Genomic DNA, 72,089 nt, shown 5'->3' on the forward strand with positions numbered 1-72,089 from the left:
TATAAGTCTGCCCTCCACTATCCTCGCCTCCCAACCACCAACCTCTCTTCCCACACCTGCTCCGCCACCCAATTTCGGCTAAGCTTCTGAGGATCCATTCCTACTGCACAGGATTCCTTTATGTTTATCCCACGCATGTTTGAATTCCGTTACCGTTTTCATCTCCACCACCTCCCACGGGAGGGCATTCCAAGCATCCACCACCCTCTCCGTGAAAAAACACATGGAATTTCCTTCAAAACTCCTCAGTCCATTAATTTGCCATAATAGTATAACAGCAATATATAAGTGAATCAAATTGTATGCAATACCTCTCAAGGAACCTAGACTGCCCCAATTTGACTGCCACTACTTGATTGTCTGTACATTTGTCCATTAGATTGTAAGCTCTCAGAGCAGGGACTGTCCTTCTATGTTATATTTATTGTACAGCGCTGCGTAACCCTAGTAGCGCTTTAGAAATGTCAAATAGTAGTAGTAGTAGTAGTAGCAATGTGCAGGGAATAAAATTTTCTTTAGAGGAGGAGAAAGATCTCAGAAAGGTGACAATCAGCAAGGCTGCTGGAATTTCTCAGTGTGCGACAGCCGTGTTTTGAACTGACAGTCGGATGGACACAACGTGAAAGAGACTTTCTGACTATGCACTGAAGCAGTGATCCTCAGTCTGGCGTCCTCATCCCCTGAAGAAGCCCCTCGGTGAAACAGGTCCGTCGGGCAGGGATGCCCATGCAAGACACTGCTACCAGCTAAGTGTTTTGTACTTTGAGTCGCTACAATTTTGGCATGCATGGTGGATTAAGTATATCCCTTATATTAAAAAAAACTTTTTAGGTAAAAACCCCACATTTTTACACAAATGGTGGATGCTTGGAATGCCCTCCCGCGGGAGGTGGTGGAGATGAAAACGGTAACAGAATTCAAACATGCGTGGGATATGCATAAAGGAATCCTGTGCAGTAGGAATGGATCCTCAGAAGCTTAGCCGAAATTGGGTGGCGGAGCAGGTGGGGGAAGAGAGGTTGGTGGTTGGGAGGTGAGGATAGTGGAGGGCAGACTTATATGGTCTGTGCCAGAGCCGGTGGTGGGAGGCGGGACTGGTGGTTGAGAGGCGGGGATAGTGCTGGGCAGACTTGTACGGTCTGTGCCAGAGCCAGTGATGGGAGGCGGGACTGGTGGTTGAGAGGCGAGGATAGTGCTGGGCAGACTTGTACGGTCTGTGCCCTGAAAAAGGCAGGTACAAATCAAGGTAAGGTATACACATATGAGTTTATCTTGTTGGGCAGACTGGATGGACCATGCAGGTCTTTTTCTGCCGTCATCTACTATGTTACTATGTCTGTAAATGGAGGAGGTGGGTGTTAAGACCAATGATTGAAGAAAGCACGGTGACTCTCTTTGAGAAATTCCAGCAGCCTTGCTGTTTGTCACCTTTCTGAGGTCTTTCTCCTCCTCTAAAAAAATGTTATTCCCTGCACATTGCATACAATTAGATTCACTTATATATTGCTGTTGTATTTCACAAGTTAAAGTGAATCCCCCCCCTCTTTTTTTGTGTTGTTACCATAACAGTATAAACAATTTGTAGCATATTCTTGTATCTCCACTCTTACAGCGATCTTCCAGCCTGACATAAAAATTTGTGTTTCACCCCTTTGGCGTCATCAGGAGCTGTCAGCCTGTGCACACAAAGTTATTACATTTACCAACACAGTTTTTATAGAACAATAAAACAAGTAGAAATCATCCAATCAAATGATGTTTAATGTGAGCAAGTGCAAAGTGATGCATGTGGGAAAGAGGAACCCGAATTATAGCTACGTCATGCAAGGTTCCACGATAGGAGTCACGGACCGAGAAAGGGATCTAGGTGTCGTCGTTGATGATACGTTGAAACCTTCTGCTCAGTGTGCTGCTGCGGCTAAGAAAGCAAATAGAATGTTAGGTATTATTAGGAAAGGAATGGAAAACAAAAATGAGGATGTTATAATGCCTTTGTATCACTCCATGGTGCGACCGCACCTTGAATATTGTGTTCAGTTCTGGTCGCTGTATCTCAAAAAAGATATAGTGGAATTAGAAAAGGTGCAGAGAAGGGCGACAAAAAATGATAAAGGGGATGGGACGACTTCCCTATGAGAAAAGGCTAAAACGGCTGGGGCTATTCAGCTTGGAGAAAAGATGGCTGGGGGGGAGATATGATAGAGGTCTATAAAATAATGAGTGGAGTGCAACAGGTAGATGTGAAGCATCCGTTTACGCTTTCCAAAAATAATAGGACTAGGGGGTGTGCAATGAAGCTACAAAGTAGTAAATTTAAAACGAATCGGAGAAATGTGTTCTTCACTTAACGTGTAATTCAACTCTGGAATTCGTTGCCAGAAAATGTGGTAAAGGCAGTTAGCTTAGCAGAGTTTAAAAAAAGGTTTGGCTGGCTTCCTAAAGGAAAAGTCCACAGAGCATTATTAAATTGGACTTGGGGAAAATCCACTATTTCTGAGATAAGCAGCATAAAATGTTTTGTACTTTTTGGGGGATCTTGCCAGGTATTTGTAACCTGGATTGGCCACTGTTGGAAACAGGACGCTGGGCTTGATGGACCTTTGGTCTGTCCCAGTATGGCAATGCTTATGTACGTATGTTTGTACTTAAATGATTGCTGTGCTTTATTAAGATTGATAATATTTGTTGAAATGAATAAACTTGTACTAAATTTATAATGATATTATAACTAGTGTAGAAACTTTCTTTATAATTGATTTGATTTAAAATTGAGGCAGTATTGCTTAATAAATTCCTGAATGTGTACTGTTTGATTACTTTCATAATTTAACCATACTGTAAACCACTCTGATGCTTCTGTTTCAAATGACGGTCTACCAATTAATGCAAAATAAAATTTGCATGTGCTAAATATTTTAAGACGTGCTAATGAACCGAATGCTTGCTAATGGACACACAAACCCGCTATGTAGTATTACTAAGGATGCATTTGCACTTTCGGTTCAGATGATGATACTTCCCCATCTTGATTATTGCAATGTAATGTATTTGGGGTTAAGTTCGGAATATTTTAAGAAGCTTCAACTTATACAAAATCTGCTGTGAGATTAATTTTTAAAGTGAATAGTTTTACTCGTGGTTTGGGTTATGTGGTGATGTTACTTGGCTTCCAGTGGCAAAGCGTATTTTATTTAAAGCACTCTGTTTATTCTGTTTAGTCGACCACCACCTGTTCAAAAAGTCTTTAAAAACATTCTTATTCGCCAAAGCTTATTCCAATGGCAACTCCTATGTTTAACCTGTCTCCCTTCCTGACTGTACTTGGTTATCTGCCGGCAGTGGCGTTCCTAGGGGGGCTGACACCCGGAGCGGATCGCCGATGCGCCCCGCCCCCCGGGTGCAGCGCCCCCCCCCGGGACAGTGTGACGCCTCCCCGGCGAAAGAACCCCCGATACCACGGCGAAAGAACCCCCCCCCGGGTGCACGCCGCTGGGGGGGGGGGTGCCGCGCGCCTGCCGGCTCTCCGTTTTCATGCTCCCTCTGCCCCGGAACAGGAAGTAACCTGTTCCGGGGCAAAGGGAGCATGAAAACGAAGAGCCGACAGGCACGCGGCACCCCCCCCGCAGCGTGCACCTGGGCCGGAGCGCCCCCCCCGTCCCCCCCCCCCTGGTACGCCACTGTCTGCCGGTTGCTTTGCCCCTATCTTTCACCCCGTGTTTTCCTCTGTTCCATTCCCTGCCTGTCTCAATCTGAAACTGAGTCATCTTTGCATTGTATTTTTTCTTCGTGAATTATTGTAAGCCACATTGCGCCTGCTCCTGTGGGAAAATGCGGGGTACAAATGCAGCAAAATAAATAAATATCAGATCATTTGCGGTTCCACTTTGGAATTACTGATAAATACGGTCTCGGAAGCTTTAGTTGGTCGTTCTCCTAGGCTGTTTAAACAGCTCTGTCCTTTGTCCTTTTTTAAAACAATTTTTTAGGATACTTAATACCATCTTTGCTATTGTTGCCATCCAGTGGCGTTCCTAGGGGGGCTGACACCCGGGGCGGATCGCCGATGCGCCCCGCCCCCCAGCTGCAGCGCCCCCTCCCCCCAGATGCAGCGCGACCCCCCCCCCCGGCGAAAGGACACCCCCCGCGAAATAACCCCCCCTCCGGGTGCACGCCACTGCGGGGGTGCCGCGCACGCCTGTCCTTCGTTGTTCCCTGTTCCGGGGCAGAGGGAGCTTGGAACGAACGAAGGACAGGTGCGCGCGGCACCCCCCCAGCGGCGTGCACTCGGGGCGGACTGCACCCACCGTCCCCCCCCAGGAATGCCACTGTTGCCATCCCTTTATGGAATTCTCTTCCATTAATTATTAGAGTTGAGAGGAATTATTTAAAATTTTGTAAACTGCTGAAAACATATTTTTGAACACATTAACTATAGCAGTTGCTATTAAGCTAACTACTGTGATATGATTGCATTATATGTAATCTTAGGGCAACTTTTAACTGTGCACCACGTTGAACCCTTGTTTTAGGGAAACAGCGATCAATATGTACAACATTGACATGGACATTGTGTTCAGTCGTCAACTTTAAAATTCTTAAAGAAGGGCATCCATACAACTCCATTTCAAAAGGGCAGACTGAATCAACCCTGGGTTTACCGCACGGCACGCAAGCAGATACGGCACAGCGCTGAAAAGTTGTTCAAGAAAATCTGGACGCAACACCACCCAGACAGCTGCAAGAACCAGAAACAGCGCTCCTTTTCCTAGGGAAATCAGTATTTCATCTCTGTGCGTCTACCATTAAATGAGACAATCCCCTCTCTCTCCCAACAATTCAGGAGGTGGTCAAGCTTGTAAGACAGTTAGCTAGATTTCTTCAACTACTGTAGGGTAGATAGGACCAAGAAAAAATCATAGGTGGGGACAATTTTCCCTACCTGCCATCATCTACTGTGTCAATGTGCATGAAACTAAGTGAAATCGGAACAGGTTTAGTCTGTCCAGGGCTGCCGAGAGGGGGGGCAGGGGGGACAAAATTCCCCGGGCCTCCAAGGGGGGCCTGGCGCCGCAGTCCCCTCCACCTGCCCCCCCTCCATCCACCACCAGGCCGGGCCCCCCTGAATTCAAATCATAGCGTCTCACCTCGACCTTGCTCCGTGTGAAAGAAGCGCAGCAGCGACAGTCTGCAGATTGCCTCCCTTCGGGCCTTCCCTCCCTGTGTCCCGCCCTTGCGCAAGTTACGTCAGACGAGGGCGGGATACAGGGAGGGAAGGCCCGAAGGGAGGCAATCTGCAGACTGCCGCTGCTGCGCTTCTTTCACACGGAGCGAGGTCGAGGTGTGGTGCTATGATTTGAATTCAGGGGGGCCTGGCCTGGTAGTGGACGGAGGGGGGCGGGTGGAGGGGACTGTGGCGATGGGCCCCCCTTGGAGTCCCGGGGAATTTCCCCCCCCCCCCTCTCAGCGGCCCCTGTGGGGAGCCATGGGGGCCTGGGCCCCTCAAACTGGCTCTGGGGCCCCTGGTTTGGCTGGCGGGGTCCCCAACTCCCGCCAGCTAAGGCATCTGGCCCTCGCTGATCTTACATTGCTGGCACCCTGTCCTGTTTTTCAGCACCGTGCATGCTCGCAGTTTCATTAAAACGAGCATGCACGGAGCTGAAAGCAGGACAGGGCGCCAGCAATGTAAGACCAGTGTGGGATAAATGCTTTAGCTGGCGGGGGGGGGGGGGGGGTTGGGGACCCCCCCCCCCAGCCAAAGTACCTTCCAGCGGCAGCGATGCCGTGGGGGTGGAGTGGCGGGGAGGCAGAGGAGGTACTTTCCAGTGGCAGTGGGGGAGGGCAGCGGCGGGGATGCAGAAGCAGCAGGGGGGGCAGAGGTGGAGGCAGGAGTGCGGCAGCAGGGAGGCAGGCCAAAATGTCCCCCCCCCCCCCCCGCACCTTGGGCTCTGGCCCCCCTCTCCCGTCGAGGTCTGGCTATGCCCCCGGTTTTATGGTTACAAGGGACTGAGCTCACCTTTAAATTATTAGTGCTGTGTGGCTTTATGTTATTCTGCTTATACATATAAAGTATCTTATACCATGTAAAATGAGTTTATCTTGTCGGGCAGACTGTCTGGACCATACAGGTCTTTATCTACAGTCATTTACTGTGTTACTTTGTTACGCTTTGGGGTTCTACATGGAATGTTGCTACTAACTGGGATTCCAGAATCTTGTAACTCTTTAGGATTCCAGAATCTTCAGAACTTTTAGTGCAAGAACAGTACTGGGCAGACTTCTACGGTCTGTGCCCTGAGAAAGGCAAGGACAAATCAAACTCAGGTGTACATATAAAGTATCACATATCATGTAAAATGAGTTTATCTTGTTGGGCAGACTGGATTGACTTTACAGGTCTTTATCTGCCATCATTGACTATGTTACTATGTATGTATGTCCACTTTTTAATTGAAAAGACTCTGAATTTAAATAAAATTAGATCCTTTTGCACCATGTAACCAGGGTCTCCCCCACCTAAAATGTTTTTTTTTTTTTTTGGGGGGGGGGGGGGAGGAGGGAGACCCTGATCCTGCTCTGTGAGGCTGAATTCTGGTTTGCAAGCAGAAACGTATTGTTAGCCCAATCCAAAGATATCGTTCAGTTCATTTTTCAGTTATTTTGTTTACACCTTCGTCCGTGCACTCAGAAAAGGGAAATTCCACGTCTGCCTGCGGAAGGAGAAAATCCCCCAAAGGAAAAGGGATGAAACTTGAAAACAATTCGTTTTATTTGCACCACTTTTTTTGCCCCTCCTCTTCTTCTCCTGCGGTGCAGAAGACCAGAGAAATGACACGTGCTTTTTTTTTTTTCCTCTTCCAGAGCGTGAGAAGCAGTCAAGGAGGGTCTAAACCAGAGCAACACTCTTCAGGGTCCTTCCCCCTCCCCAGCTCCAGGTCTCTTCCTCCCCCCTCCCGGCCCAGCTGCTCCGCTCAATCTACATTTCCCAGCACCAGGCAGAGAGAGGGGGATCTGATCCAACAACAAAAAAAAAAGCGTCCAGTTATGACTCCTGAAAACTCCAGCGCCGTGACAGCTTCTCCATGTGAGTACCACTTTCTTTACCAGTGACGGGGGGGGGGGGGGGGGGGGGGGGGTTAATACCGTTTTCTAACAGAGGTTTCCACTAAAAGTTCACCCAACCGGCAGAAAATCTTTTTTTTTCAGCAATCTCTTCCCTTGCTGCACATTAATTTAGCTTTGTATATGGAGGGGCAACACAGAAACTAGTGGCTTAGGCTGGGTCTAACTTTTGCTTAAGTGACAGTTTAAGGGCAGCAGTGTAGCAGAAATGATACTTTGGCAACTTCTGAGGTAGCAGAATGGTCAAACTGAAGTTTTCCACTGTCCTCAAGTAAAAGAACTGGAAACTGATATAGACAGAGGCAAGAAGCTAAGTCTGATGGAAGATAAAGGTACTGGGGTTTCTAAAAGTTGTTTGGTTAGACCGGTGCTGGGAACTTAGGAGCCCTTGGTGTGTAACTTGATACTAATAACTGGAATTCGGATTCTGTGGGATACAAGTACCAATAAATAAATAATGCCAAAAAAAAACCCCAGCCAGACAGCATATGTTTAAAGATGCACCAGTATTATACATATGCACGCGTGTTGTTTGTGTGTTATGAAGTATATTATGAAGTAGAAGGCAGAATTTGCACTATTGAGAACTGGGGTTAGTGTTTTTGTGACTGAAAGACGTTAAGAAAGCCCTTCGGAACGTATTGCTAAATCAGAAATAAGCTTTAAAGGGCAGGCGACAGTTATGTTTTTGTTTTGTTTTGTTTTTTAATAGTCCATTGCTAACTGAGTTCTGCTTTTATTTATTTCTAAAACTTTTGATACCACTCTGACTTAGCAGAGCAGAGCGGTGTGCAGGCTAAGGCATCTAGGAATAATTCGCCGAATGTCAAAAGGTGAAATAAAAAATATACAAGGAAATGGAATATCTGTTGTTATTTTCTTTGTTAATACATTATGCAAATTAACACGCAATCTTCATCCATTCCGACCCTCCAATTATAACTTATACGATCACTTTACAACCTTGTATCTGTTATTAACCGACTGGGCAAGCGCCTTTGACGGTACCATGTAAGCCACATAGAACCTGCAAATAGGTGGGAAAATGTGGGGTACAAATGCAATAAATAAATAAATGTCAGATGTCATAGGAGCTAACTTTTCAAAACGATTGGGGATGCTAAACCCAACAGGAATGGCCCCTTCTTGGACATAGTCAAGGAGCTTGCTCAGTATTAGGGGGTGCTCGTGCACCCTCGGCACCCACCGAGCTGGCTTCTATGCTGGAAGTACCGTTGTTGTTTTCTTGGTTAATACGGTATGCAGATTAAGATGGTCTTTTCCAAAGCCGCACTAGCGTTTTTAGCTTGCGGTAAAAATGCTAGTGCGGCTTTGGGAAAGGCCCCCTTAATGCCAGGGGGTACTCGGCATTTTTTCTCTCAATCACAAAATGGGGAAAAAGCCACTGAGTACAGTCGATTTGGATCTTCGAGCAGGTCATTTTCAAATAACAGTGTCGGAGCGGACTCCATGGCCCACAGAGTTCACACTGAATTTCACATTGCAAATTGCTCCAGGTGCAGGGTATCCACAGATGTTTTGCACCCGCTTTTAGCATGGATAGAATTTTGCTGCAAAATAACGCAAGCAATTTTAGAAACTTCAGTCTGCAGGTGTTAATTTTGGATCTGTCCCAAAGCGTGCCCTGAGGTCTGCTTTCCCCCAATGCAGCTAAAGGTGTGCATGCTGTAAAACTTGACACAAGTTTTTCACCAGTTAAATAGCTTAAAAGATTGTCCCTCCAAGTGTCAAGGGCAGATAATTTTGTTCAGAACGGAAATGCCAAAATTCTTAGTTCAGTATGTGTGAGAATTGTGCAATTCTTGAATTTATTTATTTAGATTTTGTTCACACCTTTTTCAGTAGTAGCTCAAGGTGAGTTACATTCAGGTACTCTGGATATTTCTCTCATAATCTAAGTTTGTACCTGAGGCAATGGAGGGTTAAGTGACTTGCCCAAGATCACAAGGAGCAGCAGTGGGATTTGAACCAGCCACCTCTGGATTGCAAGACCAGTGCTCTAACCACTAGGCCACTCCTCCACTCCTGTTCCTTCTAAGCTGAGCGGAAGTCCTCCACCTACACAGTCCTGCCAGTGGGAAGTGCTGTTTCACTATCACATTTTCAATACTGAGGGACAGGTAAGTTGGCTGTCTCTAGCCATTGAAAACACAATATTGAAGCACTGCTCCCCCCCCCCACTGGCAGTAGTGCAGTTAGAGGACTCCCCCTCAGCTTAGAGGGAACAGTGGTTCTGACCATCAAATTTAGAATAATTTAGGCGCCCTTTTGCTAAAATATATTAGCTACTTAGGGCCGGATTCAGTAAATGGTGGCCAAAGTTAGGCACCGAAAAGATCCGCGATAAACCAGTATTTTGCACAGAGCAGGGCCGCTGAGAGGGGGGCAGGGGGGACAAAATTCCCCTGGCCAGGCCGCCAGCGCTGCAGTCCCCGGTCTCACCTGCCTGCCTCCTCGGCTCCGGGCCCCCTTCATTCGAAGCATCAGTCATCAGATGAAGGTGGGACACAGGGAGGGAAGGCCAGAAGAGAGGCGATCTGTGACTGCCGCTTCGAATGCAGGGGGCCCGGAGCCTTGGAGGCAGGCAGGTGAGACTGGGGACTGCAGGCGGTGGAGGGGAGCGACGGGGGGGGGGCGGCAGTGGCGGGGGGAGCAACAGGGGACGGCAGGGGGAGCGACGGGGGTGGCAGCGGAGGCGGGGTGGCCTTGCCCCGGGCCCGGCCTAGTCTCTCGGCGGCCCTGGCACAGAATGCGCACCCTTTACAGAATACTAGCTTAGCTCAGATCTCGCGACTAATGTAGGGCACTGGATTTACACCTGATGAAACCTGGTGTAAAGCTGATGCCCAGCTTCGCTGTGAATATGACAATATTCTATAACATTGCGGCTAACTTCTGGGAGTGCCCCCTGATCCGCCCACACTCACCTTTTGAGTTGAACAATAGAAAAGTCAGGGGCTGATGTTATAGAATAGCAACTAGGACAGATGTTCATGAAAATGTGTAAACGAATGCCAATTAACTCCAGTAAATGATTGACGCCTCGTTAAGACTAGGGGACACTCGAGATCCAAGATGGCGTCTAGCTGAGCAGACGTGTGTTTAGCTGTCTCCTACTTCCATTGAAGTTTGCACACGGAGATTCGCTGACCGGAATGGGGAAGCGAAAAGGTAAACCCAGTGCACCTATCTCCGCAGGCAGGGTGGAGCCTACTTCGTTGGGACTGCTAACGCCGGGAGCTGGCGGTTTCGCTACGGGTGGTCCGGGTAATCTTACTGACCTGAGCGCCGAGGGAGTCTCATTGAGTCCTCCCCCAACAGCTGTACCTCCAAGGCCAGGAGAGAGACAGGTCGCAGCGGTGGAACAGAGCGAGGAATTCGGAAGTCGGTCCCTTGCGCTGGTTAGTGGAGACCCCGCTGCTTCCTCAACGCCAGAAGGAACATCGATACAGACGAGTATCTCGCCCGGAAATGAATCTGAGCGAGCCCTCTGTGGTGTTTGGAGAATTGAAAAGACCTTCAGCTATTACCCTAGAAGTTTTATGGGAAGCGATACATGGCCTAAATTCCAGCGTACAACAGATTGCCCGAATACTAACAGGAGAATTGGCAGAAGTAAAGCAAACTCGGACAGGTATTTCTCTTAAAGTTGCAGAGCATACAACTAAACTGGATGCCGTGGATATTGACTTTAAAACTGTGAAATCTTCAACAGAAATGTTGATGAAAAATTCTAATCTCCAGCAACATAAAATAGATTTTCTTGAAAACCAAATTAGGATTAATAACTTCCGTTTTCTTTAATTTTCTGAAATCTCCACTCATTCCAGCACTAGAAATGTTGAGGAAATACGTTAAAGAGATATTAGGGGTCCCCTCTGAGGGAGTCCCCACCTATTATTAGAGTGCAATATATTTCTGGTGCAGGAAGGGGTGATATCCCTCGGAATTCTCAACCTGCTGTGAATTTAAGTGACTTTCTAGAACGCTCTATGGAGGATATAACTGAGAGAACCACACTGCTTGTTACATTTGCTCTACAAACCGATTGTAACAATGTACTGAGACTTTATTTTCGCCATATGAACTCCACTTTTCTTGGTTGAAAAATATAGATTTTTCCGGACTTTTCCAAGGATACCCAGAGAAGTAGAAAAGCTTTTTTGTCGTTTAAAGAAAGAGTTCTCCGTATAGGAGGAACTTTTCAACTGAGGTTTCCTTGTAAATGTCTTATTTCTATTAATTCCATATCATATATTTTCTTTGACCCAGAAAAGTTACAAGAATTTATTTCCTCTAAAGAATAATCAAACGTATAAACGGCGAGTGACCGTACTCACTCGCAAATGCGCAGTAGAGACTTCCCTCTCTGCCCCGCCCCCGCTTCAATACGTGATGATGGGGGCGGGACAGAGAGGGAAGTCTCTACTGGCATGCTGCAGACGTCGGAACCGCTCCCCCTCCCCCCCCCACGGAGTTGCCGCCACCCCTCCATCTGGCCCGAGCACTGTGAACTTACATCAGCACGCAGCAGCAGACACTCTAGGGGACACTCGAGGAAGTTACATGGAAATACTTTTAAAACAAATAGGAGGAAATATTTTTCACTGAACAAATATTTAAGCTGGAGGATGTGGTAACAGCGGTTAGCGTATCTGGGTTTAAAAAAGGTTTGGACAGGTTCCTGGAGGAAAAGTCCATAGTCTGCTATTGAGACATACATGGGAAGCAACTGCTTGCCCTGGGATTTGTAGTATGGAATGTTGCTGCTCTGAGATTCTGCTTGGAATCTTGTCACTCTTTAGGATTCCAGAATCTTGCTATTCTTCGGGGTTCTACATGGAATGTTGGTACTCTGAGTTTCTGCATGGTATCTTGTCACTCTTTAGGATTCCAGAATCCTCCTCACCCTCAAAAGAATAGAAAGTGGAAAAGGTTAGCCCAGAGGTCTCCTACTAAAATGGTCAAGAGTCTTCATCAAAGAGTGCATGAGGACAGAGGTAAAGATTTAAGTATGTATAACCTGGAGGAAAGACAGTTAGGAAAGATAAGCTAGGGATAATTACATAGTAACATAGTAGATGAAGGCAGAAAAAGACCTGCGCGGTCCATCCAGTCTGCCCAACAAGATAAACTCACATGTGCTACTTTTTGTGTATACCTTACCTTGATTTGTACCTGTCCTTTTCCGGGCACAGACCGTATAAGTCTGCCGAGCACTATCCCCGCCTCCCAACCACCAGCCCCGCCTCTCACCACCGGTTCTGGCACAGACCGTATAAGTCTGCCCAGCACTATCCCCGCCTCCAAACCATCAGTCCCGCCTCCCACCATCGGCTCTGGCACAGACCGTATAAGTCTGCCCAGCACCATCTCCATCTCCCGCCACCGGCTCTGCCACCCAATCTTGGCTAAGTTCCTTAGGATCCATTCCTTCTGAGCAGGATTCCTTTATGTTTATCCCACGCATGTTTGAATTCCGTTATCGTATTCGTTTCCACCACCTCCCGCAGGAGGGCATTCCAAGCATCCACTACTCTCTCCGTGAAAAAATACTTCCTGACATTTTTCTTGAGTCTGCCCCCCTTCAATCTCATTTCATGTCCTCTCGTTCTACTGCCTTCGCATCTCCTGAAAAGGTTCGTTTGCAGATTAATACCTTTCAAATATTTGAACGTCTGTATCATATCACCCCTGTTTCTCCTTTCCTCCAGAGTATACCATGTTCAGGTCCTCAAGTCTCTCCTCATACGTCTTGTAACGCAAATCCCATACCATTCTCGTAGCTTTTCTTTGCACCGCTTCAATTCTTTTTACAGGAATAAATGGCCAGGAGGGAGATTTGTTTCAAGAGACTCTAGAACAAGCAGTTATGGGATGGGGGTGAAAGAGGCAGACTCAGGCAGAAATATTTCTTTACAGAGAGGGTGGTGAATGTACGAAATAGTCTTTGTTCAGAATTTAAAAAAAAAAAAAAAGATTTTTCAATTGTATTTTTAGGATTTATTTATTGCCTTTTTGTAGGAATTTCACTCAAGGCAGTGTACAGCAGGAATAAGTCAAATATAAGCAATAGAACAGTAAAATTGAGTGGACGAGTGGCCTAGTGATTAGGGTGGTGGACTTTGGTCCTGGGGAACTGAGTTCGATTCCCACTTCAGGCACAGGCAGCTCCTTGTGACTCTGGGCAAGTCAATTAACCCTCCATTGCCCCATGTAAACTGCATTGAGCCTGCCATGAGTGGGAAAGTGTGGGGTACAAATGTAAAAAAAATAAAATAAATACTATTGGAGATTCTACATGGAATATTGCTATTCCACTAGCAACATTCCATGTAGAAGGCTGTGCAGGCTTCTGCTTCTGTGAGTCTGATATTGTGCAGGACGTCAGACTCACAGAAGCAGAAGCCTGCGTGGCCACATTGGTGATCTGCAAGGGCGACTTGTACATGGAATGTTGCTAGTGGAATAGCAACATTCCATGTAGAATCTCAAATAGTAGCAACAGTGGAGGAGTGGCCTAGTGGTTAGGGTGGTGGACTTTGGTTCTGGGGAACTGAGTTTGATTCCCACTTCAGGCACAGGCAGCTCCATTGCCCCATGTAAGCTGCATTGAGCCTGCCAAGAGTGGGAAAGTGCAGGGTACAAATGTAATAAAAATATTCAAATTACAATGCCAACACAATAAAACATTTTAATAGACAGCACATGGTGTAAGCAAAGGCAGAACATTTAGATAAGAGCTAGTTGCACATGCAGTCAGAGAGGTGCTTAAATATAATCTCAGCTAGGGTAGGAATGGATGAAGAAGGTCTGCTGCAGTGTGTGCAGCCGGTGTCACTCCTTGTGTGCCTGTGACTAGCAAGTTAGTTATTTCTTCCATTAAAGGCTTGGGTGAAGAGTCAAGTTTTCACCTGCTTCCTGAAGTAGAGATGCTCTTGCATTAGTCGACCACCACTGGACCACCAGAGGTTAAGGTATGCCCAGGGGGAGCCAGCATGAACTACGTGAGGGTGTTGGGGTGGGCACAGGGGAATTTGTGGGGGGGGGGGGGGGGGGGGGGAGTGGCTTGTGGCCATGGGTTGGAAGGGGGAGGGGATGTGACACATCAGGGGTGATTTCAATTTTAACATTTAAAAAAAAAAAACTTATATGGCCCCTGCCCGATAGTCAGTGGGGGCTGCATAACTTACGTGGGCTCAGCTGAAAACCGGCCAGGCCCGCATATGCTGCAGTAGCCTGCCTGCCCCAAATTGTCCCCTGAAATTCAGTGCCACTGCCCGGATGTGGCCCGGCACTGAATATCGGGGGATAATTTAACCGGCGACGATCAACGTTAAAAAAAAAAAAAAAAACACTGACTGTCACCGGCTGAATATTGGGGGGATTGAGTTTGAGACATGACAGAAAATTTGTAAAAGAAAAAAAAAAAGCTATGAATACAGAGGGCTTAAAATCAATCTCCCTGATACTCAGTCCACAGCAGTCAGCATTTTGAAAGCACTGACTTGTTACAGGTTGAATTAGTACCTGATATTCAGGGCCGGAGCTAATCTGGGCATTTTGTGGCTGTGGAAGTTATGTGGGTTCAGCCCGTAGTCAGTTCTGCTACCTGGATAACTATCCGGGCAAGTTAAAACTGTAACATAAAACCCTGATCATATTGCTGGCTACATTTCTGTCCAGTGTGTAAACTGCCAGCTCAGATTTACTCACCACAAGTAGGAAAACAAGTCCACGAGTGCAAGTCCGTTAAAACCAGGCCAGAATCAGTCTCATCTAAGAAAAAAACACGCATTCGATGACCCTACAGGATGGTCAAAAGTGCAAATCTTTTGGAAAACTCTGAAACTGTCAGAATTGTAACTAGAGCCAGAGGCGTCAGACCCGTTAATGTTGATAAGCTTGCAGTCTGTAACCTGAATCCTTACTTGTAAATCTTCCAGAAATTCCAAACAGGATGTTCCTGTTTCCTGTTTGATTCTCAGCTCTGTGAATTTCATCAGCAAAAAATCCAAGCCAAGCCAAACAAGCATAAACAAAACACACGGAGCCATGCTGCTGTGAAAGACCTGATCTAGTAACATAGTAAATTGCAGCAGATAAAAACCAGCAGGGCCCATCTAGTCTGCCCACTTTGGTGGTGGTTAGGCAGGAGTGTAGCCAGACCTGTTATTTCTGGTGGGCCCTGAGCTAACTTGGGTGGGCCCTTCCCACCCCCACCTCTGTCCATACATACAGTTTTCCCTCTGCCCCTGGTATCGTCATGTTTCTCCTCCCCCCCCCCCCCCCCCCCCCCCGCTCAGCATCCGCCCCTCTTCCCCCCCTTCCCGGTACCTGTTCCTCTCTTTCCCCACCCCCCCCTCTCTTTCCCCAGTCTACCTCCAAGCTATCGCTGGGAGCGATTCCAGTATGCAGCCTGCGCAAGCCCTGCTGGCTTCCCTCTTCTGCATCCCCACCAGTGAAGAAACAGGAAATGATGTCATCGAGGGCTGGATGCGGTAGAGGGAAGCCTGCAAGTCTGACGCAGGTTGCTTACAGGAATCGCTGCCAAAGGTAGATGGGGGGGGGGGGGGTTTAGAGAGAGAGGTGTGAAGCATCACCAATGAGGGAGGATAACAGATACAAGGTTGCATAGTGATTGTATAAGTTATAATTGGAGGGTCGGAAGGGATGAAGATTGCATGTTGTCCAGTACGCTTATAGTCTTGTTGTGTTGCTGGGTGGGAGGTTTACGTGGGGTCGTTGGGGTAGGCCGTTTTGAAGAGGTTGGTTTTTAGTGATTTCCTGAAGTTCAGGTGGTCGTGTATTGTTTTCTCAGCTTTTGGGAGGCCGTTCCATTGTTTTGCGCTTATGTAGGAGAAGCCGGATGCGTAGGTTGTTTTGTATTTCAATCCTTTGCAATTTGGGTAGTGTAGGATTAGGTGGGATCTTGACGATTTAACTTTATTTCTTATTGGCGAAATCTATTGATTTCTTCCTCTTGCTATATAGGGAGGCTGTGTGTTTATCCCACCACTTCCTCCACTGTGACGGTATTTCAAGCATCTTCCCTCCCTTTCTGTGGAAAAGTCATTCCTGATGCATATTCATGTCATGTTCTGTAGCTGTACAGCATAGGCGCCCCGTATAAGAGGCTTGGGGAGGCTAAGCCTCCCCAGCCGAATCGTCGACTTCCGCTTGTTGTGGAGCCCACCCTCCCGCCCCGCGGATTTTCATCTTTTATTTCCGTGGCAGCGACGTCAATGAAGAAAAAGACTACAGGCTCGCCGCCAGCTTCTCCCTTCTCTCTGCTCTCGCGGAAACAGGAAATGCATCACGGGACACTGTGTGCAGAGAGAAGGGAGAAGCTGGCGGCGAGCCTGTAGTCTTTTTCTTCATTGACGTCGCTGCCACGGAGCGTATGGAGGTAAGCTCCGCCCCCTTTAGCCTCCCCAAACAGTTGGGCTACCGACCGTCTATGCTGTACAGACTGTTTAATGGTGCTGTTCCACAGTCGCCGTGAAAGCTCAGTATTCCAAGGGACACAGCCACTAGGGGGAATAATTGTCTATGGGGTATGTTTACTAAGGTGTGCTATAGGTGGGTTAGCGTTTTTAATGCGCATTAATGGACGAATGTTAAACACTAATGCACCCATAGGAATGTATAGGCGCATTAGTGTTTAATGCGCCTTAACTTTAAAGGCACGTTAAAAATGTTAACGCTCCTTAGTAAACATACCCCTATAGGTTGCCAAGATGCTGCGTGCCCAGTGCTTACTCTATAGCGGCATTTAAGTGTAAGTCTGCAGTTCCAAGCCTAACTTTCAGTGCGAGCACTTGTATGTTATGCTGGCATATACCATGTCACCAAAACCGAGATGGGAGATGAGAAAGACATGTATCACTGCCTCTCTTTGATAGAGGATATGACGGAGTTCTACAAAATATTGATGGCCCCTTTTATGCGTGCCAAATTGAAGATACCGCCCGGTTACCACATGGCCCTTATGGCAATTTCAATTTTGACACGTGTCCGCTACGCATTTCTGAAAAATATTTTTTATTTTCTGGCGCATGTAGCGGCTGCGCGCCAAGTGGCATCTGACTTGCGTAGGTCATTACCGGCCAAATTCTTTACCGCTATGGCCTATGGCTGGCGGTAAGGTCTCAGACCCAAAATGGACGGTGCCTCCGTCTTTATAAAAGGACCCTTGAGTGTTGTAGAACGGGTAAACATAAATCAAAAAGTACAAAGACTGGGGGGACGCTCAAGGAAGTTACTTTTAAAAGGAACACGAGGAAATACTTTTTCACTCAAAGAATAGTTAAACTGTGGAGCTCATTGCCAGAGGATGAGATATCGGCGGTTAGTATAGCTGGGTGTTAAAAAGATTTGGACAAGTTCCTGGAGGAAAAGTCCATAGTCTACTATTGAGATAGACATGAGGAAAGCCGCTGCTTGCCCCTGGGACCAGTAGCATGAATCTTGCTACTATTTGGGATTCTGTTAGATACTTGCGACCTGAATTGGCCACTGCTGGAAACAGGATGCTGGTCTAGATAGACCATTGGTCTGGCCCAGTATGGTTATTTTTATGATAGTTATTTTTATGTTCTTAAGTAATGCTTTACCTTTTGCAGCTGACAGAATACAAAGAAACCATTTTTAACTAAAGATGACAATTGTTTCTGAAATGTTAATTTGTAATCAAAAATAATCCCTAGATAATGAAATCTATCTACAACTACCATAGGCAGTGGCGTTCCTAGCGTCGATGACACCCGGGGCGGATCGCCGATGCGCCCCCCCTCCACCCCGGGTGCACGCCGCTAGGAGGGGGGGTGCCGCGACGCGCGCCTGTCGGCTGCGAGTTCGAATCGCTACGCTAAATTCTCTCGTTAGCTGCAGCTCCCTCCCTCTGCCCCGGAACAGGAAGTAACCTGTTCCGGGGCAGAGGGAGGGAGCTGCAGCGAACGAGAGAATTTAGCGTAGCGATTCGAAGTCGCAGCCGACAGGCGCGCGCCGCGGCACCCCCCAGCGGTATGCACCCGGGGCGGACTGCCCCCCCCCCCCCCTTGGTATGCCACTGACCATAGGTTTACCAAACAATACTAGTGAAAAAACTGGCCGTTCTTTTTGCCCCGAAATCCATCAAACTGCTGTTTTATCAATGTGTAAAACTAAACGATGATCCCTAAGCCAACGTAAACTAGCACGACAATGCAGCATTGGCAGTCCTTTTGTACAAATAACCTTTAACCGATAAAACCAAAATAAAAAAATAACAGGTCTGAAGTCTGTCTTTAGTGAACCCTGAAAGGGAGATTTTCTCAGAGCACAGACACAGCAATAAATAACAGTGAAAAGATGGGGCACAGGAGACCAGCCCAGGGTACTGCCTTTGTAACACTTTTTCTTTTAGCCTGCTGGGATTTTTCTTTTATTGAGCAGTAAAGATTGAGCGGAAATTAAAAGAGAAATCATTTAAAATACCAAGCCTGTTGTGAAGTATTCTGTCAGCTCTAATACCAATTAATCTGAGATTATAAAGGAAGTAACTGTTTTTGAAAACTCAGTTATCCTCCCAAACAGTGGCGTAGCTACGTGGGGCCACGGCCGGGGATCTGGGCTCCCCCTCAAAATTCCCTCTGGACCACTGGTTTTGCTGGCAGGGGTCTCCAACCCCCACCTGCTGAAGTCTTGTCCAGTGCCAGTCTCCGGCGCCGCCGCATTGCCTGCCCTGCTCTGTCTTCCCCTCATGTTCTGTATGCTGGGGCGGGGGGAGGGGCGGCAGCGGAGTGGCAGACAAGAATGTGACCCCCACCTCAGGCTCTGGCCTCCTCCCAACGCAAGGTCTGGCTACGCCCCTGCTCCCAAATATTTATGGGTTCAATATTCGGTGACTCTGATCCGGGTAGGAGCAGCTTCTGCCTGGATGAGGCAGCCATTGATTTTCCGCATCATTACCACTGTTCCCTCTAAGCTGAGAGGGAGTCCTCCACCTACGGTCCTGCCAGTGGGTGGTGCTGTTTCACTAGCACATATTCAATAGTGAGGAACAAGCAAGCTGTTCAAGACTCCTGAGAACCTGCCTCTCCCTAGCAATGGAAAGCACAATACTCAAAAACGGCCAAATCCAAGCCATTTGGTCGTGGGAGGAGCCAGCATTTGTAGTGCACTGGCCCCCCCTCACATGCCAGGACACCAACCGGGCACTCTAGGGGGCACTGCACCCACTACAACTGCTCCAGGGACCTGTATAGTGCTGCGATGGACCTGAGTATGGCATTTGAGGCTGGCATAAAGGCTGGCAAAAAAGTATGTTTAACCTGTTTTTTATGGTGGGAGGGGGTTAGTGACCACTGGGGGAGTAAGGGGAGGTGATCCCCAATTCCCTCCAGTGGTCATCTGCTCAGTTCGGGCATCTTTTCATGGCTTGGTCATGAAAAAAAAAGGGCCGCCCTTCTTTTTTCCATTATCGCCCGAGGACGCCCATCTCCTAGTCCCGCCCCCGTGAACTTTGGTCGTCCCCGCGACGGAAAGCCGTCGAGGGTGTCAAAAAATCAGCTTTCGATTATGCCAATTTGGGCGGCCTTGCGAGAAGGGCGCCCATCTCCCGATTTGTGTCGAAAGATGGGCGCCTTTCTCCTTCGAAAATAAGCTGGATAGTAACATAACATCTTCCTCCTGCCTACCTTCTATGGTCGGTATTTCTCTCACCGTTGTCGGGTCTATTTTGTGTTTGGGCTTTTGTGTCGGGATTATTTTGACTAGGTACACCACATATCAGTATTCCAGTACAGCTTGGAGCTGAAAATCCAGACATAAAAATCCCACGTCAGTCAGCATTTAAAAATCGCTGACTGCTACCTTAGACTGAATATTGCAGGGCATTGCTCCTTTACAATCACAGCTGACCAGTTCATCCAAAGTTCACATTGTTTCTGGTCAGATATTCTGAAATACCACTTTAATGCCCGCAGAGGGCATTAAAGACAGAGGGTAGTGGTAAATGGAGCTTGCTCTGAAGAAAAGGATGTCGTCAGTGGAGTACCGCAGGGATCGGTCCTAGGGCCGGCTCTTTTTAAAGTCTTTGTGAGCGATATTGCGGAAGGGCTGTCTGGTAAGTTTTGTCTCTTTGCGGATGATATTAAATTCTGCAACAGGGTGTGAATGACATGAGGAAGGACCTAGCGAAGCTGGAGGAATGGACCAATATTTGGCAACTAAGGTTTAATCCCAAAAAATGCAGGGTCATGCACTTGGGTTGCAAAAATCTGAGGGAACAGTACTGTATAGGAGGTGAAGTGCTTCAGTGTACGAAGGAAGAGCGGGACTTGGGGGTGATTGTGTCTGATGACCTTAAAGCTTTCAAACAGGTAGAAAAAGCGATGGCCAAAGCCAGAAGGATGCTTGGGTGCATAAAGAGAGGCATGACCAGCAGGAAAAAGGAGGTGATAGTGCCGTTGTATAAGTCTCTGGTGAGGCCCCATTTGGAGTACTGTGTGCAGTTCTGGAGACCGCATTTACGGAAAGATATAAACAGGATGGAGTCGGTCCAGAGTGTGGCTACAAAATTAGTAAGCGGTCTTGAACACAAAAATTATAGGAACAGGCTTATGAACCTCAACATGTATACGCTGGAAGAGAGGAGACATGATAGAAACGTTTAAATATCTCAAGGGCATTTATGTACAGGAAGAGAGTCTTTTCCAAATGAAGGAGAGCTCTGGAATGAGGGGGCATATGACAAAGTTAAGAGGGAATAGGCTTAGGAGTAACCTAAGGAAGTATTATTTCACAGAAAGGGTGGTGGAGGCGTGGAATGGCCTCCCGGTGGAGGTGGTGGAGTCGAGGACTGTTCATGGGATAAGCATGTGGGATCGCTTAGGAACAGGAAGAATTAGGGGTTACAGAGGATGGGCAGACTGGATGGGTCATATGGCCTTTATCTTCCGTCCTGTTTCTATGTTTCTATCGGTGGTATTCATAACACAGATAGCCACCTGTCAATTATAGGTTTATTAACATTGATTAAGATTTACTATACCTCTACCAATTCTATCCGCTGGGCACGAGAAAGTTCCTGGGGCCTGTGCCAGCCTGTGGCCGAGTGTCTTCAACCCCGCTGGTCATAGAGACCAGTTGGCAGGCCGCCAAGGGAAGGGGAGGGGAGAGTTAGAGTAATAGATGCTGGGTCGTGGGAAGGGAGAAGGAAAAAGAGAGAAAGGGATGCCACACTGCAGGGGTGAGGAGCAGCTGGGAGCCAGTGCACATGAAGGGGGCTGTTAGATGTGTGAGCTGAAGAAGACCCCCTAATTGTCTTCACATACCTAATGCGTGTAACTTGGGATATCTGCTATTATTTATGGGGGATATTAAAGCCACAAGCTCGTGCACTACTTCATGCATGCAGCACTGCAAGCATAGGCGCTGACTCCGTGGGTGCTGTGGGAGCACCCCCAATATTTCACCCACCGGAAGTTTGTTCCCTCCATCCCTCCTCCCTTCGAGTTCCAGGCCCCCTCCCTCCAAATTTTAAAAGTCATCTATTTTACCTCGTCGGGGTTAGGGTGGCAGCAGCGGTAAAAAGCATGCAGGCTCGGCTGGGTGCTTAGTTGTTTTCCCTTCTCTTTCTCTCAGCTCTGGTCCCGCCCTCATTTCCTGTTTCCGCAAGGGCGGGGCTAGAGCTGAGAGAGAGAGAAGGGAAAACAACTAAGCACCGAGCCGAGCCTGCATGCTTTTTACCGCTGCTGCTGCCCTAACCCCGACGAGGTAAGATAGATGACTTTTAAAATTTGGAGGGAGGGGGGACCCTGGAACTGGAAGGGAGGACCCTGGAACTGGGAGGGAGGGAGGGGGAGCCTGAACTCATAGGGAGGGGGACCATGGAATTGGGAGGGAGTGACGACCCTGGAACTCGGAGTGAGGGAGGGGGGGACCCTGGAACTGGGAGGGACTGGAACTGGGAGGGAGGGAGTGGGGCCTCGAACTCGGAGGGAGATGGAGGGGGGCGAGGGGGGGAATGCACCACCTGTAAAAAAAAAAAAAATTCAGCACCCCCAATCATTTTGAAAAGTTGGCTCCTATGACTGCAAGAATACACATGTGAGATCATTCCTTTTCTGTGGTGCACATAATCCATTCATAGATGAGTCAAATAAAAAGCTTTCGGAAATATACTGGTTAAAGATGGTTTAAATCAAGAGTGTTATGGGCAAGGAGAACCGGGGCTTAAGATATAAAAGCAACCTCAAATAAAAGGACTTTTAGATGGGACTTGAATATGGGCAGAGAAAGGGGGCTTGACACACCAGTGCCATGTGCTGAAAAGTGTGGAATCGAGAGTTGTCGATTGAAGGAGAAGCTCACAGATAAAAGCAACTTCCTCCATGAGTGGAGATCAAATGCGGGGTGTAAGAGAGATAAAACAGTAGAGGTAATGCAGAGTCGCAGAGTAAGAATGCTTCTAGGTGACTAAAAGCTTGAACTGTACAGTGAAGTGCACAGAAAGCTAATGTAGTGACTTTCCAAAGCCATTGATCTTGGCAGAGAAATGAGAACGGAAGGACAGCCACATTTCTTTATGCGAAAGGGGTCCTTTTACTAAGCTGCCGTAAAAAGTGATCCTTATCTTGCCCTTATGCTTGTCCTCCCCATGTGCTAAAGCCATTTTTATTGCAGCAGTAAAATGGCCGATTTTCTACTTCTTGTGTTAATGGCCATGCGTTAATGTCGCCATTAAAAAATATTACTGCATGAGCAATTACCGCCACCCATTTTGTAGGTGGTAAGGGCTCACATGGTAATCCTCGCTAATCAATGCACGCTAATGTAGATGCGCTGATCAGTGCAGAAACGCCCTCTCTCTGTCCCAACCATAGTCCGTAACCCCAAAATATTTTGTGCATGGGTAGTTCGCACACATTCAGGAATTACCGCAGGACGCCTGAGCGCGTCCCACAGTAAGCCCTTTTAAGCTGCGCTAAGCATGCGCTAGCGCGTACTGCGGCTTAGTAAAAGGACCCCTAGGTTAGTAAATATTGAAAAAACAGTTTGAGAAAAGGGATTGAACAAGAGCCAAATCTGTGACTTTCTAAGACGTGCTGTCTGCTAGGGAGAAGCATTTGTTTGTAAACAAAACGAAAATATGCAATGAAAAAAGGCTGCTTGCGTCATTTTCAAATGAAATCAAAACAACACCGACGTTAATTTTGACAGCAATATGTTGAATAAATTAATCTAATTATTAAAATCATGTCTTGTTATTATTTTGTTTTGTTTGCATTTAGGCCTATGGGCCCTAGGGAAACAGAAATACTAGAGGCCATGGGACTGGTAGCATGGAATGTTGCTACTATTTGAGATTTGGAATGGAATGTTGCAACCCTTTGGGGTTCTACATGGAATGTTGCTACTATTTGAGATTCGGAATGGAATGTTGCTAGTCCTTGTGGTGCTACATGGAATGTTGCTATTATTTGAGATTCGGAATGGAATGTTGATACCCTTTGGGGTTCTACATGGAATGTTGCTACTAGTTGAGATTCGGAATGGAATGTTGCTAGTCCTTGTGGTTCTACATGGAATGTTGCTACCCTTTGGAGTTCTACATGGAATGTTGCTACTATTTGAGATTTGGAATGGAATGTTGCTACCCTTTGGGGTTCTACATGGAATGTTGCTACTATTTGATTCGGAATGGAATGTTGCTACTGCTTGGGGTTATACATGGAATGTTGCTACTAATTAGGCTTCTTCCAGGTACTTGTGACCTGGATTGGCCACAGTTGGAAGCAGGATACTGGGCTACATGGACCACTGGTCTGATCCTGTATGGCTATTCTTATGTTCTTATGATTATAACTTAGGGGCTCTTTTACTAAGCCACATTAAGCATTAATGCGTGCTTAACATGGGAAGAAGGCTTACTGCAAAATGTATTAAAGTGTTTTTCGGTAATTTGGCCGTCAGTGTGAGCTAATCATATGCTGTTTATTTATTTTTCAGGAGGGGGTATGTCATGGGCAAGGAATAAGTGTGCATTTGCATTAGTGGGTGAAAAGAGAAATGGGGTGATATGATGCAGACATTCAAATATTTGAAAGTATTAATCTACAAACAAATCTTTTCCAGAGATGGAAAGGTGGTAGAACTAGAGGGCATGAATTGAGGTTGGGTGGGGGGGGGGAGCTGACGCAAGAATAATATCAGGAAGTATTTTTTCACATCTTCAACCTAATGATGTTCTACTCGATGTGGAAACTCAAAAGAGTTAAGCCTTTCTTCCCGAGAAACATTTTACGTACCTTGGTACAATCTATGGTAATTAGTCATCTGGATTACTGTAACACTCTGTACACTGGCTGTAAAGAACAGACTATTAAGAAACTCCAAACAGCCCAAACTACCGCAGCCAGACTCATATTTGGAATGTCCAAATACGAAAGTGCGAAACCCTTAAGAGAGAAACTTCACTGGCTTTCACTCAAGGAACGTATCAAATTCAAGATCTGCACGATCGTACACAAGATCATTCACGCAGATGCCCCACTGTACATGTTTAATCTTGTGGACTTACCGCCCAGAAATGCCAAGAGATCAGCCCGCAAATTCCTCAATCTGAACTTCCCCAGTTGCAAAGGACTTAAATATAAGCAGGCATATGCCACTACCTTCTCCTACAGAAGTACACAGTTATGGAATGGGTTACCCCCAGCCCTAAAAACTATGGACAATCTAAGCAACTTTCGCAAATCTCTGAAGACATATCTCTTCAATAGAGCCTACAAAAAGAACCCATAAAGACACAAATCACCTCCTAAACTATCCAATCTAACACCATCTTCTCTAACTGCTCATCTATCTTCCGCTTACTTTTGATTGTATCCAATATCCTGTCATGACTTTGTCATAACAACACTATTTGAGCCTGCAAATAGGTGGGAAAATGTGGGGTACAAATGCAATAAATAATAGTAAATAATAGATGCCTGGAATGCTGTCCCGTGGGATGTGGCGGACATGAAAATGGTAACGGAATTAAAAAATGCGTGGGATGAACACAAAGGAAGGCTTGGAACCAAACAAGCTTAGCAATGATTAGGTGGCAACATCAGTAACTGGAAAGCAAAGCCAGTGCAGGGCCCTAATCAAGGCTGGACAGAATCATCTTCAGCAGCTGGAGAACAAGGCCAGTGCTGGACAGACGTCTACGCTCTGTACCCTGAGCATGGCTGGACATTTTTTGGATGGGCCGGCATGGGCTTTGATGACAACTTCAGAAGTTGGAGGATAAGGACAGTGCCGGGCAGACTTCTACAGTCTATGCCCTGAAAATGACAAGAACAAATCAAGGTCAAGTATATGCAATACCCCTTGATATGGGTATTACGAAGATAACAGTAATATATTTTTTCCAGAGGCCTTGGACAGGGGGGTCCCTGCTAGTGGGCTGGAGAGTGAAGTTGGAGGCCTGCCCAGAGAAGTTGAAGAGAAAAGATCTTCTCTGTGTTTGAGTGAGAGTAGGGGAGGGGTGACAGGAAATAAAAAGGATTAGAATGAGGTACATGAGGTCGTTGGTTGCCTGTACCCCCACCAGAACCCTTGGGAGCATCCTGGAGTGAAATAAATAAACGCAGGCCGAGTAAAGGAGTATTTGCTGCTCCTAGAAGCGGCAACTGAGAAGGAGACAGAGCTTCTGGTGGATAAGGGGAATCCAGCCTGGCAGCGGAAGCCTGTTCAATGCCAGTGCCTGAAAGAGTAGGATTAGTATCAGGAGTAACAGAAGCAACCTTGGGTTTATTACTAGCACAACAGGAGGGCGGGTCCAGAGGCAGAACTGAGACAGAAGGGAAGGCAGGCTGAAGCGCTGCGCCTGCTCACCTTTCATTGCTGCCGCAGGACCCCGAGGTAAGAACTTTTAAATTCAGGCCGGCACGCAGGAAGGCGAGGGGCAGGCGGAGGATTGGGAGAAGAGGGCGGGCAGCGCAGGTCGGGCTCCCGTTCGGAGGGGAGCGAGAGAGGGAGGGAGGCGCGGGGGTCTGGAACTCGGAGGAGAGGGGGCATGGAACTTGGAGGGAGGGAGGGGGCGGGGCATGGAACTCGGATGAGAGGGAGAAGAGGGTGACCAGGAACTAAGAGAGAGGGGGAGGGAGGGGGCCTTGAACTCTGGGGAGAGGGGGGGCCTGGAACTCAGATGAGAGGAGGAGAGGGGAGCCTGGAACTCGGATGAGAGGAGGAGAGGGGAGCCTGGAACTCGGAGGAGAGAGAGGGAGGGAGGGAGGCCTAGGACTCGGAGGAGAGGGGAGCCTGGAACTCAGATGAGAGGGGGGAGGGAGGGGGCCAAGCTGGAACTCAGAGGATAACCTTGCTGGCGCCCGTTTCATTTGCGTGAGAAACGAGCATGTTTTACTAGTATGGGAATAATGTGTATCAGCGGCTGTACACACCCTGTTAGTAAATGAAGTAAATATTAGTACTTTGTTGCATTGAATCCTGAAGGGAGATTCTGGTGTTACTTGTCTAAACTGGGTCACATCAACAAAAATCATTCTAGTGATCATAATTTTCTGTGCAAATATGAGAAACTGAAAAAAGCAGGTTGCACCATCCAGTAATAATGTTCTCCTTTTTATAAAGTTACTAGGAAAAAATGCCCGTTTCAGAACGCAATGAAACGGGCGCTAGCAAGGGGCCCCCTCCCTCCGTCCCTCCGAGGTACTTGCCTTGTTCGCCACAGTTTCCGTTTCGGCCCTCGAGTGTCATAGCTCCGCCCTCGATGTCATGACGTTTTGACGCGAGGGCGGTGCAGACACTCCAGGGCACACCGGATATCTTGGGCGCCTCAACTTCCGTGGAGGCTTCAGAACGTTGGGGTTGCCTTTTATATAGAGAGATTTCTGTGAGAGGAGTGTGTGGAATTCTTTGGAAGGGGGTCTATAGGCCAGTTGAACTGCAGAAACCCCTGCATATCCATAGAGCCTGTTCAGAAACCTCTTCTGAAGCAAAGGGGACAGATCCCTGTAAATTCATCAGTGATCCTGTTCAATGTTTGCTTCCAGGCTTGTGTAAATTTCAGCAGGTGTGCCGAGACATCGGCTCAGCTTAAAATATATCCAAATAAAACTGCCACAAACCACCTCCCGCCTTTCACACTTCTCCTGGATTGGGCACATTCTTCACTGCCAGATTCTCTAATGTTACGGAGTGAAACGGATCATAATCCACTCGCTTAATAGAATCATTGCAACATTATTTACAAGTTACAAAGAACTTAATGCTTTGAACACAGCAACATTCTTTTGCCGACTTCTGATAAGGGCTAAGGTGGAGCAAAGCACTTTATCAGTAAACTGCAGGGGACTTGAAGGGAGAGAGGCAGAGCATGTAAGCTACAGTATACACACCCCGGAGCTGCTCCATATCATTCTTTAATGAAAGATAAACAGCTGAGCCGCAGTGCATCAAAAGTTATGTCATAGGTCTCTTTTTTACAAATACCTTACTTAACGAAGCATTCAGTCTAATGAAATGTCTCTTGTGCAGGTCCCTGACCTCTGTAGAGGGGCTTCTCTGCTTCTTTGAGTGATTTATTTTAAAGGCTGTACTGTGCCTGAATTGCTGCCTCTCTCTTTGCTTGGGTAGTGATCTGGATATCCACACCCCGATGCATGCGCTGCAGAGGAAACAGACAGCCAAAGCAGGTGGAAACTATTGGCCCTCGAAAATGACATGCAAGGTGCACAAATGTGAACTCCGTAAACTGGGATAGGCTCTGGGGCCCTTTTACAAAGGTGTGCTGAAAAATGGCCTGCGCTGGTGTAGATGCATGTATTGGATGCACGCAGGTCCGTTTTTCAGCACGCTTGCAAAAAAAGGCTCTTTTTTTGGACAAAAATGGACGTGCGGCAAAATAAAAATCTGCGCGCGGCCGTTTTGGGCATTGACTTAGTGATAAGGTCTCGCGCGTTAACTGGACGGTAATCGCCAGCACACTAACACTGCCGATTACCGCCACGCGGTAGAAAATAGGAATTATTTGTTAGGGCATTTTGAAAATGCCCTAACAAATAGAGGGGCCCTTTTACTAAGCCGCGTAGGCGCCAACGCACGTACAACGCATGTCAAATTGGAACTACTGCCCGGTTACCACATGCCCCGGGCAGTAATTCTAATTTCTACGCACGTTGTACGTGCGTTGGCACCTACGCGGCTTAGTAAAAGGGCCCCTCTATTTGTTAGGGCATTTTCAAAACTATAATTTTGAATGTGTAACATCTTTAGCATACGGTTTGAAAGCCGGAGTAATGCCTCAACAAAGAGAACGAGAGACTAATGTGCTACACCCAGAGGGGCAGCAGTCAATCTATTGTAAATGAAAAGAAGCTCATCTTGAGCGACCAATGAAAATATGTGGGTTAAATCCAAATTAATAAGTAACCAGATATTTATTTATTTGTAACATTTGTATCCCACATATTAGCAGGCTCAATGTGGCTTACAAAATACCGTAATGGTGAACACCAAGTACGGTAGGTATTAAACAAATACAATTAGAAAAAGGGTCAGGTAAGGTAGGGGTAAATGGATACAATAAGGGACAAGGAAATAAGAAATAAAATGTCCACTGCAATGTATGTATAGATGCATTGTAGAGTTGAGGCATTTAAGTAGAATCAAATTTAGATTTTCCATAAATTAATCTGGCCGCTGTGTTTTGGGCTGTCTGCAGTTTCTTAATTAGTTCCTCTTTACATCCTGCGTAAACTCCATTACAGTAATCCAAGTGACTTAAGACGATGGACTGTATCAGGTAACGAAATACCTCTCTCGGGGAAAAAAGTTTTTAATCTGTTAATTGATAGGTTAGTCTTTTGTATGCGCTAAGGGTCCTTTTACTAAGGTGTGCTGAAAAATGGCCTGTGGTAGTGTAGGCGCAGGTTTTAGGGCGCGCTGAGACATTTTTCAGCGCGCCTGTAAAAAAACCGCCTTTTTAAAATATTTGCCGAAAATGGACGTGCGGCAAAATCAAAATTGGCACGCGTCCATTTTGGGTCTGAGAGCTTACCATCAGCCATTGACTTAGCAGTAAAGTCTCGCGTGTTAACCGGGCAGTAATGACCTACGTGCATAGAATGCCATTTCACGCACATAGCTGATGGGCATCGTAAAATAAAAAATTATTTTTGGACACACGTAGCGGACGCGCGTCAAAAATGAAATTACCGCAAGGGCCACGCGGTAGCTGTGCAGTTACTCCGAATTGGCGCGCGTTGGGCGTGCATAGGTGCCTACGCGGCTTAGTAAAAGGACCCCTAAAATTATAAATATGTATTAATGAACTAAATTCACATTTCTGTGGGAATTGTTTTGAATATGGGCCTCAGAACATGTGATGGCAGTTGACTCGAAGACACAATATGTTTGTCCCAGGGGTGTATCTGAACTTCGCCGGTAAAGGGGTCCAGAGCTGAGGTGAGGGGGCACATTTTAGCCCCGCTCCCCCCGGCGCAGCCAGAACCACCCCCCCACCCCCCGCCGCCAGAACCACCTCCGTGGCCCGCCCGACGACCGTCTTGACCGCCACCGACCCTCTGCCCGCTATCACCAACCTTTGCTGGCGGGGGACCCCAACCCCCGCCAGCCGAAGCCGTCTTCCTTCATTGTTTCTTCTTTCTGAGTCTGATTCTGACGTCCTGCACGTACACAACATGCAGGACGTCAGACTCAGAAAGAAGAATCAAACAACGAAGGAAGACAACTTTGGCTGGTGGGGGTTGGGGTCCCCTGCCAGCAAAGGTAGGCGATGGCAGGTTGGCGGCGGGAGGGGGGGGTTGAGAGGGCCATCGGTAGGGGGGTCCAGGGCCAAATCTACAGGGGCCCTGGCCCCCGTGGCCCCATTATAGATATGCCTTATAGATACGCCCCTGGTCTGTCCATTTGCCTTTTCTGTCACCCCTCACAGATTTTGGTTGATATCTGGTTTTTCCTGACTTCTCCTTACCTGCGTATCCTTTGAGGCTATCCCAGGCTTTCTTGGAAGAAATATTTCCTAATATTGCAAACTGCTACTTAATCATTTTTACGGTGGTTGAATCTGCTCTCAAATTCTATTAACACAAGAACAAAGGGAACTGAAATTGTCAGCCACTAGTTAGTGTATGTCACTCTTAGTAAAGCTTGACCTCCTATAGCATCTGACTTTGGAACCTGTACATTAATATTTCCATTCTATTCTAAGGCGCATATTCATCAATTCAAAGCGGATTACAAAATATAGTAAATGACGGCAGATAAAGACCTGAACGGTCCAGCCAGTCTGCCCAGCAGTCACACTGATTATCAATTCATGATTAAATCAACAATGACTCTGATATTATAGTTAGCCCATTCTTAGCAAGAAGGAATTACAGCAAAGGAGAGAATCAACCAGTGGCGTAGCTACGTGGGGCCTGAGGGGGCCGGGGCCCCCGCAGATTCACCCCAGGACCCCCCTCCCGGCGAACCCGCCCCCGCCGCCGCCTACCTTTACTTTTGCTGGCGGGGGATCCCATTCCCCGCCAGCCGACGTCTTCTCAGTCCTTCCTGCACTTCAATTTGTTTGCTGACATCCTGCACGTAATTATACGTGCAGGACGTCAGACTCAGAGAACAGTTCTGTTCTCTGAGTCTGACGTCCTGCACGTACAACGTGCAGGACGTCAGCAAACAAATTGAAGAGCGGGAAGCGACTAAGAAGAAGACGTCGGCTGGCGGGGAGTGGGATCCCCCGCCAGTAAAGGTAGGCTGCAGCGGCGGCGGGTTCGCGGCGGGAGGGGGGGCGGCAATGTCGGCGGTGGGGGGGGCGGCGCCGGGGGGAGGGCTAAAATGTGCCCCCTCCCCCCGGGCTCGGACCCCTCTCCCACGGAAGGCTGGCTACGCCCCTGGAATCAACTACCATTCAAATTCATTAAAACATAGAAACGTATTTATAAAACAAAAATAGGTAAGTTTTAAGTACTTTTCTAAACAAATAATAAGATTGTAATTAAATGAATCTCGGCTGGTAAAGTATTCCATATTCTTGTACCCTGAAATAAAAAAAGAACTCTCCCACAATGATTTTTCAGTCATCCCTCTAGTTGAGGGAAAAAAAATCAAGCAATAATGTAGTGCACATAAGCTAAAAATGAAATGCAAACACAAAATAATAATTAGCGCGCACTAAAACCTCTAGCCTTTTTAAAGGACCCCTTGCTTAATTAATTTTTTTTTCTTTATATTCTCTTCTATGTTATGAGACTTGGAACTGAATGTGGAGGAGTGGCCTAGTGGTTAGCGTGGTGGACTTTGGTCCTGGGGAACTGGGTTCGATTCCCACTTCAGGCACAGGCAGCTCCTTGTGACTCTGGGCAAGTCACTTAACCCTCCATTGCCCCATGTAAGCTGCATTGAGCCTGCCATGAGTGGGAAAGCGCAGGGTACAAATGTAACAAAAATAAAATAGATACTATTGGAGATTCTACATGGAATGTTGCTATTCCACTAGCAACATTCCATGTAGAAGGCTGCGCAGGCTTCTGTTTCTGTGAGTCTGACGTCCTGCACATATGTGCAGGATGTCAGACTCGCAGAAACAGAAGCCTGCGCAGCAAGGGCAGGCTTCTACATGGCATGTCATGTCGCTAGTGGAGGAGTAACCTAGTGGACTTTGATCCTGAGGAACTGAGTTTGATTCCCACTGCAGCTTCTTTTGACTCTGGGCAAGTCATTTAACTCTCCATTGCCCCAAGTACAAATACGTACCTGTATATAATATGTAAGCCACATTGAACCTGCTATGAGTGGAAAAGCACAGGGTACAAATGTAATAAAAAATCATTTCTGGCTATATTCATTGCTTTATACTAGGTTTCCTATGATAGCAATGTGCTTATTTCAATTAGTTTTTCTGTACAAGTTTTACTTGATTTGTCTTTATTTTAAAACACACCTTGTCAAACGAGGGACGGGGCAGGGGTCCAAAGTGCAAAAGCTCTTACTTAATTTTCTCACTAGAATCTTCAGTGAAAGTAAAAGTATCAGATTGCAATCTACTGTAAGTCTGAGTGGGACAAAATCTCACCGGGACAATTCCTGTTTCTCCTGACAAATTCACGGATTTCTAATTCTGATTCCTTTGTGCAGGCGTATATTCTCCATTTTACAAGGGGAATCCACAGCGATATGAAAACAAAATCTACATGTCGGTATTTACACCTGCACCTAGGCTTAAATAAACACCTGCTTGACGGGGCAGATGTGTAGCCCCCTCCCACCCGATCACTACCTGATATTGGTCTCACGCTTGACACCCTCTTATTTGGCAGTCTGCCCTCCTTCAACGGTGCAGCAAGATTACCACTAGAGCTCACTGTTTCAATGTTAGAATCTAGGACTGCCATGAACCCCCCTTTCGCCAACTATTTTCAACCTTATGATGATACCACTAGCCAAACTTCTAGCCAATCAGAACCTTAATCCCTACATATATGCAGATGATGTCACGATCCACATCCCGTTCAAAAGTAACCTAAACGAAATAACCAACGAGATCAACCAGAGCTTCCAAATCATGCACTCTTGGGCGGACTCATTCCAGTTAAAACTGAACGCAGAAAAAAACCCAATGTCGTGCAGGACGTCAGACTCACAGAAACAGAAGCCTGCGCGGCCGCGTTGCTGATCTGCAAGGGCAGGCTTCTACATGGAATGCTGCTAGCGGAATAGCAACATTAACATTCCATGTAGAATCTCTAATAGTAGCAACAGAATCTCCAATAGTAGCAACATTCCATTTAGAATCATTCCTATGTGTCCTTCTACCCTTATCCTTATTGGTCCTGTCTTGTCTGTCCTGATTTAGATTGAAGCTCTTTTGAGCAGGGACTGTCTTTTCTTCACGTTCAATTGTGAAGCGCTGCGTATGACTGGTAGCGCTATACAAATGATTTATAGTAGTAGTAGTAACTGATTAACTGTTTAGCAGTTAAAAAGAGGATAGCTATGTGGTCCTATTTGACCCCCCTAAACCTATCCGGTTGGGCGCTGAATATTAGCACATAACCAGATAATCCGCACGATGTGACTGGTTATGCGCTGGGCGCTAACCGACAATATTCGTGGAAATAACTGAATTTTAGCAGTCAGGCACCGATTAACTGGTCAGCAGCCGAGTCTGGCTGGTTAAACAGCTTTGAATATTGGGGGAGGGGGAGATTATATGTATTTATTGTATCCTGTCTTCTGAACCTATGGAGTGCGAGCAGGTTATAAAACTGAAAACAGTGTACAAGAAAGCACAGTAAACAATAACCCCCAGCCTGAAGAGTGGAAAGTATAGGAGAAATGAATAGAGTTGATGAGATCAAACTTGGATATAGTCCAGTGACGGGGGAGATGTGTGTGGGGAGGTGGGAGGGCTGAGACAAGGAGCTTGTCAGCACGCTGGCCAGGTTAGCAGATCAGTACCTCTGAGAATGCAACGGCTAGTGTGTAGACAGGGGAGTTCAACCGATTGGAAGTGGCCATACTGCCATAGCCACAAAACAAGAATTCCCAGAATCCCTTGTGTTAGTAAAACGGTGTAATTAACACATGAGATCATTTCAGATCTTCATTTTCCATCTCCTAATAAATGTTGGTTCACTGCTGGGTTAAGTTCTTAGAATTCTTAGAACAACATATTTTGACTGAACTCTGAAAAGATTTGGCAGGACATCCTACATCTGCAACTTTAGAAAACCCGGCCAAATCACAGTTGGATTCATAATAATCAGTTCTGGGTGCAGTGCTGTCTGCTTAAATGGTAAAGTCAGACATGCACCCTTCATGCTCATGGTCCCAGTGGCCAACACCATTGAAACTATGGCTTCTTTCCGAAGCCATCAACATGTACTGTCATGGCTGTCTATGGCATAAGTATAACATAGTGTATGAGAGAAGTACAAAATAATATGTGCTTAAGAACATAAGAATAGCCATATTGGGTCAGACCGATAGTTCATCTAGCCCGGTATCCTGCTTCCACCAGTGGCCAATTCAGGTCACAAGTACCTGGTAGAAACCCAATTAGTAGCAACATTCCACGCTACCAATCCCAGGGCAAGCAGTGGCTTCTCCCGTATCTGTCTCAATAGCAGACTATGGACTTCCTCCAAGAACTTGTCCAAACCTTTTTTAAACCCAGATTCGCTAACCACTGTTACTACATCCTCTGGCAGCGAGTTCCAGAGCTTCATTGAGTGTCCCCTGGTCTTTGTTCTTTTTGAAAGAGTAAAAAAAAAAAAACCGATTCACTTTTACCTTTTCTACACCACTCAGGATTTTCTAGACCTCAATCATATTCCCCCTCATCCGTCTCTTTTCCAAGCTGAGAGCCCTAACCTCTTTAGCCTTTCCTCATATGGGAAGAGTTCCAATCCCCCTTCTCATTTTGGTCGCTCTTTTTGGAACGTTTTCTAATTCTGCTACGCAGCATTGTACAGTGGAGGTAATTCTTCAGGTGCAGGATTATCCCTCTTCGAAGAACTTACAATCTAAAGGAGTCACTGGAAGAAGCAGGAAAAAGGATGGACCCCGGCTTCCCTACTTCTCAACACATTGCTCTGACTAGTGGGCAACGTCATCTCAACAAACTCTTCAGCCAGGTCTACTGGGTCAACTCATCTTAGCCCCCCTTCCCCCCTTAAATCACATCAGAGTGAAATTCAAAGGAAATCTCAAAAATCCTATGGAGTGCCTTGTCTCAGGGCAGTCCACCTTTAAGATCCCACAGATCATTTATTTTATCTCCCAGGCTCCCCCCTCCCCCTTTCCTCAGTTTTTACACACTGTTCTTCAAGGGGCTGATTCTCTCCAAGGGAAGAGATTTCTCTTCAAGATTTCACACTTCTCTGCAAATATGCGGAGACTAATATGGGATATTCCAATTAACTATATTGATGACTTGTATAAAACATACAGGGGGCATTTCAACCACAGGGTGCCTCCATGTGGGCACCCCCAGTAACACATGGTGAGAGCCTATTCGGTATGGACACTCAATCACTCAAGTGTCCTCACCGAATACAGCGGGACATTTAGATGCATCTATATTTAGACGATCCCATTGACACTTTGCATACAGCTTGCGTAAATGGGGATACCTAAACATAGCAAGCATATGGGCAACTTACAGTATTCCGTAAGACTCCTGCCTAAATGTCGACCCGGCCTCTGGCCACCCATGTGAAGTCCTTCCTTACAAATATGCACTATGCCATTTCAGTGTGTATTTGTAGAATACCAATTAGGCGCCCTACTGGTAGAACAGTTGCAGTCATCCCAGCTGGGGATGCAACAGGGGCATCGCCAGAACTTAATTTTGGAGGGGGCAAAGGGGTGGGGCAGGGGGAGTCAAGCATTTTCTCTGCCCTAGTCCACCACCACTGCCGTATCATACATTTGCTGGTCGGAACACTCAAGCCTCGCCAGCTGAAGAAATTCACCACTGGAACCTCTGCCTGAGCAGCAAGAAAGCCATCAGGTACTCTAGCCTCCGACGCCGACACTTCCACGCACGCTCAGTTTAATGCATGAATTGAGCATGCACGGAAGTGCCAGCATCAGGGGCTGGAGCACCCCCACCAACTTCCTGCTTGAGCATCCCTGCCAGCCATAAATCTGGTGCCGCAAGTCTGAAGGGAATCTGAGTTCAAAGTGGGAGGCCCAGGCCACCCAAGCTCCCAATGGCTACACCACTGGAATTCGGTAGCAGAATGGTATTTTCCTCCTTACTCTAGCATAAACAAAATCTTTATGGGGCCCTTTTACTAAGCCGTGTAGGTGCATATCCGTGACCAGCGCGTGTCCATTTGGAATTACCGCCTGTCTACCGCGTTGCCTGGGCAGTAATTTCAATTTTTACATGTCCACTATGTGAACCAGAAAAAAAATATATATATATATATTTTTTTTTTAATTATTTATAAGAATATAAATTTACAAGCAATAAAAACTTGCCAGAAATACAGAGAAAGGAATACACAAGAATTATTTCAATCAGGTAATTCTATACTCTTCCTTAGACCACAAAATAGGGAGAGTGAAACAAGACAAGGAGCTCAATTAAACAACAGTAAACAGAAAAAATGTGGTATTAACCTGATTATCCCCAGTTATTATTTATCTGAATCAACCATATTGATCATCTGGTTGGCTTCTTACTACTACTACTTATCACTTCTATAGCGCTACAAGGCATGCGCAGCGCTGTACACCAAACCCAAAATGGTGTATATTCATTTTATTTCGTTGGAAACATACTTATTGTCCAATATTAGTGGAAATAATACACCTAATTTCATTTTTTTTCTCTTTTAAAACCAGAAATTATTTAACAATGCGAACACTTGAGTCTCTAATCCAATTCCCACTGGTTAGGTAAGCCCAGTTTCACAGGCTTCACTCCTTTTGAATTAATATTACTAAGTAATAATTTATATTACTAAGAGGAATCATTACAAAGGAAAATAACAAAATTTTCAGGAAATATTTCTGAGAAAATCTTTAGGAGTCATACCCGGAACTCTGGAAAAACAACAATCTCGATATTAATCATCTGTAATAATATTCATTTTGTTCAAATTTCTGGTCTATTATCATTTTCAAAATCTTAACCGTTTCCTACTTTTGTAGAATTTCATTTGCTGTATCAATTTTTCTTTCTCAAAGGGTTTGATTAGGGTTATTTATTTATTTATGGTTCATTTATATCCCACGTTTTCCCACTCATGCAGGCACAAGCTATGAAAATATACAATAAAGAGAATATTACAGAAAAGACAAAGGATAAATGGGGGAGTAGTGATTGGCAGAGGAAATCTAAGCAGGGTGGAGAGCATGAGGGGCACATCAATCAGCAGAATGGCTAGGGGAGTAAGTTTTGGCGAAGAAGTAAGTCTTCAGCAGCTTCTTGGACATGGTGGTTAAATGATTCGGGAGCAATGAAGTTGTTTCCAGGTCCAAGAGTGGCGACGCTCCTTTGCCGGCGCTAATCAAAGGACTCACCAACGCAGTCATCTGTGGGCAGCTCGTCGCGCAGCGGTCCCACACTTGCTGCACAGGGGACAAAACTCTGGCCATCGGCGGCTGACCCCCGATTGTCCCCTTCCTCTCAGTTAAGGTAACTGCAGTTGCAGAGAGGAGATTTCAAGTAAACAGAGACAGAACTTCAGAGTACAGCTGGGCCTTTGAGCATACGAGCTTCGGATCGCCATCTTTCCACTCTCCCTAGTTTGGAACACTCTTTGTCTGGTTTCTCCTCAGAGGCCTGTCTGATATGGGTAACCCTTCAGCATAGCCCTCTGAGTCATTGAAACACAGAAGCCCCTCCACCACTGCAAGGTGGTGTCCCTCGGAGGGGAAAATAATTTTTATTTTCTGGCACGCGTTGCTACCAGCCGGTAAAAGACATTTGACGTGCGTAGACCATTACCGCCCGGTTAATGCGTGAGACCTTACCATTAAGTCAATGAGTGGCGGTAAGGTCTCAGACCCAAAATGGACGCTCGCCAATTTTCATTGTGCTGTATGACAATTTTCAGTCAAAAATTTTTTAAAAAAGGCATTTTTTTCAGGTTCGCTGAAAAATGGATTTGCGCGCGTCCAAAACACGCAGCTACACTACCGCAGGCCATTTTTCAGCGCACCTTAGTAAAAGGACCCCTATATTTTTTTGAGCAGAATCGACTGTGTAGAACAATTACTCTTGTCACTTGTGTTACACCAGAACTTGACACTGCAGTAAGCAGGAACATGAGACACTCAGCAGTCGTGCCGAGAATAACAGGGGAATCTGCCATCAAACACTCTTGTGAATAACTTCTCCTCGTCTATTATGCCTGTGTAATTAGAATACTAGTGTATGTGTGCTCATCTATCCTAATTGCATTGCTGACGCTTGGATGCATCCAGATATCAATAGACAATGCAGCCCCCCATCCTTTTCAGTTTAAAACTAACATTCTCAAATATTCAAGAAGACGCATTTCATGGAGAAAAAAAAACAGGATTTGCAACATAGAAAGATAAATATACATCTGGACTGAGTTATTCAGACAGTGACCTCGTTAATGAAAAGCAGAAAGAAAAAAAAAAGCCTGAAAGGCAGACTGGCATGACCACTGAGTATGTAGCACTGGAATTATTAATATCATGCTTTCGTTGGGCAAGGCAATTATGAGCATCCATCCTCATCACATGCTGTGGAGAGAGAGAAAAAAAAGAGATAAGGAAAAAAGAAAAATGAGTGAGATTGGTCTTCATTTTCAGTCCTCAAGAGCTGCCAACAGGTCAGGTTTTCAGGATATCCCTAATGAATATGCATTAGAGAGATTTGCATACATTGATGTAATAGGCAGGCACATCTCTTTAATGCATTCATCCATTAGGAATATCCTGGAAACCTGACCCGTTGGTGATCCTCGAAGACTGGGAGTAAAGACCACCCTTTTACTGAGGCGCGTACAGCACGCGTCAAATCAGAAGCACCACCCAGCTACCGCGTGCCCCGGGCAGTAATTTTCAATTTTTATGCGCGTCCGACACGCGCGCTGGAAAATATTTTTTCGTTTCTGGTGTACGGCGCTAACCGGGCGGTAATCGGCAGTGAACACGCGCTGACGATTACCGCCCGGTTAACATGTGAGACCTTACCCGCTAAGTCAGTGGGTAGCGGTAAGGTCTCAGACCCAAAATGGACGCTCGCCAATTTTTATTTGGCCGCACGCCCATTTTTGGCAAAAATAAAAAGGCCTTCTTTTGCAGGCACGCTGAAAAATGGACCTGCCCGCGTCCAAAACGCGCGCCTAAACTACCGCAGGCCCATTTTTCAGCGAACCTTAGTAAAAGGACCCCCTAAGTCTTTTGTTCTAGTCTAGGTCTTTGGGAGCAGAGCTTAGTAAATCAGGTCCATAGAGAGAGAGAGCGAATGGTCTCGTTCATCACTCAGCCGTTTATCTGTGGGACGTTCAGTCCCTGAAAAATGATGGCCCATTGACTGGGGCTTCTTGCAGCTAGTACATTCACATTTTCTCTCACACCCTCTGGGGAATGCTAGTCCATGTGAATTTTTGTCATCCTTAATTGGCCTACATGTTGAAAGCATCAATCAGTGGCTGTTATCTTATAAACAGAAGTTTACAAGGCTTGCATAATTAATCTCACCCATTTTCTCTCCTGACACCATTGGTGCATTTCTGTTTCCGATGTAGCTTCCTACGCTTCCACAAGCCCTCCATGGAGAGCATTTGTCTCATTAGCAGTGAATGGCATCGCCTCTTTAAATTTGAGCGTGTTTTGTGAGAGCCAGCTTGGTAAAGCAGGTGGACAGATCCTTCTTTCACATGCTTTTCCTTTTGCATTCTGTACTCTGGCAAAACATGGACAGCAAAACAGCAGATCAATGTTAAGAACACAAGTATTGCCATACTGGGACGGAGCGAAAGTCCGTCAAGCCCAGTATCCTGTTTCCAACAGTGGCTAATCCAGGTTACTTTTATGTGGTGAATAAATTTTGGACTTTTATTATCATTGTTCTGCTGTTTTGCTGCCTACCTTGGATCTTGTAAATCGCCTGCCTGTTGGTTTCCTATCCTGCTTATTTTCGAAAGAGAAGGCCGGCCATCTCCCGTCACAAATCAGGAGATGGCCGGCCAATCTCTCAAGTCCGGCGAAATCGGCATAATTGAAAGCCAATTTTGGCCTGCCTCAACTGCAGTCCGTCGTGGAGCCAGCCAAACTTCAAGGGGGCGTGTCGGCAGGGTACAGAAGGCGGGACGGGGGCATGCTTAAGAGATGGCCGGCTTCGCCCGATAATGGAAAAAAGAAAGCCGGCTCTGACGAGCACTTGGCCGGCTTCACTTGGTCCATTTATTTTTAGGACCAAACCTCCAAAAAGTGACCCAAATGACCAGAGGACCACCGGAGGGAATGGAGGATCACCTCCCCTTACTCCCCCAGTGGTCACCAACCCCCTCCCACCCAAAAAAAATTTAAAAATTATTTTTTTGCCAGCCTCTATGCCAGCCTCAAAAGTCATACCCAGCTCCATGACAGTAGTATGCAGGTCCCTGGAGCAGTTTTTAGTTGGTGCGGTGCACTTAAGGCAGGCAGACCCAGGCCCATCCCCCCTACCTGTTACACTTGTGGTGGTAAATGGAGCCCTCCAACCCCCCCCCCCCCCCGAAAATCCACGTTACCCACATTATGGTAGTGGTGTACAGTTGTGGGGAGGGGGTTTTGGGGGGGACTTGGGGGGCTCAGAACACAAGGTAAGAGAGGTATGCACCTGGGAGCAATTTTTGAAGTCCACTGCAGTGCCCCCTAGGGTGCCCGGTTGGTGTCCTGGCATGTGAGGGGGACCAGTGCACTACAAATGCTGGCTCCTCCCACGACCAAATGCCTTGGATTTGGCCGGGTTTGAGATAGCCGGCATCGGTTTCCATTATTGCCGAAAACCGATGCTGGCCATCTCAAACCTTAAAAAGTTGTGAGCAAAATCTAAATAAATAAATAGGTACCTCGATGGAGTGCACTGATACCCCGATGCTCAGAACTTGCCAATGTTGAAAGATCTACTGGAGTTATCCACGTGACAATTGAAATCCTCATAGTATTAAAAGGTTAGGAAGGTTCACTACAGCATTTGACAGAGTCTGGCACAGAGTCCTGTGCTACCAAATCAGAAGGAGGGGATGAACATGAAGAGCAGGAACGAGGTCAAGCCAGACGGGTAACACCTTCGAGTTGAATTGAGAAGTAATAGGGAGTTCTCTAACCAATAAGACGTTTGAACAATCTCTGCAAATATCCATGAATACAGCATTTCAGATTGAAAGTACTGATGCAGCCATGGATTTTTGCATCATTCTTAACCACGGGCATTATCTCAAAGCAGAGTCCGAAACATTACTAACCACGGCTTCTGCAAGGGTGCTAATTATGGGGCCATTTTACTAAGCCGCAGTTAGCATCTACACTCGCCAAAATGGAGTTGCTGCCCAGCTACCACGAGGCTCTTGTGGTAATTTCATTTTTGGCGCGCGTCTGATATGTGTGTCCGAAAATTAATTTTTTTTTCGGACGCGCGGCAAGAGGCATTCGATGCACGTAGGTCATTACCGTGTAAGATTTTACTGCTAGGTCAATGACTGGCGGTAAGGTCTCAGACCCAAAATGGACACGTGGCGATTTTCGTTTTGCCACGCGTCCATTGTTGGCAAAAATGTTTATAAAGGCATTTTTTTTGCAGGTGCGCTGAAAAATGATTCTGGGTACCCAAAACATGCGCCTACGCTACTGCAGGTCATTTTTTCAGCACACCTTAGTAAAAGCCCCCCCCCCCATGTCTCTTTGCCTAGCTTAGGTATCACTAACTAGGTCTTCGTTATGTCTTCTTTTCTTTCCTCTTTGCCCCTCGAGTATACTGACACATAAAGAGTAATTATATTGATTGTTGCCCATTATTGATAGACTAGTAAAAAAGGCCCGTTTCTGACACAAATGAAACGGGCGCTAGCAAGGTTTCCTTCGGCTCCCTTGCAGCCACCCATGTCCAGCGAGCCTCCTCTCCCTCTGCGCCCACTGCAGCCACCCATGTCCAGCGAACCTCCTCTCTCCCCTGCCCCCCTCCTGCCACCCATGTCCAGCGACCCTCCTCCCTCCCATGCCCCCCTCCAGCCACCCATGTCCAGCGACCCTCCTCTGGACATGGTTCAGCTGTGAGGCATGTTCCCCCCCCCCCCCGGGTTCTGAAGTTGACATCATAATGGCTACGGTGATGTCAGCCTGATCTACGGAGCCTAGCAGACCAACTCGGAATGAGCCACGGTCCCAGGCAAGTCAGAACGTCGGAGGTGAGAATTATTATATAGGATGACAGGGTGTAGGAGTGGCAGATTCATGCGAGGGGCAGCCGGGAAGGCTGAAAGTGTAAGTATGAATCTAGCAGCATGTCTCCTCTTAGTGTAGATGATATTTACATTCTGTGGCTATGGGATAAAGATGATTTAAGCAATGAACCAGGCCATGCTGTGCTCTGGAGAATGTTCCAGGAGATTTACTGAAGCCTGCAGACGTTGTGGGTCTGACATCTTTACACTTGCTATTCTTCTAGTCTCAGGGTAACTCCGAGTTAACCGTGCACTGTAAATTAAACCAGTAAGCTAAGGTTAATAGATTAATGATTTTTCCATGAATGCGATGTGTGAGTGCGAAACAACGCATAAAGGGCTAGTGGCAGACATAAGTTGACATCTAAGTGAAAAATAAAGTACAGTTTTGGATCTAAAGGGCTCATAGCCTGAGGCAGACAGAAATCCCGGGCAGAGCAGGGTATCCCGTGAATTGATTTCTGTGTGGATCCATCAGTTACTCGCATGGTTTATCATAATGCACCGCATAAAGGTCTGTGATGTGATTTACGGTCTTGTTCGTGGAAATCATGGTTCTATCGATTTTAATGCCATTAACCCCCATTTTAACATGACCAAACTGCCAGAGAATTTCAGGAATATTTGAGCCATTCCCATAGATCATAGAAAATGCTTAAGACAGAGGAAGAACTGACCGTGAAAAAAATAGGCCAGCGTTTTTTTAGTCTACAGAATATACACACAGGCTGGGGTGAATCGCTTCTTAAAGGTGGTGATAAACAAATGATGTAGGTTTACTCTGAGTGAAATTGGTCCTGGGGAACTGAGGAACTGAGTTCGATTCCCACTTCAGGCACAGGCAGCTCCTTGTGACTCTGGGCAAGTCACTTAACCCTTCATTGCCCCATGTAAGCCGCATTGAGCCTGCCATGAGTGGGAAAGCGCAGGGTACAAATGTAACAAAAATAAAATAGATAGTGTTGGAGATTCTACATGGAATGTTGCTACTACTGGAGATTCTACATGGAATGTTGCTGTTCCACAGAAGCAGAAGCCTGCGCGGCCACATTGGTGATCTGCAAGGGCCGACTTCTACATGGAATGTTGCTAGTGGAATAGCAACATTCCATGTAGAATCTCAAATAGTAGCAACAGTGGAGGAGTGGCCTAGTGGTTAGGGTGGTGGACTCTGATCCTGAGGAACTGAGTTCAATTCCCATGAGGCACAGGCAGCTCCTTGTGACTCTGGGCAAGTCACTTAACCCTCCATTGCCCCATGTAAGCCGCATTGAGCCTGCCATGAGTGGGAAAGCGCAGGGTACAAATGTAACAAAACTAAAATAGATACTATTAGAGATTCTACATGAAATGTTGCTACTATTGGAGATTCTACATGGAATGTTGCTACTACTGGAGATTCTACATGGAATGTTGCTGTTCCACAGAAGCAGAAGCCTGCGCAGCCACATTGGTGATCTGCAAGGGCCGACTTCTACATGGAATGTTGCTAGTGGAATAGCAACATTCCATGTAGAATCTCAAATAGTAGCAACAGTGGAGGAGTGGCCTAGTGGTTAGGGTGGTGGACTCTGATCCTGAGGAACTGAGTTCAATTCCTATGAGGCACAGGCAGCTCCTTGTGACTCTGGGCAAGTCACTTAACCCTCCATTGCCCCATGTAAGCCGCATTGAGCCTGCCATGAGTGGGAAAGCGCAGGGTACATATGTAACAAAACTAAAATAGATACTATTAGAGATTCTACATGAAATGTTGCTACTATTGGAGATTCTACATGGAATGTTGCTACTACTGGAGATTCTACATGGAATGTTGCTGTTCCACAGAAGCAGAAGCCTGCGCGGCCACATTGGTGATCTGCAAGGGCCGACTTCTACATGGAATGTTGCTAGTGGGACTCTGGGCAAGTCGCTTAACCCTCCATTGCCCCATGTAAGCCGCATTGAGCCTACCATGAGTGGGAAAGCGCAGGGTACAAATGTAAAAAAAAAAATGCTGTTTGCTGCATTAGTGCCACTTGCATTTTGCTAGTTGAGCATTGCTTTATTTATTTATTTGTTACATTTGTATCCCACATTTTCCCACCTATTTGTAGGCTCAATGTGGCTTACATAGTACTGGAGAGGCGTTACAGACTCCAATGTGAACAAATATAAAGTGATATTGTGGTAAGATAAAGTTCATGTGGCACAGCCACACTAGGGAATCGTACAACGGAAGAGTTGTGTTATGTCCCTTACGTACTTAAGTTTGGTTGTTTTGCAGAGATCAAGCATTTATGTTGGATCAGTAGGGTATGCCTTTTTAAACAGGATAGTTTTTAGTGTTTTCCAGAAGTTTAGGTGGTCATACGTAGTTTTCAAGGCTTTTGGTAATGCGTTCCACAGTTGTGTGCTTATGTAGGAAAAACTGGACGCGTAAGTTGATTTGTATTTGAGTCCTTTGCAGTTTGGGTGGTGCAGATTTAGGTACGTTCGTGTTGATTCGGATGTGTTTCTAGTTGGTAGGTCGATCAAGTCTGTCATGTATCCCGGGGCTTCACCGTAGATAATTTTGTGAACCAGAGTGCAGATTTTGAAAGCAATGCGTTCTTTGATTTAGTTGCTGACATGCAACTATTGAACACAGAACCAGTATTTGATTCTTATTCTTAACGTCTGTTATTTTTAAACAAGACGTATTTACCCCTGAAGCAGGCGTGTGTTGCGCCGAAACGTACCTGTGTCGTGTTCTTCCTTGTTTTCAACTGCTGAGCGCAATAAAGAATCATCTGGCTGCTATTTTCATTGACTGACTCCACTTCTTTCATTTGGACTTTGGTTTGCTCCATTCGTGGAGTTCTTTCCTTCGTCTGGTTTCTTTCGTAGGTATCTTTACCACAATGAGATGTGGAGGGGCATTTTCAAAAGAATGTCCAAGTCGGAATTGGGACATCCTGCTCATAATGATAGCAGGGATGGGACGACTTCCCTATGAAGAAAGACTAAGGAGGCTAGGGCTTTTCAGCTTGGAGAAGAGACGGCTGAGGGGAGACATGATAGAGGTATATAAAATAATGAGTGGAGTGGAACAGGTGGATGTGAAGCGTCCATCTGCTTTGAAAATGAGCACCATATAGTGATATTAGGATTGCAGCATTAATGTTAACGTTTAAATGTTTTTCGCCGATACATAGTTTCATCATTCTTGCTTTGTTTTCTTTTTTGACGTTTGGAAGTCTGGTTTCTTTCTAAATGCACTTTTAAGTATTTGGAAAGGATACAATTTAGACATTGTGAAGTGCAAGATGCCTGACAAATATTGGCAGAAGGGTTATTGTTCAGAAACATTTATATCATCATGTTGTTTGAAACCCACTAATAAAAGAAAACAAAGGGAAAACAGAAAGTGACACATCCAAAGCACAAGTTAACTTTGGAGTTTTTATATATATAAAAGATTTGTTGTTCTTTTAAAAATAATACATAGAAAGATAGCCACCATGTCAAGTACTGTCTACAAAATTAATAATATTACAGAGCGTGTGATGAGGTAACTTTACCGCTATTCATAATTATGCACAGCAGGGGCGTAGCCAGACTTTGGCGGGAGGGGGCACATTTTAGCCCCCCCCCCTCCGGTGCTGCCGCCCCCCCCCCCCCCCCCCCCGCCATTTTTGACCCCTCCTGCCGCCACCGCCACCTTTAACCCCCCTCGGCACCAACCCTTTCGACCCCCTCTTCCCGCTGCCGTCGAGTACCTTTGCTGGCGGGGGTCCCCAACCCCCGCCAGACGAAGTCCTCTTCTTCGGCGCGGCCGTGTTGCTGATCTGCGAGGGCAGGATCAGCACCGCGGCCGCGCCGAAGAGGACCTCAAGGTACCCGACAGTCGCGGCAGCAGGGGAGGGTTGGTGGTGGGAGGGTGGGGGCAGGGCAGGGCCAAATGTACGAGAGTCCATGCCCCCGTGGCCCCACGTAGCTACGCCCCTGATGCACAGATACCTAAAATTGTTTATTATAAAAAGAAACCTTAGGGTAATTTGGGATAATGTAGGCTATAAATGTCTTAAATAAATAAATCCATTCTGCTTCAACCCAGAGGAAAATGCGACAGGCATTTGATAAATGTCAAGTGGCTTCTAATGTGGCCAGTCTAACAAATTCCTTCACCCAGCACCCAGGTGACAGTAGTCTGCCCCTTCTACCATGATTGACATTTAGGGCTCTGTTTACTAAAGCACGCTAACGTTTTTAGCGCGCGCTAAAACGCTAGTGCGGCTTAGTAAACAGGGCCTTTAGGAAGGTCTTCACTTGGAGTAGTTAAGACTAAAGAACCTATTAACATACCTATATCAAAATGAATTACTACTACTACTACTATTTAACATTTAATTGCTAATTTAGTCTAATTTAAGACCAACCCCCTAATTCTATAAAAGTCGTCAACAATTGCATGTGTAAATTTGGGTGCATGCCCAATTTGCATGCGCAATTTAATTAAATAACGAGCTAATTAGTGCCAATAATGGTTTCTTTTTAACAAGCAATTATTGGCACTAAATAGATAAACTATGCACAAGTAAAAAAAAGGGGTACGGAAATGGGTAGATCATGGGCGGAATGGATGCGTTCCTTCCATGCGTGTTATAGAATATGGGGGTTATGCACCCAGTTAAGGTGCGTACATTTGCACCATGATGGATCCTAAAGAGCTTAGACAAGATTGGGTGGCAAAGCCGGTGGCGGCAGACTGAGATGGTGCTGGGCAGACTTATACGGTCTGTGCCAGAACCGGTGGTGGGAGGCGGGGCTGGTGGTTTGGAGGCGGGGATAGTGCTGGGCTGACTTATACGGTCTGTGCCAGAACCGGTGGTGGGAGGCGGGGCTGGTGGTTGGGAGGTGGGGATAGTGCTGGGCAGACTTATACGGTCTGTGCCAGAACCGGTGGTGGGAGGCGGGGCTGGTGGTTGGGAGGCAGGGATAGTGCTGGGCAGACTTATACGGTCTGTGCCCTGAAAAGGACAGGTACAAATTAAGGTAAGGTATACACATGAGTTTATCTTGTTGGGCAGACTGGATGGACCGTGCAGGTCTTTATCTGCCATCATCTACTATGTTACTATGATGCAAATGGCCGTGCCTAGAGTTAGATGCGAGTCCCAGGCTTAAGCACTGTTCTATAAACTGCGCCTAACTTTAAGCACAGCTTATAGAATAGCACTTTTTTCAGCACCAAATATAGAATTCATCCCCAAATATACTAGGGGGGCAGTTCTTTAAGTGGATGCTTCCTTTTATAATGGCCCAGATTCCATTATAGAACACTAGCATCACCCAGTATCGACATGCTTAACATTTAGGTGCCCGCTGTTACAACTGCCATAGACCTGGCATAACTCCGGGTAACTTACAGTGCTGCACAAGTTGTGAATATAAGTGCCAGCCCCGTCTCATGCTCTGCCCACGTACGTTTACGCACGGTGGCATGCATGTTCGCCTTGTAACATACAGATGAGTAGGGTATCCAATGACACTTCCAACACAAAACCAAGGAGATATAAAGTCCAATATTGTGTAAAATTTACTGTGATAAAAACTTCTCTGAGACTTGACATGGTGCCATATTTCGGCATCGCCCCCATGTCAGGTGTCTGGCAGTGTGTAGCCTCAGTTTGTCTAGTGTCTGACAAAGGGCCTTAATGGCTCTTTATGTTTGGAGTAAAAAGAGGCACCTTCAAAGTGTTGCCTTCAACAGAATTGTGCTACGAAGTGAAATGTCTTGACACCAGACAAATCTGATACTACACACTCACAGACTCCTGATGCAAGTGGCAACTCCGAAACACGGCACCGTGTCAAGTCTCAGAGCTGTTTATATCACAATAAATTTTATACAATATTGGACTTTACATCTCCTTGGTTTTGTGTTGGAAGTGTCATCAGATACCCTACGTTTCTGTTTCTTCCTGTGGCTTTGCGTACTGGTGTCTTTGTTCCTCCGTCTTTGATGGGTTGTTTTTTTTTTTTTGGCTGATGCATGTGCACCTTACAGAATAACACTTTTTTGTTTTGCCGCCACTTATGCATGTAAGTGACTGTTTTGCATGCAAGTGACACATTATTCATTAGGATTTATTTACCGCCTTTTTGAAGGAATTCATTTGAGGCCTTAACTCCAAGCTCCCTGTTAAAGAATTGCCCTTGAGTTGATTTGGAAGACTCAACACAGTACCGTGTTTCGACTGGTAGCCTGCATCAGGAGTCTTTAAATAAAATGCAACACCATCAAAAGGTCAATGACTGTAGGTTCAAAAAAGAGGAACAATGTGATGGTGTTGCGTTTTATTTAAAGACTCCTGATGCAGGCTACCAGCCGAAACATGGTACTGTGTTGAGTCTTCGCCAATAAAGTGTTCCAAATTGACTGAAGTCTCCTCGTTTGTCTCTGGATGACCTGGTCTGTTTCCCACTCTCCATTTTCTGCTGTTGTTTTCCCGTGGGATATCGGTGTTCCCCCGCCTTGGCGGACTTTCACCATACAAAGAATTGCCCTTCACATATTTTTCTCATAGATCCAACACTAGAAAAGTCCTTTATAGTGCCTAGATCAAAAACAGAACATGTTGCAGGTCTGGGGAGAAAAAGGGAAAGGTCTGAGAAAAGAACAAATTTTGAACAAGCACACACAGTCTGGAAATTTCATCATGCTGTATGGTAGAAAGACGTATCGTTAGCACCCTGAGAAAGAATATCATTTTTTGTCTTCAGCTTTCTATATATTAGGTAGTTATATCGGTACTGATTCGTATACTTTCAGGTGTGAGTTACAGTAGTCCAAATTACTGTACTGTACAGTTCTTTAATTGCGATCCTTTCACATCTAATACTCTCTGTATTATGGTCTGTTTATAGCTGACAGTCGTTCTACAAGTGGAACTGATGCTGCAGTCATTGGAGGTAAGGCGAAGCTTTTCAATGTTTTCTATAATTCATATCAACATTTAATCTTATTTTCTAATAGGAAAGGAAATTAGTCCAGCCACTCGTCATTATCTTTGTCCTCTCCTTTTCTGCATCCGTACTCCTTTCACATTTCCTTAACACCTGCACACAGAAAGCTCACTTTTGTATGTTACATCTAGGTCAGCAAAGATAGCATTGAAAAAAAAGAGGCTAAAGAACCAATCACGAGGGTCAATTTGAGTCAAAAAGGTTATACTAATGACCACCAAAATGTTATTTATACAAATTATAAAAACATACTAGAATAAGGTAGAGCACAGCAGCCCAATAGGAGTACAGCCATCCAGTAAAATCTACTACTACTATTTATCATTTCTATAGCGCTACAAGGCATACGCAGCGCTGTTCACCATACATGAAAAGGCAATCCCCGCTCAAAGAGCTCACAATCTAAAAATGGAATGTTGCTAGTGGAATAGCAACATTCCATGTAGAATCTCAAATAGTAGCAACAAAATCCCCAATAGTAGCAACATTCCATGTAGAATCTCCAATAGTAGCAACATTCCATGTAGAATCTCAAGTAATAGCAACATTCCAGAATCTCAAATAGTAACAACATCCCACGTTCCACTGCACTAACCACTAGGCTACTCCTCCACTAGCAACACTCCATCTAGAAGCCTGCCCTTGCAGATCAGCAACGCGGCTGCGCAGGCTTCTGTTTCTGTGAGGCTGACGTCCTGCACATATGTTGCTGATCTGCAAGGCAGGCTTCTACATTACTACTACTACTACTTATCACTTCTATAGCGCTACAAGGCATACGCAGCGCTGTACACCATACACAAAAAGACAGTCCCTGCTCAAAGAGCTTACAATCTAGATAAGACAGGTAGACAGACAGAACAATTAAGGGTGAGGGAATAAAGAGGTGAGGATAAAAGGACAGGGCAAGTGAGTTAGGATCAAAAGCAGTGGTAAAGAGGTGGGCTTTGAGTTTGGACTTGAAAAGGGCCAAAGACGGGGCTAGACATACAGGCTCGGGAAGTCTATTCCAGGCTTAAGGTGCAGCAAGATAAAAGGAACGGAGTCTGGAATTAGCAGTAGAGGAGAAAGGGACAGAATAAGAGAGATTTATCTACAGAACGGAGTACTCGAGAGGGGACGTAGGGGGAGACAAGAGTGGAGAGGTACTGGGGAGCAGAGTGAATGCACTTATAGGTCAATAGAAGTTTGAATTGAATACGGAAACGGATAGGGAGCCAGCGAAGTGACTTAAGGAGGGGGCTAATGTGAGCATAGCGACTTTGGCGGAAAATGAGTCGTGCAGCAGAGTTTTGGACTGATTGAAGAGGAGAGAGATGGCTAAGAGGAAGGCCGGTGAGAATCAGGTTACAATAATCAAGACGAGAGGTGATAAGAGTGTGGATAAGGGTTCTGGTAGAGCGCTCAGAGATGAAGGGACAGATTTTGCAGATGTTATAGAGAAAGAAACGACAGGTTTTGGCAATCTGCTGAATGTGAGCAGAGAAGGAGAGAGAGGAGTCAAAGATGACCCCAAGGTTACGAGCTGATAAGACAGGGAGAATGAGAGTGCCATCCACAGAAATAGAGAAAGGGGGGAGAGGAGAGGTAGGTTTAGGGGGACAATCAAGTTTAAAAAAAAAATTATTTTGTACTTCTATTGTTAGAATTTTTGTTAATTTTATTTTTTTTTAATCTTTCGACTTTTTTTTCACCTAATGTACCTCAATTCTCTGCAATATGACCATTTTATTGTAGCTTCTCAGTTGATTGAAGTCCGCCTAGAACTTAAGAGTTAAGCGGACTATAAATGCCCAAATTAACTTCAATTAAGGGGTTCTTTTCTGAAGTTGCGCAAAAGGGGGCCTACGCTGGTATCGGCTTGTGTTTTTGACGTGCACCGGGTAAAAGGCAAGTTTTTAAAAAAGAAATGGACGTGCGGCAAGCGAAGCTCTTACGTGCCCTTTTTGGGTGGGAGCACTTACCGCCACCCCGGCGGTAACGGGACAGTGATTACTGGCGGGTACACGCAGCAACAGGTACTACACGTATTCTATAAACCATGCCTAACTTTAGGCGAGGTTTATAAAATAGGGCTAAATGCAGGGGGGGGGGGGGTTCAGCCCCAGTTTTTGTAGCGCCATATGTAGAATTCATCCCATGTGCATACATCACACCTCCATTCCAGCCCTACCTCAACTGCTTTGGCAAAGCCTACGCACTGCCTGCCTAAAATGAAGTGTGACCTTGTTGGCATGCCTGCTCCTGTGTGTGTCTTCTCCTTGGTGATTTTATATCCACAATTCCAGGAATAACATGTATAGAATGTTTGTACGTTTGGGAAGCTCGCCGTGCCCTTGGCCTGGATTGGCCGCTGTCGTGGACAGGATGCTGGGCTCGATGGACCCTTGGTCTTTTCCCAGTATGGCATTACTTATGTACTTATGTCCTCTACTTGGCTCACTTTTATTACATAGAGCAGTGATTTAACCTATTGTGATGTCATAGTGGCTCATTCCACCAATAAGAGCCAACCTCATTAGTGATGTCACAATGGCTTGATTGTATAGAATGTTTGTACGTTTGGGAAGCTTGCCAGGTGCCCTTGGCCTGGATTGGCCACTGTCGTGGACAGGATGCTGGGCTCAATGGACCCCTTGGTCTTTTCCCAATGTGGCATTACTTATGTACTTATGCCATTTTCCTTGTGTGAAATATACTATTTGTGCAGGAATTACCTTATAAAAATAGCTCCTTTGTCGTTAAGATTATGGCAGGAAGATTTTGTGGAAGCATGCAATAATAAAAATCCATGGGGGTCTTTTATTTATTTATTTATTTATTTATTGCATTTGTAGCCCACATTTTCCCACCTATTTGCAGGCTCAGTGTGGCTTACATTATTCCGTCCTGGCGATCGCCGTTTCCGGAGTGAGTGATACACGTGGTATTGCATTAGAAGAACGTGACTGGCATAGTAGATTAAACAGTCAGTTATACTAAAGCTTAGCTCGAGTTAGCTTAGCTCGAGCGCTGCGTACGTCTAGTAGCGCTTTAGAAGTGATAAGTAGTAGTATCTGCAGCAGGGCCCGCAGGAATAAAATGGGCCCTGCTGCAAATAACTCAAGCTAAGCTTTAGTAAAATACCCCCCTCCCCCCATGCGTACCAGTCACCAGATAATTTGGATCGTACTTAAATCCAAATACCTGAACATGATTTCTCTTTGCAGGTGTAATAGCTGCCGTGGTGGTTGTTCTCATCTGCCTCCTAGTGGTGATGCTGCGTTATTTGTTCCGACACAAAGGTACCTACCACACCAATGAAGCCAAGGGAACAGAATTCGCCGAAACCGCCGATGCGGCCCTGAGAAATGATCCAGCTCTTCAGGAGGCTGTTGATGATAGCAAAAAGGAGTATTTTATCTAATATTTATATGAAGTAGCTTTCTCTCGTTCTACATATGTATTCATCGTTTTTTTTGTCGTTGCTGTGTATACCAAATTCAAACACTAAATCAGAGATGCCGAGTGCAGCGTTAATAGGTTACCAACCTGCTGTATGCCGTAAGGGGCAGGCTGAGCTGGTCCTGGATTCATTCCATTGCAACTAACGGATCGGTAGTTCTCGGAGTAAACCCAACCTGACTTGGCCTGTTGCATACGAAATGGAGCCAGCACTCGGAACACAGAAGAAAGAATCTGCTGTCGTACTTTGTCAGATCCCGCCTTTACCCCAGGAGGACTCCAATCCAGATCCCTGCTTAATGATCCTGTGATTGATATTCACTGAGTTGAATTCCGACTCAAGTGAGAAGATGTGACCTGAACTCCGAGTGAGACATATCAAGACTATATAACATAGCAGTGGTCACTCAATGCCAGGTGATGAGTGGGGAGAAGCCTTGTAGAGTTAAGGGAAATAGAAATATTTTTGTTAAGCAAGACCTACTTGAAAATTAATAATACGAATAAATGGCTGTCCTGGAATAGGGTTGCACGTGAGCTGATGCGATCAGGTCTGTCTTGAAAATATATCCCATATTTTGCATACTCTTATCTGTGCTACTGCAGTTGCAACCATATATATATATATTTTTTTGACTGTTGTTGGGGGGAGGGGGCTTTTGTTTCTGTTATTTACTGTTAGAACTTTTCAAGCGAATATACTTTGGTATAAAGTGCCAGAGGCCGTGTTTCTTTTTTCACAATGCATGTGTGGTTTCTCTTGCAGAAAAACATCAGTGAAAACTAACGAAGACAGAGGACAAAGTTCTGGCTGTTTCTTTCCTGAGCATTGATTAATGATGTCCACCTTGGACAGAAACGTTCTAAGACCCAATTCAGTATTTTTCAACTGCGACTGCGTAATAATTGTGATTTTAACCAGTAAACTGAGCAGGTGTGACCGATAAATTATAGAGAAGACCCATAACATTGACTTGAAGGTCTTGTTCTTATGAAATGACTTTTAGTCTGGAAACTATGGGGACCCTTTTACTGAGGCTGGCCGAAAAATGGCCTGCACTGGTGTAGGCACACGTTTCGGATGCACACGGGTCCATTTTTGGGGGGCCGAAAATGGACGAGCGGCAAAATAAAAACCAGCGTGCGTCCATTTTGAGCCTGAGACCTTACCACCACCCACTGACTTAGCGATAAGGTCTCACACGTTAACCGGGCAGTAATCGTCAGTGTGTGTACACTGCCCGGCTAAAGCCATGGTTACTGGCCGGTTATCACCACACGGTAGGAAATAGAAATTTTGGATGCACATTGAAATTTTGGATGCACACCAAAATTAGAACTACCGCCTGGGGCACGCAGTAGCCGGGAGGTAAGGTAGTTGTAATTTGATGCACGTTTTACGCACGTAGGCACCTACGCGGCTTAGTAAAAGGGCCCCTGTGATCCCTACTGGCCATGGATATGTTTTATTACTCACAATATACTCAGCTTCAATAATATTCAATTTCAGTTATAACCTCATTAGCAATAGACAACAAAGGCGCTTGTTATAGGAACATCAGATTACCGTACCAACCTGTTCAATGGCTATTTATGAGCCAAGCATTTGAAGGAGAGGCGGTAACGAAATCCTCATTAGTCCCATATTTTTAATTATTTTACTTATTTTTTCATAGTAGCAATTACTTACCTCATTTGTATTAGACTTTTCTGTTCTGTCTTTAAGTTCAAATTTAACACTTAGCTTTTCCGCAGTCAACGCTAGTATGCGATGGAGACCCAATATCGCCAACATAGATCCATGTTTCGCGTAATGCTGTTTCAAGGGGGTCCCCTATGTTTTAAGCAGTGGTTTAAACCTACATTAGCTTAGGGACCCTTTTACAGAGTGGCGGTAAGCCTAACGCGGGCTTACCGCTCGTTCTTCCGGGACTACTACTGGCCAACACGGCCACCGGAAGTAGTCCTGCCCCAAGCATGCACCATTTCTGGGGGGAAAAGAAAACCGCCATTTTCTGTTCCAGTGAGATTGGAGACGGAGATATTTTACAGGCTTGGGATTGCGATTATTGTGAAAGATTCCCCTGAAGCAGCTATATTATTTAGCGAAACAGGGCTTCCCTGTTGGGACCTTTCGAATGTCAAGAGCGTATTGAACAAGGCTGGACTTTTTAAGCATTTACATATTGAGATAAGTACTCTTGCCAAGCTTTAATGTATATGAAAATAGTGTCTCTTATGCATCTGCTTGTTGGGACTTGAAATTTATGAGAAATTTAGTGAGTGGAGTTTTTTTAAGACCCATGATTGATAAGGCCTCCTCATTATACAAAAGGCTTGTCCTTTAAGAACGAGGAATAGCCGAATGACCTGAGGTCTTTTTTCTCCACTTTTTCGTATTATTACTAGAGTGTCCCTCAAACACGTTGCATAATAGGTAGGATAGTGATAATATTATTGAAAATAGATCCTACTTATTCCGAATTACTACAGGGAAAAGAAAACCCCCAGAAATGGCTTGCGCGGCTGTAACCCGGGAGTAATCGGGTATCGCCACGTGCTACCGGGTTAGCACCAGAGCATTTATCACCACCTCAGTAGCGATAAGGGTTTCCCACCACATGGCCACACGATGAGAGTTATCTCACCGCGTGGCCATTCTTTGGGGGGGGGGGGGGGGTTTACTGGCTGTGGGAAAAATGGCCCTGGTACGCAGGAAAAATGGCCCCTGCCGCCAGCGCAGGACCCTTTTTTTCCCCACAGCTTAGTAAAAGGACCCCTTAGACTCTTGCTGCTGCTTCACTGTCCTGGACCTGACCCATTTACCAAAAAAACTACTGGAAATTCCCATAAAAACTCATTGTCTTTATCACCTGGGAGGTTTCTTCTGTCCACTGAAATCAGAGAAAATAGAATACGCTTTAAAAAGCAAGTTTGGGATAAATGCTTCAATATATTGCAGCTCCACCAACTGAAAAGTCTGGAATGGAAGAACCTTTGACCAACCAGTTTAAACTCATATTCAGGTAACTTTTATGTTATGGTTATTTGGGCAACTGGAGCAGTTTCAACACCCCATGAAAAATTGGGAAACAGTTCAAATGTTTTCCAGGTTTTTTTTTTAAGTTGCATGCAAATAATTATTTACTTCTTCATACTCTCTGGAATTGGTTGTGAATCTCTGAAACGCAAACACCAGTCCAAGAACACATGCTCCAGAACCAGCCAAATATGCTGGTGTAAGTTGAGTTTTGAAGAACCAGGATCTCACCAGATGAACCCCGTATTCAACTGAGCCATTTCAGAGCCTCTCCCAGTTTAAACCCTGATGACCTTTTTGGTCGATCGAACTAAGGGATGGACTTAGCTTTGAAGGCACTGAAAGACAGCTCAGTAATATGCATGGGAGAAAGTTCCATTGCTGCACGTTGATTCCATCAGATGTCACATTACATTTGACCCCTGATGCAGGCGCTGTGCGCCGAAACACGGCCCGTGTTGTGTCCTTAATGGAAGATCGTTTTCCAAGTCATATTGTAAGGAGGCTGGGGAGTCTAGGCAGGTTAGGATAAGGTATGGGTCAAGACTACATCCCCCACAAGACCCTGAGAGAAGGAATCAGGGTGGTAGGATCAAAAACCTGTTAGGGACTCCACATGAAAGGGAGGGAGGTAAAGACTGGAAAGAGCAGCTGCTATGGCAGACAAGGGCCAGAAGGGGGAGCAGTGATGAAAAAGCTCAATTTCCTTGGGTTAAAAATCGGTACAAGATTCCTCCCACCTGGGAGGAAGGGGAGAGATCAGTGTTGCCAGGTGGGCGGTTTTCCGCGACCCGCCGCAGGAAATTTTTGCCCGCAGCGGGTTGCGGTTTTTTGGGCTTGTTTTGGGTCTTTTGGGCGGTTTTTTAAGCGGTTTTTTCAGCCGTGGGGGCGGGGTTAGTGACGTTTTGGGCGGGGTTAGTGACGTTCTGGGCGGGGCCGATGATGGGGGAGGCGGGTCGATGATGGGGAGGCGGGGCCGATGGTGGGGGCGGCGGGGTTGATGATGGCGGGGGCGGGGTTGATGATGGCGGGGGTGGGGTGATGACGCGGGGGTGGGGGTGTCAGGGGCGGGGTTTGACTTTGGGCGGGTTTTGGGCTGGATTTGGGCTCGTTTGGGTGGGAAAAAATTTTCCACCTGGCAACCCTGGGAGAGATCAAACCAACAAACTGCCAGAGAAGCTGAGTTAATGGAGTGCTTGGAGGAAGGAGAGTCAGGGGGTTCCAGCACACCAGGTTTGGAGGAAGAGATGGACTGTAACTATACACTAGTGCAAGGTTCGTTCTGTTTCTTTGAGTCTGATGTGCAGGACGTCAGACTCACAGAAACAGAACGAAGCCTTACAGATCATCCAGCAAGGTCCTCTTCTTCCGGCGCAAGGCTTCATTCTGTTTCTGTGAGCCTGACGTCCTGCACATACAACGTGCAGGACTTCAGAAACAGAACGAAGCCTTGCGCCGGAAGAAGAGGACCTCGGCTGGTGGAGATTGGGGTCCCCCGCCAGCAAAGGTAGGCGACGACGGCGGCGGCGGGGGGGAGGGTCGAGAGGGTCGTCAGCAGGGGGGTCAAAGTTGGTAGTGGTAGTGGCGGCGGCAGAGGGGGGGTCGGCAATGGGGGGGGCTAAAATGTGCCCCCTCACCTCGGGCTCTGGACCCCCCTCCCACCGAAGTCTGGCTACGCCCCTGCCTCTGTTCTGAGACCATATTATTGTTAAATTTAATATTACATGTTAATTTACTGCAATTTCTTGCTCGGTGACATCACATATAATTGTTTTTTGTATATTCCTAGGTCTTATACGCTTATTTCTTTCTGTAATCTGCCTTGAACCCTGTGTGGGTATATGCGGAATGTAAGAGACAACTGTAATTTAAAAGCATAGAAAATGACGGCAGGTAAAGATTATCCCCCGGATTCTATATAGCGTAACCTAAGTTGCCTGTGAAAATCCAGTCATTTTCTGTATTTGCGCACACAACTTAATTAACAAGCCAACCAGTGCTGATAATTGCCAATTAACAAGCAATTATTGGCACTAATTGGCATTCATTAGAATTTACACATAGAAATAAGTGTATTCCATAACATCTAATATAATAATTTGCACCTCCAACGTTCTGAAACTGACTCCGTGGCAGTGAAGCCGTGTAGTGTTCGTAGGGTTCATAATCGCACTCTCGATCACTGCCCCACCCTCGAGGGAACTCTGTATAGTTGCCAAGGAAAGAAAAGCGACGTCAGAAGGAGAAGGGACCAACCACAGGCAATCGCAATCGCTCTCAGTTTCCGCAAACAGGAAATGAGGGCGGGACCAGAGGAACAGCTGAAACCACAGCTTGTCTCAAGCGGCATCTGTACTTGCAGCACTTCAGTGCTGGCGGACGAGCAGGAGGTAAAACTTTTTAAACAGCACACGTCCTCCTTGCACTCGCAGGCCACAGACACAGAGGGAGGCAGGTGCTTGGCGGCGGAAATCGGAAGAGAGGGGGGCGCGGATAGAGGAGGGTCCTGAGACGAGAGAGAGGGGGAGGGGTGGGAGTCCTGAGATGAGAGCGAGAGAGGGGGGTCCTGAGATGAGAGGGGGGAGGGGGTTCTGAGACGAGAGGGAGGGGGTGGGGGGTCCTGCATGCTAGCACCCGTTTCCTTTCTGTTTGAAACGGGCCTCTTTTACTAGTGAAGCGCTGCATATGACTGGTAGCGCTGTAGAAATTATTTGTAGTAGTAGTAGTATGTACATAAATTCTAAGTTTCATAGTTGAAAAGGGGGCAAGGAATGGGTGAGTCATGGGCGTTTCTAAAATCTAACTTTAGGCATAGTTTATCGAATCAAATTAACCACGTGGTTTTTCAGTGCTGATTTTTAAGGCGTCATTTATAGAATTTGGCCCTGAATAACTAAGCTTTTCTGTCCTGGACAAGAATGGGAGAAAAATTGTAGAATTTCCCTATATTTTTTCCAGCTGACTCTGGGGGTTAGCTGCTGGATAAACCTTGTCCACCTGATATTCAAAGCAATTTAAAAGGCCTAGAAAGGCTTCTGCCTGTTGAAATCACTTGTCTGTGACTAACCACAAATATTCAGGAGGTATTTAACCGATTAGTGCCCGCTGAATATAGTGGTTAGAGCCTCAGCCAAAACCAGCTAACTTGTGGGCATTCCAGGGACGGAGCTGGCACTTATACAGTTAATTGCTGATATTCAGCCCTGAATTGTATAACTGCTTAAACTGGGGTGCTTAAATAGTATCTTTAAGCGGTTCTGCTTATGTGGTTAAAGGCTGAATATAAATCCATAAAAACAAAATCCATAAAAACAACACACGACACAAATAATTTCCGAAAATTACTGAAAACCAACCTATTCAAAAAGGCATACCACAAAGATCCATCCTAAATACCAGTAATAAAATTTACACCAGAACTACACAAAACATAACTCTTTATTTTCTGATTGTTCAAACTAATCTACCACGATTGAAGTTTAATATTCCCGATTGTTCAAGCTAATTTATCACGATTGAAGTGTAATCCCATACCTTTTATTTCTTAATTACGAAAATGAACTTTCTTCACTTGTATTATCTAATCCATTCTGTCACCTCCATCTTAACTATGTATTTCTCTTTTCCGGAATTGGTGATCACCAATACGGGAACAATGTAAGCCACATTGAGCCTGCAAATAGGTGGGAAAATGTGGGATACAAATGCTACAAATAAATAAATAACTATTACACTTAAACCACGTAAGTTGTAGCAGCCAATGCCAGTGCCCAGACTCTTGTCGGCTGAAAATCTACCCCCGTATTTTAAAAAATTCCTGCATAGGTTGCTGAGTCAGCTTCAAAGAACCTGTTTAAAAAAGGCCCCTTAGATTCAAAACTATATAAAGAGGAAAGGTCCCATTGAACTTTCTTTCTGAGAAGTTCCGAGAAAAGAGATAATTTCTCTGATAAGTGAATGTTTTTGTGCTTTGGGAACTTAAAGGTTGGGGTTTAAAGGAGGAATTTTATCAGCTAATCTCCATAGTCTTTTCCACTTTGTTTTAAAAACTTTGTACTACAGCATTAACAGATAGAATCTAGCAGGCACTGCAGGATGTAGTTTAGTCGGCTCCAGCACACCACTGTATATAGCGCACCTAGAGATCCGCACTGAAATCCAAGCATATTCTATAACAACGTGTATAACTTAATTTGCTTAATGAGTCAATCAGTATATTTATTTTATTTATTTGTTGCATTTGTATCCCACATTTTCCCACCTGTTTGCAGGCTCAATGTGGCTTACATTGTGCCGGAGTGGCGATTGCCATTTCCGGAGTAAGAGATACAAGTGGTATTACATTAAAGATCATGATTGACGTGGTAGATTAAGCAGTCAAGTATAAAGAATTCATATTCGGAATGAGAGATAAAGTGGTATTGCGTTAAAGTTCATTCATGGTAGAGTAGACTTTGGTAGTCGAGTATAGAGAGTTAGGTTTTATCCAGTTCTGGCTTGAGTTTCGTTGTCTGGTATTAGGATGGATCATTGTGGTATGCCTTGTTGAACAGGCCAGTCTTCAGTGATCTCCGAAAGTTAGTTAGGTCACGCATTTTTTTCACGACGAGTGGTAATGCATTCCATAGCTGCGTGCTTATGCAGGAGAAGCTGGATGCATATGTTAATTTATATTTTAGCAGCACTTAACAAGCAATAATGAGCACTAATTGACAATTAGAATTTATGCGCACAACTTGCTAAGCGTACTTGGTAATGCAGTGCGCCTAAGTTCTAACATGCACAGCCATAAAGGGAGGTGGTTATGGGAGGGGAAATGGGCATTCCATGGGCATTCTGAAATTTACTCATGTAGTTATAGAATATAGCCCAGTGCGCCTAAATCTATGTTGCAGGATTTACGCCACATTTTTGTTGTTGTAAATGGAGGCGCATAGTTTTAGGCACTGAGATATCTACGAAGCGTATTCTATATACCGAGCCTAAATCTAGGCACCACTTATAGTATACGCTTAGGCGGACATGTTTTTCTCGCAGATTTTTTAGGCACCATATATAGAATCCCCCCCCCCCCCCATAATGAATCTAACCCACACTGTATAATACATCAACCTACAAGAAAATTAGAGACTGCTCTCAGTAACACATCATTCCCAATCAGAAAGGACTTATCTGCTCTTGCAAGTCCCCAGTTCACCTATGGAGCATTGTTCGGGTTAGGCGGAGGAACTAAGGATATAAGAATTGCGATCTTAATCCATGCTGAGAGTTTTATAACAGAATATTCAAATTTCCAAATCTCAAACAATAAGAAACATTATGTTACACTGGGGATCTTGTCCTTATCTCCAAACAGATGCATTATAGGGAACCCATACAGTAGTGTGCTGGTAACATATGCAAAAGACAGCAATTACCAAATAAGGCTAAGTGTCCCTTGCGGACCTTCAGTACTTGTGTTTAAATATTTTAATAGGTGGATGTAATGCCAAGATCTGTATTAAAAGCATGTATCAAACTCCTGCAGTACTAAAACACTGGTAATTTAATGTTCCAATTTACCTTTCAAGTCCAATTATAATCTGCAGGCGACGAGTCTAGACCTCTAAGAAGAAAATCTCATTCTGTAATTCACTGAGTGATCCTAAAGTCCAGGAGATGTAAGCACTAATGGCCAAGGAATGCCTGTTAGTTTGGAACATCATCAGTTCAATATAAAACAAGTGGGGAAAGCTTGCAGAGAATAGCTCATGGAATTCTTTCCAATCTCAATGTGTGTGTGTATATTTATATTTGTGTGTATATGTATGTTTGTTTGTGTGTGTGTGTGTGTGTAGGGGGTTGGTGGGTGTGTAACTATGTTTTCTATGTGTCTGTGATCAGGAGAAGAGACAGGAAGGGAGCTTCAAAAGTGAAATTAAGTGGCCTAGTGGTTGGGATATCAATGTTGATATTCAAGTGTACCTAGTTCAAATCCCATTACTGGTCCTTGTGGCCTTAGGCAAGTCACTTAATTCTCCCTTGCCTTGGTACAAAATTAGACTGTTAACCTTCCAGATACAGTGAAATAACTAGTATACTGGAATATAACTTACCTTGAGCTATTACTGAAAAAGGTGTGAGTAAATAAAATTCCTTAATCAGTATATGTATATTTACAGCTGTTTTTCTCCCATAGAAAAGATTGGGATGCTTTTAAAAGAGTTTATTTCTCTTCCACATGCACAGGGTCAGTGTAAGAGTATTGGGCACCCTAAGCAAATCTTAAGACTTACGCTTGTCCCCTCTCCTCATACGTGCCCAGTATAAGAGGCTTGGGGAGGCTAAGCCTCCCCAGTTGCAACCATGACCTTCCCTGTCCGCCGGACCCACTGCCTTCCTGCTATTATTTCCCTCTCCCCCACTCCCACCCTCACCAAACTATTTCTCTCTCCCTCCCCTCCCATCCTGTTTTGCCTCTCACTTCCCTCCCCGCAGCCACCATGCAACACTTTTTATTTCCTCCCTCCCGTTGCCACCTCCTCCAGGCCAACACTAAACATCAAGCAGTGAAGATGCCCAGGATGGCAGCTCTCTGTTCACACAGATAATACGTACTCCAAACATGTTTGGTAACTCATCAGTAAACTAAAGGCCAGCAGATCTGAAGCCTGGTGGCCATTTGGCAGCCTAACCAAAACCATAAAAAACTAATAAGCAAATCATTTGATGGTTGCCATTAACCACAAGATTTATGCTGCACTGTTGCTTAACATCACTGTTCACATGGCCAACAGGAAGATCCTGGGCCAGGATTGGCTGGGAACCAAGTGTTAAAGTACTTATATTTCCAGTGTACTGTTTGAGATTTTGGATTATTTTGGTGCATTATTTTGATTTTTTTTTTGGGCACATAGTTCCTGGAGTATATTCAGTGTGAATAATACTATCCGTAACAAAGGTACTAGGGAGACAGCTGATACAGCGACACCAGAGCCACAGAGTGAAGGATTCCTTCGTTACTGTGTTCAAAAGTGCCCCACTGTCCTTTTACTACTGACACTGGTGTTGCCCCCAGTCTAAAAATTTTAACTTGCTCCATTCCACTCCACCCTCCTCACCCTTGCCTTGCCCCACCTTAGTCTTCCCTCACAGCTGAGTCATCAACTGCTTATGAGGCCCCTAACCTGCCCCCCCCCCCCGACATAGTACTTTTAAATATTACAATTTCTTTTGTCAGTGTGGGTGTGCAACTCCCACTTTGTAAAACAGCTAGGTGACTGCCTAGTGTAAGCCCCGGATGATGGGGACAGGGACACACACTCATTTCTTTGTAGAGGGACCAGAGCCAGGACCAGGATTTACCCTAGGAGGTTGAGCGAGTGGCATCAGACTAAATCCACACTCCACTTACTACTACTACTTATCATTTCTATAGCGCTACTAGATGTATACAGCGCTGTACACGGGACATGAAGAGTCAGTCCCTGCTCAACAGAGCTTACAATCTAATTAGGACATACAAACAGGACAAATAAGGGATAAGGACAAAGACAGCAAGATTCCGGAATCTCAAAGAGTAGCAACATTCCAGAATCCCAAAGACTACTACTACTACTTATTTCTATAACGCTACTGGACGTATGCAGCGCTGTACACTTGAACATGAAGAGACAATCCCTGTTCGACAGAGCTTACAATCTAATTAGGACAGACAAACAGGACAAATAAGAGATAAGGACAAAGAGTAGCAAGGTTCCAGAATCCCAAAGACTACTACTACTACTACTTATCATTTCTATAGTGCTACTAGACGTATGCAGCATTGTACGCTTGAACATGAAGAGACAGTCCCTTCTCCACAGAGCTTACAATCTAATTAGGACATACAAACAGGACAAATAAGGGATGAGGACAAAGACAGCAAGTTTCCAGAATTCCAAAGAGTAGCAACATTCCAGAATCCCAAAGACTACTACTACTACTTATTTCTATAGTGCAACTGGACGTACACAGCGCCGTACACTTGAACATGAAGAGACAGTCCCTGCTCGACAGAGCTTACAATCTAATTAGGACAAACAGGACAAATAAGAGATAAGGACAAAGAGTAGCAAGGTTCCGGAATCTGAAAGAGTAACAAGATTCTGTGCAGAATCCCAAAGAGTAGCAAGATTCCGGAATCCCAAAGACTACTACTACTTATCATTTCTATAGCGCTACTAGACGTACGCAACGCTGTACACTGGAAATGAAGAGCCAGTCCCTGCTCGACAGAACTTACAATCTAATTAGGACAGAAAAACAGGGCAAATAAGAGATAAGGGAATTACTAAGTTGTGAATAATAAAACATGGGTACTGAACAAGTGAATAAAGGTTAGGAGTTAAAAGCAGCATCAAAAAGGTGGGCTTTTAGCCTAGATTTGAAGACGGCCAGAGATGGGGCTAGACGTACTGGCTCAGGGAGTCTATTAATAATCCAGACCACGCAAAATCTCTTTTCCTGAACCAAATTTATACTGTTTCTTTACTTGATAAGGTAACAGAGATGTATTTGCAAAACATATGTGCAATGATGTATCTTCTCTTCTCTAGCAGCAGAAAAATTATATACCATTGCTCCTCATTCCTCTTAGGTGTTCAGACCGAGCCCTATGTTTTTGGAATACCGCAGCTATATCCACGGTGTCTCTTTTGGTTAAAAATATAATACTTTTTTTTTTGTTACATTTGTACCCCGTGCTTTCCCACTCATAGCAGGTTCAATGCGGCTTACATATTATATACAGGTACTTATTTGTACCTGGGGCAATGGAGGATTAAGTGACTTGCCCAGAGTCACAAGGAGCTGCCTGTGCCTGAAGTGGGAATTAAACTCAGTTCCTCAGGACCAAAGTCCACCACCCTAACCACTAGGCCACTCCTCCACTGTTGCTACTATTTGAGATTCTACAAGGAATGTTGCTATTCCACTAGCAACATTCCATGTAGAAGTCGGCCCTTGCAGATCACCAATGTAGCCGTGCAGGCTTCTGCTTCTGTGAGTCTGACGTCCTGCATACGTGCAGGACGTCAGACTCACAGAAACAGAAGCCTGCGCAGCCTTCTACATGGAATGTTGCTAGTGGAATAGCAACATTCCATGTAGAATCTCCAATAGTAGCAACATTCCATGTAGGAATCTCCAATAGTATCTATTTTATTTTTGTTACATTTGTACCCCATGCTTTCCCACTCATGGCAGGCTCAATGCGGCTTACATGGGGCAATGGAGGGTTAAGTGACTTGCCCAGAGTCACAAGGAGCTGCCTGTGCCTGAAGTGGGAATCCAACTCAGTTCCCCAGGACCCTAAAAATATTATACTTTTTTTTTTTGTTACATTTGTACCCCGTGCTTTCCCACTCATAGCAGGTTCAATGCGGCTTACATATTATATACAGGTACTTATTTGTACCTGGGGCAATGGAGGATTAAGTGACTTGCCCAGAGTCACAAGGAGCTGCCTGTGCCTGAAGTGGGAATTAAACTCAGTTCCTCAGGACCAAAGTCCACCACCCTAACCACTAGGCCACTCCTCCACTGTTGCTACTATTTGAGATTCTACATGGAATGTTGCTATTCCATGTAGAAGTCGGCCCTTGCAGATCACCAATGTAGCCGCGCAGGCTTCTGCTTCTGTGAGTCTGACGTCCTGCACATACGTGCAGGACGTCAGACTCACAGAAACAGAAGCCTGCGCAGCCTTCTACATGGAATGTTGCTAGTGGAATAGCAACATTCCATGTAGAATCTCCAATAGTAGCAACATTCCATGTAGAATCTCAAATAGTAGCAACATTCCAAGTAGAATCTCCAATAGTATCTATTTTATTTTTGTTACATTTGTACCCTGCGCTTTCCCACTCATGGCAGGCTCAATGCGGCTTACATGGGGCAATGGAGGGTTAAGTGACTTGCCCAGAGTCACAAGGAGCTGCCTGTGCCTGAAGTGGGAATCGAACCCAGTTCCCCAGGACCAAAGTCCACCACGCTAACCACCAGGCCACTCGTCCACTCCTTTAGTCTTTGTGCCATCTAAACTATCCCCCCCCCCCCCCCCCCCCCCCCAGGCACCCTCACCTATATCAGAGAGTCCATGCCAGATTTGCAGAGGAGTAGGGATCTGGATTGTTATAAGCCCTTAGTATCGAAGAGGGGTTAAATCAGAATGAAAAAAAACTTCCCTCTCAGACATCAATACAAAATGCTCAAAAATATGACTGACTGAACGAAAGACTTTTCATCATTTCTTCCTTGTATAATAATATTACTATCCGCAGAGGATCTTTAATATGCATGTGGTTTTCTGCAGGTGTTATCCTGTACTGTAAAGGGAGGATAAGAACCGTGTGATGTGCCAGTTGCCATGGTTAGCACATGGGTAAAATTTCCTGCATGCGGTGCAGGGTACATACTGTGTGGAAATTTAGACCATTCAGACTCAGGTGTGCAATACACGGCTCATCTAAATAACAGAATCTGTGTGTGTCTGTCTTGATGTTTCCTTTTCAGTATGCCTTGTACATCTCTTGGAGGAAGAGGGTTTAGTAAGCCAGTTTTTTCTCTTACTCTGCTTTCTCTCCCCCTTAAACTTATTATATTGTATTTGGTTACTGCCTTATCTTCTGAGGAAAGGTGGTATCCTATATAATAAAACGCACCTCCAGCATTCTGAAGCTGACTGCATGGCTGAGGCATTCCTGCTCTCTGTATCCATCTCCTGAATTGACATCACGTACTTCCGGGTTCGTCACAAGCAGAAGTGACCAACCACACAAGGTTTCTCGGCTTCAGAATGTTGGAGGTGCATTCTATTAAATAGGATTGGTCAGTTCCTTTCCTATATAATAAAAGGCACCTCCAACATTCTGAAGCTGACTGCATGGCTGAGGCATTCCTGCTCTCTGTATCCATCTCCTGAATTGACATCACGTACTTCCGGGTTTGTCACAAGCAGAAGTGACCAACCACACGAGGTTTCTCGGCTTCAGAATGTTGGAGGTGCATTCTATTAAATAGGATTGGTCAGTTCCTTGAAGCACAGCCAGAGCTCAGCGTCCTGCACAGTAAGGCTCAGACACCAGAGAGGGGGGGCTGACACCAAAGAGAGGGAGGGAGGGGGGCCTGACACCAGAGAGGGGGGGGAGGTGACTCTGTCACACACACTGTCTCTCTCTCACAGTCCATGTCTTTCTCTCTCTCACACATTATGTCTCACACTGTATCACATTCACTCTCTATGTGTCACACAGTCACTCACACACTCTCTTGGTCTGATACACTCAGTCTCACAGAGAGTCTGTGTCTCACACACTCTCTCTCTCGCTCACACTGTATCTGTGTGAAACACACTCTCTCTCTCACACTGTGTCTCACATACGCACTTGCACACACTCTCATTCTCACACACACACTCTCTCACAGACACACTCACACCCAGACTCACTCTCTGTCTCTTCCACATACACACTCACACATTCACTCTCTCTCTCACACATAGTCACTCTCACATACACTCTCTCAAACATACACACTCCAAGGAAAACCTTGCTAACGCCCGTTTCATTTGTGTCAGAAACGGGTCTTTTTTTACTAGTATTAAAAAAAAAAAAACCCATAAGCCATAAACCATCACTCAATGAAAGTGCATGCTCATGTGAACTGGAAATAGAATTCATAGGTCAACATATGTTTCTAAAGTAGTTCCTAAGGTACGAAGAATATTTTAATTTAGTCTCATTTTTAATGTTTCACTTCCTCATTAGCACATTGGGGTATCTGTATTCCTTCTGTGTTGAAAGCCTGTTGACAAAAACCTGAAATCTGTTCAGGTACACCTGCTCTATGAAAATCAGCTTAGCCATTCGTACATACTGGCTAACGTGAATGAACGAGTAGTTCTTTCATCAAATAAGTCAAATTGACTCTTACCTGATATTTTCCTTTCCTTGAATCCTGCCAGACTACTGAGTTATGTCCCATTATAAGCAGATAGAGGGAAAGAGTCTAATGACATCACTGGTATAATAAGCAGTGCAGCTATGATCTTGTAAGCATGCTAATGCCAAAGCTATAAGTAATAGGTCATATACTTGAGGGGGGCACCTCTGTAGAATGTGAAACTATTTACAAACCAGGCAAAGAACCTAAGGGTATCCCAAATCTCTTCGTGTGCCAAGGTAAGTCTTGTACTTGCAGGATTCAAGAAAAGAAAATTGTCAGGTAAAAGTAAATTTCATCTTCTTTATCATCCTGCTAGACCAGTCCAGACTAGTGGGATGCACCAAATCTTATCCCTCAGAGTGGAAAGAAGACAACGCTCCCTCCAAAACCTAGCCCTGCAAAGATTACTGTCCCCTCTGGCCCTGATATAAACTTTCAAATGTCTGCCAAAGAAATGAAGCAATGACCAAGTTGCAATCTTACAAATGTCCTCTGGAGGTGCTGCATCATTAAAATACAATGAATAAAAATTCCAAACAAAATAACTTAAAAACCCAGAGTCCATACTCACATGCAGAGGGCAGGTATACACAGTGTGACAACATGTATATTGGAAAATCTACTATAATAAAAAGCACCTCCAACGTTCTGAAGCTGACTCCGTGGCAGTGAAGGGTTTGTAGGGTTTGTGCTGCCGGTAACGCTGTATCCATCTCCTGTCCTGACGTTAGCGTGCTCTAACCCCGACGAGGTAAGTCAAGATGAGGTTTTAAATTCATAGGAAAAGAGCCTGGAACTGGAAGGGAGGAACGACCGTGGAAGTGGGAGGGAGGGAGGGGGGACCCTGGAACTGGGTGGGAGGGAGGGAGGGACGACCCTGGAACTCGGAGGGAAGGGGGGCAACCCTGGAACTCGGAGGGAGGGGGGATGACCCTGGAACTCAGAGGGAGGGGGGATGTCCCTGGAACTCGGAGGGAGGGGGAGACCCCTGGCACACACTCTCATTCTCACACACACACTCTCTCACACAGACACACACACCCAGTCTCACTCTCTCTCTCACACACACACAGTCACTCTCACACACACTATCTCAAACATACACACTCCGAGGAAAACCTTGCTAGCGCCCGTTTCATTTGTGTCAGAACTGGGCCCTTTTTACTAGTAGAATAATAAACCTATATTCATGCTTGTTTTGATTTTGTTTTAGGTTGCTTAATAAGTTATCTTTTAGGGGTATACTCTGTTTTAACCTCTTTTAGGTAGGTATCCATGACAAATCATTAAGTAATTTGTCCCTCTTGAAGCACTGTGCACTGAAAACACAATTTTGTATAATGCTCTCACCATATGATTCAGTGGTTATCTATTACTAGTGAAGAAATACATGAAATACTACTGCACATACTGATTACAAAAATTATTATTCTATTTTCTACACTGATAACTTAGAACATAAGAGCAGGCCATACTGGGTCAGACCAATGGTCCATCTAGCCCAGTATGCCGTTTTCCAAACAGTGGCCAAGCCAGGTCACAAGTACCTGGCAGAAACCCAAATCGTGGCAACACTCCATACTACAAATCCCAGGGCAAGCAGTTCCTTCCCATGTCTTGGTTGTTCCTGCCCTGTTTCTGCTCTCTTTCTGCCCCGTTTCGTCTTTTGCATCCATTAGATGTTTTTCCATACAGAAAAAATGGTTGTTTCTGTCCCGTGTTGGCTCTTGCATCCGTTGGAATGCTTTTCTGCGCTGAAAACTTGGTCGTTTCTGCCCTGTTTCAGCTCTCTTTCTGCTCTGTTTCGGCTCTTGCATCCATTAGAATGCTTTTCCACGCCAAGAACTTGGTTGTTTCAGCCTCGTTTTGGCTCTCGCATCTGTTAGAGTATTTTTTCACACCGAAACTTGGTCGTTTCTGTCCCGTTTTGGCTCTTGCATCCATTAGAATGCTTTTCCACGCCAAGAACTTGGTCATTTCTGCCCCGTTTCAGCTCTCTTTCTGCCCCGTTTTGTCTCTTGCATCCATTAGAATGTTTTTCCACACCGGAAACTTGGTTGTTTCTGTCCCGTTTCAGCTCTTGCATCTGTTGGAATGCTTTTCCGCACTGAAAACTTGGTCATTTCTGCCCCGTTTCAGCTCTCTTTCTGCTTTGTTTCAGTTCTTGCATCCGTTAGAATGCTTTTCCATGCCAAGAACTTGGGTGTTTCAGCCCCCTTTTGGCTCTCGCATAGGTTAGAATGTTTTTCCACAACGAAAACTTGGTCATTTCTGTCCCGTTTCGGCTCTTGCATCCATTAGAATGCTTTTCCACGCCAAGAACTTGGTTGTTTCGACCTCGTTTTGGCTCTCGCATCTGTTAGAGTATTTTTCTACACCGAAAACTTGGTCGTTTCTGTCCCGTTTTGGCTCTTGCATCCATTAGAATGCTTTTCCACGCCAAAAACTTGGTCATTTCTACCCCGTTTCAGCTCTCTTTCTGCCCCGTTTTGTCTCTTGCATCCATTAGAATGTTTTTCCACACCGGAAAATTGGTTGTTTCTGTCCCGTTTCAGCTCTTGCATCTGTTGGAATGCTTTTCTGCGCTGAAAACTTGGTCATTTCTGCCCTGTTTCAGCTCTCTTTCTGCTCTGTTTCGGCTCTTGCATCCATTAGAATGCTTTTCCACGCCAAGAACTTGGTTGTTTCAGCCTCGTTTTGGCTCTCGCATCTGTTAGAGTATTTTTTCACACCGAAACTTGGTCGTTTCTGTCCCGTTTTGGCTCTTGCATCCATTAGAATGCTTTTCCACGCCAAGAACTTGGTCATTTCTGCCCCGTTTCAGCTCTCTTTCTGCCCCGTTTTGTCTCTTGCATCCATTAGAATGTTTTTCCACACCGGAAACTTGGTTGTTTCTGTCCCGTTTCAGCTCTTGCATCTGTTGGAATGCTTTTCCGCACTGAAAACTTGGTCATTTCTGCCCCGTTTCAGCTCTCTTTCTGCTTTGTTTCAGTTCTTGCATCCGTTAGAATGCTTTTCCATGCCAAGAACTTGGGTGTTTCAGCCCCCTTTTGGCTCTCGCATAGGTTAGAATGTTTTTCCACAACGAAAACTTGGTCATTTCTGTCCCGTTTCGGCTATTGCATACATTAGAATGCTTTTCCACGCCAAGAACTTGGTTGTTTCAGCCTCGTTTTGGCTCTCGCATCTGTTAGAGTATTTTTCCACACCAAAAACTTGGTCGTTTCTATCCCGTTTTGGCTCTTGCATTCATTAGAATGCTTTTCCCACACCAAGAACTTAGTTGTTTCTGCCCCGTTTCAGCTCTTGCATCTGTTAGAATGTTTTTCCACACCGAAAACATGGTTGTTTCTGTCCCATTTTGGCTGCTGCATCCATTGGAATGCTTTTCTGCGCTGAAAACTTGGTCATTTCTGCCCTGTTTCAGCTCTCTTTCTGCTCTGTTTCGGCTCTTGCATCCATTAGAATGCTTTTCCACGCCAAGAACTTGGTTGTTTCAGCCTCGTTTTGGCTCTCGCATCTGTTAGAGTATTTTTTCACACCGAAACTTGGTCGTTTCTGTCCCGTTTTGGCTCTTGCATCCATTAGAATGCTTTTCCACGCCAAGAACTTGGTCATTTCTGCCCCGTTTCAGCTCTCTTTCTGCCCCGTTTTGTCTCTTGCATCCATTAGAATGTTTTTCCACACCGGAAACTTGGTTGTTTCTGTCCCGTTTCAGCTCTTGCATCTGTTGGAATGCTTTTCCGCACTGAAAACTTGGTCATTTCTGCCCCGTTTCAGCTCTCTTTCTGCTTTGTTTCAGTTCTTGCATCCGTTAGAATGCTTTTCCATGCCAAGAACTTGGGTGTTTCAGCCCCCTTTTGGCTCTCGCATAGGTTAGAATGTTTTTCCACAACGAAAACTTGGTCATTTCTGTCCCGTTTCGGCTATTGCATACATTAGAATGCTTTTCCACGCCAAGAACTTGGTTGTTTCAGCCTCGTTTTGGCTCTCGCATCTGTTAGAGTATTTTTCCACACCAAAAACTTGGTCGTTTCTATCCCGTTTTGGCTCTTGCATTCATTAGAATGCTTTTCCCACACCAAGAACTTAGTTGTTTCTGCCCCGTTTCAGCTCTTCCATCTGTTAGAATGTTTTTCCACACCGAAAACATGGTTGTTTCTGTCCCATTTTGGCTGCTGCATCCATTGGAATGCTTTTCTGCGCTGAAAACTTGGTCATTTCTGCCCTGTTTCAGCTCTCTTTCTGCTCTGTTTCGGCTCTTGCATCCATTAGAATGCTTTTCCACGCCAAGAACTTGGTTGTTTCAGCCTCGTTTTGGCTCTCGCATCTGTTAGAGTATTTTTTCACACCGAAACTTGGTCGTTTCTGTCCCGTTTTGGCTCTTGCATCCATTAGAATGCTTTTCCACGCCAAGAACTTGGTCATTTCTGCCCCGTTTCAGCTCTCTTTCTGCCCCGTTTTGTCTCTTGCATCCATTAGAATGTTTTTCCACACCGGAAACTTGGTTGTTTCTGTCCCGTTTCAGCTCTTGCATCTGTTGGAATGCTTTTCCGCACTGAAAACTTGGTCAT

At 45.5% G+C, this 72,089-nt stretch overlaps 1 protein-coding gene across 1 annotated transcript; it reads left to right on the forward strand.

Moving 5' to 3' along the window:
• Positions 1-6,840: 6,840 nt before the first annotated feature.
• GYPC (glycophorin C (Gerbich blood group)) lies at positions 6,841-53,227 on the forward strand. Its single transcript, XM_030210477.1, has 3 exons — positions 6,841-7,081; positions 48,969-49,013; positions 52,277-53,227. Exons 1-3 carry the CDS (start codon positions 7,042-7,044, stop codon positions 52,471-52,473), a joined length of 282 nt encoding a protein of 93 aa, XP_030066337.1. The 5' UTR covers positions 6,841-7,041; the 3' UTR covers positions 52,474-53,227.
• Positions 53,228-72,089: the final 18,862 nt, after the last annotated feature.

The sequence above is a fragment of the Microcaecilia unicolor genome, chromosome 7 (genome assembly GCF_901765095.1).
Source record: "Microcaecilia unicolor chromosome 7, aMicUni1.1, whole genome shotgun sequence".
NCBI classification, from domain to species: Eukaryota; Metazoa; Chordata; class Amphibia; order Gymnophiona; family Siphonopidae; genus Microcaecilia; species Microcaecilia unicolor.

What these genes read in the sequence shown, in the direction of transcription:
- GYPC (XM_030210477.1), top strand. Translation starts at nt 7,042, where the DNA reads ATGACTCCTGAAAACTCCAGCGCCGTGACAGCTTCTCCAT. An exon ending in CGCCGTGACAGCTTCTCCAT is followed by an intron (nt 7,082 to 48,968) that starts GTGAGTACCACT and finishes GTCTGTTTATAG; the next exon opens with CTGACAGTCGTTCTACAAGT. An exon ending in TGATGCTGCAGTCATTGGAG is followed by an intron (nt 49,014 to 52,276) that starts GTAAGGCGAAGC and finishes TTCTCTTTGCAG; the next exon opens with GTGTAATAGCTGCCGTGGTG.